General features: G+C 44.6%; 7 protein-coding genes across 7 annotated transcripts; 3 read left to right on the top strand and 4 right to left on the bottom strand.

Annotated features, from left to right (window-relative positions):
• Positions 1 to 31,330: 31,330 nt before the first annotated feature.
• CLAFUR5_10180 (uncharacterized protein) lies at positions 31,331 to 32,082 on the top strand (the record flags this gene model as incomplete). The annotated part of the gene is made up of 2 exons (XM_047909328.1): positions 31,331 to 31,370; positions 31,424 to 32,082. 2 exons carry the CDS (start codon positions 31,331 to 31,333, stop codon positions 32,080 to 32,082), a joined length of 699 nt encoding a protein of 232 aa, XP_047764541.1.
• Positions 32,083 to 32,246: 164 nt separating this feature from the next.
• Positions 32,247 to 34,580, bottom strand: CLAFUR5_10179 (E3 ubiquitin-protein ligase RNF19B; the record flags this gene model as incomplete). The annotated part of the gene is made up of 2 exons (XM_047909327.1): positions 32,247 to 34,074; positions 34,153 to 34,580. The coding sequence occupies 2 exons, from the start codon at positions 34,578 to 34,580 to the stop codon at positions 32,247 to 32,249; spliced, it is 2,256 nt and encodes a 751-aa protein (XP_047764849.1).
• Positions 34,581 to 35,162: 582 nt separating this feature from the next.
• On the top strand, positions 35,163 to 38,173 carry CLAFUR5_10178 (Septation protein imp2; the record flags this gene model as incomplete). The annotated part of the gene is made up of 3 exons (XM_047909326.1): positions 35,163 to 35,208; positions 35,279 to 37,948; positions 38,004 to 38,173. The coding sequence occupies 3 exons, from the start codon at positions 35,163 to 35,165 to the stop codon at positions 38,171 to 38,173; spliced, it is 2,886 nt and encodes a 961-aa protein (XP_047764850.1).
• Positions 38,174 to 38,466: 293 nt separating this feature from the next.
• CLAFUR5_10177 (uncharacterized protein) lies at positions 38,467 to 39,972 on the bottom strand (the record flags this gene model as incomplete). The annotated part of the gene is made up of 4 exons (XM_047909325.1): positions 38,467 to 38,734; positions 38,796 to 39,111; positions 39,166 to 39,741; positions 39,795 to 39,972. 4 exons carry the CDS (start codon positions 39,970 to 39,972, stop codon positions 38,467 to 38,469), a joined length of 1,338 nt encoding a protein of 445 aa, XP_047764854.1.
• Positions 39,973 to 46,219: 6,247 nt separating this feature from the next.
• Positions 46,220 to 47,903, bottom strand: CLAFUR5_10176 (uncharacterized protein; the record flags this gene model as incomplete). Its single annotated transcript, XM_047909324.1, has 2 exons — positions 46,220 to 47,314; positions 47,355 to 47,903. 2 exons carry the CDS (start codon positions 47,901 to 47,903, stop codon positions 46,220 to 46,222), a joined length of 1,644 nt encoding a protein of 547 aa, XP_047764855.1.
• A 461-nt stretch (positions 47,904 to 48,364) lies between these two features.
• CLAFUR5_10175 (Short-chain dehydrogenase/reductase prx4) lies at positions 48,365 to 49,367 on the top strand (the record flags this gene model as incomplete). The annotated part of the gene is made up of 2 exons (XM_047909323.1): positions 48,365 to 48,447; positions 48,497 to 49,367. 2 exons carry the CDS (start codon positions 48,365 to 48,367, stop codon positions 49,365 to 49,367), a joined length of 954 nt encoding a protein of 317 aa, XP_047764856.1.
• Positions 49,368 to 49,925: 558 nt separating this feature from the next.
• Positions 49,926 to 50,709, bottom strand: CLAFUR5_10174 (Cutinase 3; the record flags this gene model as incomplete). The annotated part of the gene is made up of 3 exons (XM_047909322.1): positions 49,926 to 50,071; positions 50,126 to 50,247; positions 50,306 to 50,709. 3 exons carry the CDS (start codon positions 50,707 to 50,709, stop codon positions 49,926 to 49,928), a joined length of 672 nt encoding a protein of 223 aa, XP_047764857.1.
• Between the last annotated feature and the right edge of the window lie 21,380 nt (positions 50,710 to 72,089).

The raw sequence follows: 72,089 nt of genomic DNA, 5'->3' as shown, positions 1-72,089 counted from the left end.
CCTTCTCGCAGATCTCGCTGAACTGCTTGCACAGGTTGTTGGCTTCCTTGTATTTCTTCCCCAGCTCTTGCAACTTAGCTGGGTCGCAATCCTTCTTGCTCTTGAGATCTGCTGCCATTTTCTGTGTGACAAGCTCTTCACTTCGCAGCATCTTGTAGATGCGGTCGTATTCGGTGTACAGCGTGGTGTACTGGGTGTTCTGGAGGTCGTTGGCTCGCTCCATTACATCGAGTTGTCTGCCCTTAGTAATTGCCGTGTTGACTGCTTGTAGCACGAAGTCGTGGGTGGTCTTCGGGTGTTGGGATGCAAGGGTCGTGAGGTTGTCTGGGGTGACATTCTGGTATTCGGATGCGAGAATGTGTTCTGCCTCGTCGAGTGATAGATACACCTCGTCTGGGTCGCCGCCTGGGTTCTCTTCGAGCTTGAACTCGAACAGTTCTGTAAAGTCAATCTCACCACCTTCTTCTCGCTCGAAGGCCTTCTGGTAAGCTTTATCAATCTCTTGTTGTAGCGCGACACCGGTGTCTACTGTGACCCGCCGGTTGTCGTCCTGTGTCTGACTCTGAGGAAAAGAGGAGAGGTCGGGGAAAAGAGATGTGCGCTGCTTGCTTTTGCCCTTAGGCTTAGGTGGCGGTCGCATGCCGCCGTTCGCTGTTTGTGAAGTCATGTTGTCTGGGTTCGGGGGAGGCGTGACGGTGCCTGTATCCTGACTGTCTACGAGCGCGCGACCACCTGCTGATGGTGTCGCCGCGTTGCGTTCTCTAGGCATCTGCGCGCTGTGCGCCTTACCGTGTTCTGTGTTCTGATGCGGCTCTGCGCGTTCTCGAGTTCTGCGGTTCTGTCTGTTCCTGTTGTTACGCGTCCCTTACCTAGATCCGCGATCTGGGTAGTAAGGTAGAACAAACTGTAAGGGCGCGCGTACCATAGGGTCCGAATGAGATAGTTGTTGTTCTACGAAGCTACGAAAGAGGAGCGCGAGGCGCGGCGAAGTTATAAAGTAAAGCCAAGCCGCGCTAACCCGATGCAGAAGGTCCGCGGTTCAGCCGGGCCGACGCAGCTACAGTGAGGGGTCGCGGGCTGCCCGTGACAAGTTGACGTTATACTAGATGATACTAAGCGTGTCGAGGCTAGTTATCGGTATCGACAATTATTTCCTCTATATCGTCCTATATCCTACTGCCCTATACGTCCTAGTCTACGCCTATCGGCTATATACTAAAGGGGAGCCGGGCCTAGTTAGATTCCCTCGCCGTAGCTAGTAGAGCACGTGGCCTCCCGTACGCCCTAGGTTACGTATCCTTTATATCGTTCTCGGCCCTAGGGCGCTTATACCCGACCGCCGCTAGTTAGTTCCGGTATAGGCTAGCCTTACGGTCGCCGTAGAATCTTAGGGCGACGGTTCTGTTTATGATTGCCTTGTTTTTCGCTAGTTTCCGCTATAGGCATTCCGTACTATACGATAGGTAGTGCCCCGGACAGTTCGCGTACCGTCTCGTAGTCGATATATAGTCCCTAGATATATAGTCTCCTATATAGTTCGAGTAGGCCTACTTGTTTATATACGTATAGGTTTAGTGTCTATACTGTTAGCATTTGAAGCATTAGAGGACACGAAAGGATAAGGAGTGCTTTTCTACTATCTTAAGGCTATATTGCTAGACTAGGCCTTGTTCTATCGCTAGATCCGCCGCTTTTACGTCTTATAGCTATACTATTAGCGCCGAGGCCTTCTTGCCTTCTAGCCATTTCCTATAGAGCCAAGTTGCCTTCTGGATTAGAGAGTTAAGAGTAACCGGGTTGTCCTCTTAGAGAGCGCGTAGGTGACCCTAGTTAGTTAGGTCAAACTCCTTAGGTATGTCGTAGACTAGGATCGTGAATTGTTTCGTTAAGACCTTCGCTAATACCGCAACCTTAGATACCTACTATAGCTATGCCTCTAGGTGCCTCCTAGTAGTAGTAGAGCTAGTATAGATCTATAGAGTGCCGTTAGACTGTTAGTTCACTACGACCACCCCTAGTTAGTTAATTCGTTAGGCGAGCTCCTTGTTCGATAGCTTCGTAACTTCGGCCTAGTCTTCCTTTACTACAATACGGATCGTAACTACATCGTACGTTAGGCGGGGGCCTAGTATCGATGCCGCGACCGATACCTAGCTATAGGGGTGTTAATTCCGGGTGGCCTTACTAATCGCCTAGGACGTCGTCCTTATTTCTTGTTGCCCTCGGTAATACGACAGTATAAGCGCCGTGCGTAGCTAAGTGATTATTACCTATAGAGACCGGTAAGGGAGCTGATCGTTAGTTTCTATACTTTTTACGTCCTCTATAAGTTACTACTAGTTGTCTTAGGGGGGCTTCGCCTATAGGGCCGTAGGCGCCGTTAGTACCGTAGCCTAGGCTACTATTACCTAGGAGTTGCCTAATGTAGCTAGGCACCTCCGCGGCGTTTGGAGCTAAAGAAACAGGGTGAAGAGAGCTTTAAGCTGTCTAGATTAAATAAGGTAGAACTCCCTTAGTCCTAGGGGCAGTGGCCTGCTTTGTATATCGTTAGAATGGCCTTAATAAGAGCTTTCGAATGTGTCTTGTTTTGGCGTAGAGATCGATAAGCCGACGCGTCGAGTAGGTAGGGTTATATAATTCCGCGCGAGATAGGTCAACATTAAGAAGAAATAATAAAGTCCTATCCCTCCTTTAACCTAAATCCTAGTAAATTTGGCTATCTCCTCCGTAGTAAGGTTATAAGGCCGTACCTATAGTCTCGTCGGCTTAGATTCTAGTTCCGGAAGTACAGTAGCTCTATTAATACCTATTAGAAGTATATTGTCATCTTCTTCGTTATTAGATTCGGACGTAGTAGGTCTATTCTTATTCGGAAGATCGCCTTTTTTAATATTCGCGATATCAACCCTATCCTCTAGTACTATACTGTCTTTAGCTTTAGGAAGATTAAGCTCCGGGTCCGGTCTTAACTATAGGATTAGCTTTAGATTCTCTCGGGCTTATATACCCTTTAACCTCGTACTATTAAGCTATTCGCTAATATATATACTAAACCCCGAGTATACCTTAGCTATACGATACGGCCTAAGCTAGCGGTAACTAATCTTTCTAGATAGGTCATCTTTATACGGCTTGTCGAACTTGACTATAAGATCCCCGACCTAGAACCCTACGAAGTTAATACTACGTTTAGTATCGAAGTATTCCTTACTTAGGGTACGAAGCCTTACTCTCCGTAACTATAACTCCTAAAGATTTATGTCCCGTACCTATAACTAACGCGCCCGAATAGCTAATAGCTCCTCCGTTAATCTAATAGATCCCTATTTATAGTTCGCCTCTATTAGGTATCCTACCTCGATCGGGAGAATAGTACGATAGCTATATAGATAGATAGATAGATATTTCATTAAGCTGTTATAGTGCCCTTTGGCCTATGCAGCTATGCTATCTTGTTTTTGTATATATAGAGGGGAAACCGTGTTGGTGAAAACCCCTCCTCCTTCCCGCCTGTCTTTTCCTCCTCGTTGTCGTCTTAAATTTCCCTTGTTAGGGGTACGCTAGTGTCATGGGCCTGCCCTGATGACTACCCTATCTGCAACCCCCCTCGCTTCCGCCTCTTGTCTATCCACTCCTCCGTCTCGCTCGCGAGGCTAAACTGCTGGAGGTATCCCTGCTGTAGTATCCACCGAGAGATTCGGCGAATGTTGCCTTTGTCCCTAATAATTGACTTGTAGTCTCTCCTTCCCGCTTGGTGCCTCCAATTTCCCCTACCTCTCGCCCACTGCGGGCATCGTAGTAGCATATGTTCTGGGTTTTGCGATGGGTAGCCACACTGGCAGGCTGGGCTATAGATGTCTAGTGCGCGTCTTCTGAACAGGTAGGCCCTTAATCCAATGTGTTCGGACCTGATTTGGATCGCTATGCTTGCTTCGGCCCTTGTCAGGTCCCTATATAGCTGGTAATTGTGTCTCTGGAAGGCTCGGAGCGCTATCGGGCCTGTTGTCTTAGGGGGCTTCCTTTTCCAGTCCTGCTCCCATAGGCAGCTCGCTATCTGTTCCGCTAGGTTTTGGGTCTTAGCCTTGCTCCCGCCGGCCTGGCGAGTCCTACGCTCCTCCTCCTTTCGTGCTAGCCATTCGGTGCTTGTCTGTACGGCCGTAAAGGTCGTAAGGTCATCCTCTTTTTGGCTTGTCCTATATCCTGCCCCTCTCCGGTAGCGGCTTTCTATCTTATTCTTTGCCTCCTGGATCGTGGTTTGTGCTAGGTGACCTGTCGTCTTTGCCGCGTATTGAATTCTCATTCCCCGGATGTACTGGCCGATTGGTGGTATTCCTGTCTCCATTTCTACCGTGCTTGTTGACGTTGTCTTGTATGCGCCTAGTACCCTACGTAGGTTGCCTGCCTGTGTCCTGTTTAGGGGTTGCTCTATCCGTTTCGGGATCGGCTTGCCTGCGCCTCCTGTTCCCCAAATCTGTGCCCCATACAACATAGCTGGTCTGACGGACGATAGCTATATAGGACCTCCGCCGGAGTTATACCCGTAATTCTAGATACCGTAGTTCTATTAGCCTAAAGTACCGTAGTAATCTATCGTTCCTAGGACTTATAGGTGTTCTTAGTAAGTATAGCTAATATAGCTAGAATAGGTCGATATCCTACTTCTATAGTTATATTTAACTACGGGTAGTAGGGTAAGATCCGGATATACTTAATACCTATACTATTAAGTAACCTCTCTACCTCACCTTCGTTAATACTAGCATTATTAAGTATAATCTTATAGTAGTATCTATACCGGCTAAATACTATCTCGTATAAGAACTTAGTAATCGCCCGTGAATTTAGAGGCTTCCGTACGACCTTCGCCTTAATCTACCTACTTAGAGCTTCTCGGGCGATAAGTAAGTACCCGTTTTTATATACGTAGACGGGATCGTAGTACTACCTCTCTCCTATAACCTACTAAGTCGATAAGTACATTTCTCCTACTCTCTAGTTACCTTTACGAAAGTTATAAGGAGTATAAGTCCTTACCTAATTCGATACGTCGGAGAAGTAGCCCTTCTAGTAATACCGGCTAGTAATAAGATTATATACTAGCTCGGTACTCCGGTGACTATACTTTTTATAATAGTACATTACGATCTCTTTCTAAGCATTATTATCGTCTACTACTAGCTATATCGGTACACCCCTTCGTCGCTAATAAAACAAGAGCTTGTCTCTTAAGTAGTACCGAGGACTCTTCTTAACGAGGTTTCAATACTTAGCCCGGGTAACCCCTTCCGGTCGTATTCGATATTCTAGAATATAAGCTATAAGCTCGGAATTGTTACTATACTAGGGTTCGAGGAGTCGTTTACGCTCTAGAATAACGGGGAAAGTATTAACTAGCTCGGCGTAACGGAAGAATTTGTCGTTAATTATCTTATTAATATTATCGTTAGGTTCCGTAAGCTCCTTAGCTATAGGTAGTTTACGAGATAGTATATCCGGTCTAGAGTACTTCTTCCTATCTATATACCTTACTTTAAAGGTAAATAGCCGGATCTAAGTAATCTACCTTACTATTATAGAGTTTAGAATATTGGATACTAGCCGATTTAACTACTATACTAGCGTTTTAGTATTAACTTCGAGGATAAAGTCTACTCCTACGAGGTAGTACTATACTTTCTTAAGGCCCTTTAGTACTCCGAGGTACTCCCGCTTTCCTATATTATACTTAGCCTCGTTTACGTTCTAGGTACCGCTCTTATACCTTCTCGGGTATCTTCGTCGAGTATTATCTAGTAATTCCTACGATATTATATAACCCTACCTAATACTACTCGCCTTAATAGAAACGAAGATCCTACTAGCTCCTAGGGCGTAGGAGATAGCTACTAACGCCGGTGTTATTACTAAGAATCCTACTAGATTCTCTTTCGAGAATTACTTATTCTTAGTCTAGACAAACTCGACGTCCTTCCTTAAAAGCTTATATATTACCCGAGCGACGATTACGAACTAGGGGATCTAAATCCGGAAGTAAATATAGATCCTAATATAAACTCGAACGTCGTTTACGTACTTTAGGGTTAGCTAGTTCAAGATCTTAGCTACTACCTTAGGATCTAGATAGCGGCCGCTTAGGCTAGTAATATAGCCTACGATCTTTAGGGTCTTATAAAGCCACTACGACTTCTCCCCTACGACTACCGCTCCGGCCCTCTCTAGGTCCGTAAGAATAAGATTAAGGGACATAATATATTCTACGACTTATTATTAAAGGCTAGGCTCTACCTAAGCGTTACTATAACCCTTAGTAGGACCTTTTACGCTAATATCGTTAAGAAATAGTTTTGTTCGGTAAGAAATATAGTCTATTAACACCTTAGTTACTACCCGTACGAACTAAGTAACTAAGTTTATCGTACCCTATAGTAACATTATATGCCGTATAAGCCTAAGAGGCGTTATAAAGGCCGTTTAATCTCGGCTACTTTCGTTAAGCGTGATCTAGTCGTACCCCGATAACGAGTCTACTAAAGAGGCTACTCTATACCTAGTAAAGTCTTTTAAAAACCCGTCTATATTTAGGGGAATGTTTATATCCCTTATTATTACCTCGTTTAAGAGTATAGCGGAGTTAATTAACCTATAACGTGCTTTACTACCGAGCGGGCTATACTACCGAGCGGGCTACTTTTGCTAAGAACTATACTACTTCTATAGATATAGCTATATAACTACTATTATAGCGTATATTGTCTTTAAACGAGGCCAAACTGACTATAGCTGTCTAGGCCACGAAACGCGATACGATAATCACGAATCGACTTGCTATAAAGGTATACGATACGTCTCGAACTATACTAGGGTATCGATTGAATAGACAACCTCCTCGGGATGACTACGAGCCTAATTCGAAGAAGCTTATAGAGCTAGAAGGGAGGGTGATACTTGAGTATATACTCGAGCTAGATCTTAGAGGTTTCCCGCTATTAAAGGCTAGTATACGAGTAATAGCCGATTTATTACTATAAGAGAAGGGTCTTAAGCCCGCTAGTCTTAATTAGACAGACAGGTTCCTTAAGCGATATCGTGAGCTAAATGTTTGTATAATACGTAAATACGATCGTTAGCGAGCCCTAATAGAAGATCTAGACGTTATCGAGAAGTAGTTCTTACTTATACGTAATATAAAGGAGAAGTATAGTATCCTTAACTAGGACACCTATAACTTCGACGAGATAGGGTTTATAATAGGTATTATTACGTCTTAGAGCGTCGTTACGGGTTCAGAAAGGCGTAGTAGAAAGAGGAAGGTCGTTCAATAGGGTAATAGAGAATGAGTAATAGTGATTAAGACTATATATATAGACGGAATAGCACTCCTACCCTATATTATCCTTATAGGCAAACAGTATATTAGTACCTAGTACTAAGACGGTAACTTAGGTCTAGACTAGACAATCGGGCTAATAGAGAACGGCTAGACTAATAATAAGTTCGGTATACGGTAGCTAGAGCATTTCTAGAAGTATACTATAGCTCGTACGACTAGGGTATAGAGACTACTTAGTATCGATAGCTACGAGAGCTATAACTCGAAGGCATTCTAGAATCTATATAAGGAATACAAGATCTTGGCCCTATATATACTATCGTACGCCTCGTACTTACTCTAGCTATTAGATATAGGTTGCTATTCGCCTTTAAAGAAGGTATACGGTGCTTAGCTCTCGGGCTTAGTACGCTAGCGCATTACTTATATCGATAAAGTAGAGTTCCTATGCGCCTTCCGGGTAGCCTATAACGCTATATTTAGACAGAAGAACATCCTATTAAGCTTTAGAGGCGCTGGCTTAGTTTAATTTAATCTATAGGTAGTAATAGACAAGCTTAATGTCAAGCTACGTACGCTAACCCCTCTAGCTCCGGACTCTACCCCTTAGGAGTCGAAGACACTACGAACTATAAAAGAATTCGACTCATAATCGATACTAGTAACGAACAAAATACGTGCCCGGGTAGGTTTATCGCCAAACTCGTTATAGGAAGGGGTATATTAGCTTATAAAAGGGAGTAGAGAGATAGCGTATTAGATAGCTCTTATACGAAGCGAGATTAGTAAGCTACGTAAGTCTAACAAGGCCCTTCTATAGCGGAAAGCACGAAAGCGCAAGTACATTCAGTCTAGATGGTCTCTAACCTTCGATAAGGCGTCGTAATTAATACCTCTAGAGGATACTAGGAGGTAGGAAGTAAGTAGAGAGTCGCTAGATAGTGTTCGGCTAGTACTAAGGCTACGACGCTATAAGCAATATAGCGAGTCGGGGTATAACGTACGTACCTATCAAGTAGACTTACTAGATAGCGAAGAATTTAAAGAGGAATTGTCCTCCTAGTAACGATTCTATAGGATGTCGTCGTATTAAGATACTGTCGTAATTAAAGTAGAAGTAGTATAGTTCTTAGTAAAAGTGGCCCGCTCGGTAGTAACGTACGTTATAGTATAGCTTCGCTATTCGGCTCCACCTTCTTTACTACTAAGAACTAAGTATTCGTACAAGTACCTTAACTATACTTAAGAATTCTATTCTTAATTCGAGCGCGGATTATCTATTCTATAATTGCTCGTAAGCTTAGGTATAACCGAATGTTCCGCGCTTACTACGTTTTGTACGTAATCGTTATAATCTTCTAAGGAGGCATAACATTATGTCTAATCTACCCTATATAGCTAAAATCCTACGCTAGGACACCTTCTCGGTTAAAGAGCATTTTATTAAATAGCTATCTTTCCTTAGCCGAGAGAGCGATACTAACCTTAATACTAGCGAGCCTTTTAGGTATAATCCTTAAGCCGCGCTCGATACTAGAGAACTTTTTAATAAGATACTTCCTATCGAACGGACCTTGCCCTACTAGTATTAGAGATTCCTAGTAAAGGGCCTTCCGCTTCTAATTTATATCACTATCTACTTTCAACAAAGGCCTCTCGTAAACGCTTATATTAATAGGTCTTTTCTTATTAGCTTTTCGCTTATATATAGTAAATATATATAGTATCCTAATACCGGGTCTATATAACCCTAAGCCTCGTTTCTAAGCCTACGTATTAATCTAGCTCTATTTTGGGACCTCCGAATACTAGTCGCCCTATACGGAGTATATATTTATAATGACCTACTCTCCTAGAGCGTTAGTAGTCACCTTAGCGCTTAAGTATTAGCGGTTCCCGAGTAGTTCTAGTAACTTCTTTAAATACGGGCTAAGGTCGAGGAAATTTTCTCTTTATTATAATACGGTACCGCGGTAGTTCTTAAAGTAGTTAAAGATAGTCGTATCTATAGGCTTTAGGTTTAGCTTCGTTATATCCTCTTATTAATAGATAGATAGATAGATTTGTCATTCCCCTGTTCTAGGACCCTATCCGGCCTATGCAGGTATATATCTATTGTTATGTACAAAGGGAAACCCGAATAGGTGAAAACCCTTCCCGCCCCCGACTACTCCTTGTCTAGATTAGCTTTCCCTCTGAACGTACGTAGTCCATGTCACTACCCCGTTAGCCCCCGCTCCTAGCCGGTCTCGTCGCGCTGCGTCGTGTCCTCTCTTCCTGCACTGCTCCTACTAGGCGGTACTGTTCTAGCCAGCCCTTCTCTAGTATCCAGTTCGTAATGCGCCGTAGGTCTTCAGCGTTGTTAAGAAGTGCCCCAATCGTCCGGTTCCTCGCCTTTGCCATCCACTCCCCCCTTCCTAGCGACCACCTCCTCGGACAGACGAGGAGTGCGTGCCGTACGTTCTGGGAGCGATAGCCGCAGGGGCAGCTAGTATTCGTGTATCCTGGAACCTTCCTCCATGATAGGTACCCCTGGAGGCCGATGTGTTCGCTTCGCAGTTGGGTTGCTATGCTACTCTGTGCCCTCGTAAGGCGGTAGTGGATGAGCTTCGGGGGGTGCTTGACCGCGGATTTTGTAGCTGACCATTCCTTAGGTTGTCCCGCTGGCTGAGGGCGTCCACTATACCCTACAACCTAGTTGTTCCACCTCTCTTTCCATAGTTGCTCTACAAACGATTTCTCACCTTCCCATTGTGTTGCTATCCTCTTATTAATATTAATACGCCGTATTATTAGAACACTTCGCCCCTAATATATTTGCCGGTCCCGGGACCGGTAAATAATCTGCCGAGGTTTTCCCGACTAGACTTAAAAAGCGGACTTGCTTTAAAACTAGACTTCTAATACTTATAGCGGGTTAACTACTATAGATTAACCCGCGTTCGCTTTTTCCGAGGACTATAGAAGTTCTTAAAGAGTCTTTCCTACTAGTAGTTATTCCCTCCTATAATCTATCGTTATAGTTACGGCCTATTAGTCTTACCTTCCTATACTAAGGGCGGCTAAGGATCGTAGGCGAATCTAGATTAGCGGAGACAAACATATCGAGCTAGTAGTATATACTAAACACCTAAGTATTAAGCTTTGATATTACTACCTTAAACTTCGCTCTTCTACGCGCTCCTCGAAAGGATAGGTAGGCGCTAGGTATAATAGGTAAGCTAAACTTATATACTACCTTCGGGCTAATAATATTAACTTTAGATCCCTCGTTAAGTAAGGCTCGAGTCTAACTTTTACTAGTCCTAAGCTCGGTAACTACCTAAGGGCTAGGTACTATTATAAAATCGTCTAGTATACTAGAGAGACTAATCTTTTTAATGTTTACGTATAACTCGGCGGTAGGTATAGTATCGTTACTATATAATATCGTTAAGAACACACTTATAAAGCAAACTTAATTGTTATCCCGAAAGACTTCTTTATTAGCCTCTTCTTCCTCGTCTTTATAGGTAGCGACATAACTCGTACGGACTTTAGTCCCTTCTTAGCTAGCTAACTTACGGACGGTAGTAAGCTTAGACTATAGATTAGGGATATTTACTACTCTCCCGAATAAGGTAGTCTTTAACTAGCGACTATACTAAAACTAGTCCCGGGCATTAACGTTTAGAAACGTAGTCTAAAGGATTTGATCAATCTAATAGGTCACTCCCTCCTCCTTAGTAACGGGCCTATCTCTAGTACCGTACTATCGGACGTAGTTATTTATCCTTATCGTCTTCGTATTCTATAGCCGTTTACGCTATACGAATAGGGTATTAATAGGCCCTACCGGCTATTCCGAGGGCGTAGACCTTAACTTAGCTTAAGGCTTAGGCGTCCTTCTTCTAAGAGTCTCCCCTAACGCTACCGTTAACTAGCTTCTACTAGCCCTAGAACCGGCGTCTCTAATTATCTCTACCTCTTACTAACCGAGTTCTTTCTACCGGATCTCCTCTTCGAGTTCTCGTCGTATAGCTTTAGCGGCCTCGGCTCGTACTCTTAATGCCTATATACTAGACCTAGTTCGAGGATTCGGGTTCTTTATAATCCCTACTAGAGCTTTACCTCGAGATTTATTACTCTAGATTTAGTAGGCCTTAACCTTAACCTCGTCGTAGTTTATAATCCTACTCCCCTAAAGAGCCGGTTCTTCTTCCTTAAACTAGATCTAGTAACTACTAGCGGCCGTTAGTTACTACCTAGATCTAGGATCTTAAGGGCCGTATTCTATAAGGTATTGGTTATTAGGTAGAGGTTTAGAGTAGTTAGGAAGCTTTACGCTTAAGACACTAGTATAATCTCGACCGATCTATTGTTTCTAAAGCGTAGGGATTTTTATGTCCTTATTAAATAGAATCGGGCTATAGTGTTCCTTAAGCTACGGAAGTATATAAAGGAGCTTAGGCTTACTATAGTCCTATTAGAAGTTGAACTTAGGGGGATTTAGATCGGTCTTCTTTCCTAGGTACTACTAGTTATTTGTCGCTAATAAGACATACCCTTATAAGATAAGGAATAGTATCGCGGAATACCTATTAGCCTAATGTTCCGTACTACTATAGTTATAATAGTACCTATTAAGCGCTTTAGACTACTCGCGGTTTTATAACTACGGGCGCTATATTAAGTAAACCTACGGTTTAGGTACTAGGCCGGGGTTCTCTAGTTATATAGATAGATAGATATTTCATTAAGCTATTGTGGTGCCCTTTGGCCTATATAGCTATACTATCTTATTTCGTATATATAGAGGGGAAACTATATTAGTAAAAACCCCTCCTCCTTCCCGCCTGTCTTTTCCTCCTAGTTGTCGTCTTAAATTTCCCTTATTAGGGGTACACTAGTGTTATAGGCCTGCCCTAATAACTACCCTATCTACAACCCCCCTAGCTTCCGCCTCTTATCTATCTACTCCTTTGTCTCGCTAGCGAGGTTAAATTACTAGAGGTATCCCTACTATAGTATCTACCGAGAGATTCGGCGAATGTTACCTTTGTCCCTAATAATTGACTTATAGTCTCTCCTTCCCGCTTAGTGCCTCTAATTTCCCCTGCCTCTCGCCTACTACGGGTATTATAGTAGTATATATTCTAGGTATTACGATAGGTAGCTACACTAGTAGGCTAGGCTATAGATGTCTAGTACGTGTCTCCTAAAAAGGTAGGCCCTTAATCTAATATGTTCGGACCTAATTTGGATCGCTATGCTTACTTCGGCTCTTGTTAGGTCCCTATATAGCTAGTAATTGTGTCTCTAGAAGGCTCGGAGCGCTATCGGGCCTATTGTCTTAGGGGACTTCCTTTTCTAGTCCTACTCCTATAGGTAGCTCGCTATCTATTCCGCTAGGCTTTAGGTCTTAGCCTTGCTCCCGCCGGCCTAGCGAGTCCTACGCTCCTCCTCTTTTCGTACTAGCTATTCGGTACTTGTCTATACGGCCGTAAAGGTAGTAAGGTTATCCTCTTTTTAACTTGTCCTATGTCCGGGCTCTCTCCGGTAGCGGCTTTCTATCTTATTCTTTACCTCCTAGATCGTAGTTTATACTAGGTAATATATTGTCTTTACCGCGTATTAAATTCTTATTCCCCGGATATACTAGCCGATTAGTAGTGTTCCTATCTCTATTTCTACTATACTTATTAACGTTATCTTATATACGCCTAGTACCCTACGTAGGTTGCCTACCTATATCCTATTTAGGGGTTGCTCTATCCGTTTCGGGATCGGCTTGCCTACGCCTCCTATTCCCTAAATCTATGCCCCGTATAATATAGCTAGTCTAACGATCGCCTTATATATTACTCTTACCTTATTGAATATTACTCCCTATATAGATACCGTAAGCCTCTTTATCGAGGCTTTATTAACTTACGCTCGACTCTAGGCTTTCTTAATCTATACATTCTAGCTTAGCTTCGGGTCGAGCTAGATCCCTAGTACTCGTAGCTCCGCTAATAGCTTAGTCTCGTATCCTTAGATTCTTACCGCCGCCTTTATATTATAGTATATTCTCGCTTTACTAAAGTGTATAAGTTAGTACTTTTTAGGGGCGAACCGGGCACTATACTTCTTTACCCACTCCTTATATTTCTTGTGCCTATCTTTAAGGAGGCGATAGTTCTCTTCTGTCGAGTCTAACTAGGCTAGGATGTTTATGTTGTCTACGAACCCCGATACTAAGGTTTACGGAGAGGTAAGTAGGGGAATTAGATCAGGCATAAATATTAGAAACAGGATAGGGGAGAGAGTAGATCCCTAAGGTACTCTAGCCTCTACCTTGACCGGGTCGGACGTATACCTTCCTAGGACTAGGTATGTCGTCCGTTCCTAGAGAAAGGAGTAGACAAACGTCGTTACCTACTAGGGGATGCCTTTCTACTATAGGATATATCTTAGCCTTTAGTATAAGACGTTGTCGAAGGCTCCTACGATGTCGAGGGATAGTAAGGACGCCGCTCGGTTCCTGCCGTAGTGCTAGAGGGTCTAAATTTACTCCGTAATTAGCTCTATTACTATTAGTGTCGATCGCTAGCTTCTTCCCCCTATCTGTGTTACTAGGAGTACGTAGTTGTCCTCGGCTAGCTACGTAAGTCTCTAGGCTACTATCTTTTCTAGGACCTTCCCTATCGTGTTTAGAAGTACGATTAGTCTATACGACTTAGGCTAAGTATAGTCCCCCTTCTATAGCTTACGTAGTACTACTGTTATAGACTCTCTATACGGCTTCGGGTAATACCCTAGCCGTAGGCACGCGGTAAATAGGTTTATAAGGCTCGGCGTAATCTCTTCTCTACACTCTTTTAGTAGTATATTTAGTATCCTGTCTAGGCCTAGGGCTTTTCGTCCTTTTAGCTTACTTATAACTCCTATTACTATATTAGAGCTAACTGCCCAATCTATATCTAGGGCAAGGAAGGAATTATATTTAGTAAGCTAGCTACGAGATAAGGTAATAAGTCTTAACCGCGCTTTCCTACTTATCTAGTACTACCGTATAGCCTCGTTTCGAGAGGTTAGCCTAGAGCAAAAGCTTCCCTCTACGCCCTCCCTCCCTATTTACTCCTTAAGCCAATATCTACCTCTATAGGCCTAAGCCCTTTAGTGCTCTCTATTGACCGATATACGTATCCGCCCTCTCGGGCTATATAGATAGTATTAGCCGTCGCTACTAGTATATACTACGCCCTAGGTTTTAACGCCCTTCGCGTTACCGTAGCCTATCTCTAGAAAGCGGCCGTCTATACCTCGTAGGTTTGCTCGGGGCATATACTACGCCGGGTAGCGTACTCCTTACGTTTCTACCTACTAACTAATATAAAGTTCCTTATTACCCTACCCTCGATCCTCCCCGATTATAGAACTAATCTACTTATATTATACGTCTTTTCCCCGTCCTAATAGCCGTCTTTTCCTTACTTAGGCTATCGTCTTTTCCTCGTCGTAATCTACTATATTAGACTAGGTACGTTATGTAGCGGGATAGGTAGTACCTTAGGCAAAACCCTCGTTCCTATACCGGGTGTTTAATAGGCCCTTATAGGCTTCGTCGCGTGTCTACCTACCTACCGTATTGCCCGCTAGTAAACACTAGATTGTTTCGTAGTCCGCTCGACGCCGTCGTATAGTCCGCTTAGTTGTTATTCTATAGTCCGCTCGTCTAATGTTCGTCGCTTAGCCCGCTCGGTTTATAGTCTCCGGGGGTAAAAATTCTATACTTATACTAGAGGTATCCTATCGAGCGTATAGGCCACGGTTCCGCGCCCTTCTTATACGTAGAAAGAAGAGGGACTCGCTCCCGATACGAGTACACGCTCGTCGGATAGTTTTTATACCCGTTTTGCTAGTAGTCCTCTATTCGCCGCGGCTTCGCCTACGTTACGCGCCCGTCGCGCCTACGACGCTCTAGCGTAAGAATACTTGGCTCTCTCGTAGTAAGACGAGAGGTTCGTAGCCGACACTACGTATAGGTAATTCTCGTCGTCGACCTCTCTAGTTATATAGACCTTTAGTTCTTACTAGAGTAGAAGGATCTAACCTCCGCCGCGCGCCCTCGTTAATAAGCGTAAATACTTATTTCTACTACTTTCTAGATAAGGTTATTGCTAATAGTAGTAGAAATACCTATTTTATTAAGTATATTAATCCTAGGGATTAAGCGCGGTATCTACTTTATAACTAATCGATAAACCTACGGTTAAGTAAACGGAAAATCCGTATATACGGCCTTCTATCCTTATTTACTATTAGCGATACTTGTCGCCTCGTCTAGTAGCTTTTAAAAGCGCCGAAACTTCTTAGGCTACTTCGGATAGAGTCTATATTTCTTATAAACTACCTTAGTAACTGACTCTAGGAGCCTCTAAAGTAGAAGACGGCTACGGGAGCTATTATCGAGGTCTTCGGGATCAATTAGGTTACTAGAGGCTACGAAGAGACGGATAAACTCCTTTATACCCTACTCCTTAGGGCTTTTCCCTTTCTCGGCCCGGACTATCTCTTTAAGATATTCTCGACTTCTTAATATCGAATAGGTATCGAATCTTAAAGACTTAGCTAAGAAGGACCTCCTAAAGGTACTCCGCCTTACTTACTATCTCTCTAACCTTATTACTAAACGTCGGATAGTGGTCTCGTAGTTATGCTCGAAACGACCCTAGAAGTTGTCTTTCCTAATTAAGAGCCTTAGTAGATACTAGTCTATAAGATTATTAAACTTCTCCTAGAACTTAGTAGCGTTCCTACTATTAAAGAGGTGGTTTTCCGGACTCTTTAGAGTAGGGAAGCGAGGTCCTACATTTTCTATAGTAATAGTAAGACGGCTAAACAAGGCTACTATTACATCCGGACTATAGGGCATTCCTAAAGTTATAGTGCCCTTATTTAAGTCATTCTCTTCTTAGTCATTTTGTCGTACTCTTTCCTTACCCTTATTAGAGCTTAAAGCCTCCGGGTTATTATTTTCGTCGCTATCTAAGTCTTCTATCCCTTCTAGGATTATAGCCTCCCTATAAGGCCTATATACCTTCGTTAGACTCTCCGGTAACTCTTAGCTAGCTCTAATACTAGTAAACGACTCGAACCTCGATAAAGATATAACTAAAACTTATAACCTTGTTCGTAACCGTAACCTTGCTCGTAACGTTATACTTACTTTGCTTAATACTAAGAACCTTGACCTTAGGTGCCTTAATACCTTAAGATTTCGACTTCGAGTCGACCTTGACCGTAATTTTACTAAAATGTACTAATAATACTACTAGGTATATACTTGAACCCCCCCTTATTAACTACTAAAATATAGACGTCTAACTACCCTAGTAAGTAAGGGCGCGCCTAGTAACCTTAGGATAGCTTACGCGTAGGTATATATACTTACCGGTCCGCGGGCCGTAAAATATATATAGTAATCCTAAAAGATAATAAATCTGAAATTTTTAGATTCCCGTATTTTCGCCTTATAGAGAGATTCTTCGTAAATCCTAGCTTCCTACTAAGGTCGCCTCCTAACTATATATTTCTTAGTAGTACCCCTATATACCCCCGCTATATAATTAACCGTTAAAGGTTAACGAGATTCGACGCGCAAATTTCAGGGTCTAAAGGGGCCCTTAGCTTATTAATACTAGTATCTAGCGTATATATATTACGAAGAAGGTAGTAAAGGATTACCTATATATTACCGCCTTATATTTCGAGCGCCGCTTCTAGTACTTCCTTTCGATACTAAAGATAAAGTTTAATCTTAAGGACTAGTAGTATCGATATAAGTAGTAAGGCCGTAGTAGTACCTATATATACTTCTTCCTATAGGTCGACTAGTCTACGACTACGTCTAGAGAGATATCTCGTAATATTAGTAAGCTTAATATAAACGACTCCAATTAGCGTAAGGAGTTTATAGGCTTCTAGAACACCTATATTACCGCTATAAATCCGGAGCCTAATCGGTAGTTTATAAAGGAAGAGAATAGGGCGTTATAGTAGCCGATTATAGAGCTTAATAACTACCTTACTATACTATCCGATATCGTTAATCGTACTTAGAAGTATAAGTATAACGCCTACTACTAGAAGAAGCGAATAGACTTACCTAATTAGCCTATTTAGTGTCGTTTCTACTTTAAGCGTAGTAAGAGAGCCGAGTCTATTATATCTCGTAAATATAACCCGTACTACTTTATATATATCGCCGCCTATAAGGATGGACTTATAAACTACTTCTACCGACTCGTATCTATATTATAGTAAGCGAATACTAATATTAGCCTAAATACTACTATCTACGCCGTGATAGAGTATATTATAAAATACTATAGTAAGGCCGAGAAGAAGAGTTAGAGCTATATTAATATTATAAAGGAGGTCCTCCCTTATATCTTATCTAATAAGCTATTCTTATCCCTAGTAGCGAAGATAATGAATAAGCTCGTTAGTAAGGGTAACTAGTCTACCTAGGAGGTTACGTATATAAACTTCTAATTAAACGCGTAATTAGTAGGAGGAATCTAGGCTATCGATAAGGACTATCTATTTGATAGCCCTTATTAAGACGAGCAATCTACTTTAGTAGTAGCGACCCGCCTACGCTAGCGGCGGCGTAATCGTAGTATAAAGAACCCTAAAACTTAGGTTCTGTTCCCCTAGCGGTAGACCCTAGAATTACGGAGTTACGGAGGATAACTACCTAATTAGGAAGCGCGGACCTCACTCCGAATAGTAGTAGAGGATAGTAACTAACGAGAGCTATAGCCTTACGAGTATTAAGTAGCTCGTAAAGGACACTTATCTTAGTAAAGACCCTCTAATAAAGAATAGCTAAGAGCTAAACCGGGGAACGAACTAACGAATAACCTAGGATATAAGCTAAGACCTACTATATAGAAAGTAGAGACTAACGACAAAAAATATAGCGTAGGCGACCCTATATACGGAGGCGGAAAACTTACTAGAGGATAACGAATACCTAGCCCGGGTATATAAGAATACTATAGTATAGCTACTAGGAGCGCTAATAGCGCTATTAGACTAAATCCCGAAGACAATCTAATAAGTAATATAGAAGGTATCCTAGAGACTAACTATATAGGTAATAGTAGTAGTAGGTAAGATTTAACCCCCTATAAAGGTAAGTAATACGGTACGCCTATATATTACTAATCCGGCAGAGAAACAAGAAATCGTAGCTCTAATAAGCAAGCAGATTGTCGACAGAATAGGCTAAAAGGAGGTAGTTAGAGCGAAGGTAGAGGTAATAGGCGTAGTAAGACTCGTTACTATATAAGAGTCTAATAGACGAAAACTAGAGACCTATAAGGCGTAGACTACTAAAGTCGTAAAGTCGGTACGACTCTTCTACTAATAGTATACCGTTATTGCCTACGGGGTCCCTAGGACATTTAGGGTCGAAGACCTTCCCTAACTCTAAGTATAGAACTATAATATATTCCTAGGAGTACGACTAACGAAGGCGGTATAGTTATATAAGATAGTGGACCGAGAGAAGACGTATTTATCGCTTATTATCTAGGTAGAGATAGCGGAATAAGCTAACTAGATACTAGATAATAGGCTATTCTAGAACTACGAAAGAATAGATACGGAGATCTATTAGAGTAGCTATAGAGTACTACAATGCTTCTAATACTAATAGTATAGTTATAGAGCCCTAAAATACGGGGAGGAGACCCTAAGGTACCCTTACTACGGAGGCCTATACTAGGGAAGGGAATGCCTAAAAAAAGAGAGTAGGTATATATACTACGGTAGAAGTTACCTAGCGTATTCAGACTAATACCTAGCTAGAATAGTAGTATAAGAACGAGCGAGATAAGTAAGGATCTCTATACTAGCTAGGTACCCCTAATAATAGTAGGAGGGACCTACCGTATATAAGGGCTTCGAGCCGAGTAAGAGGAAGAGGGTAGAAGAGTTAAATAAGGGAACCTAACCTTAAACGTATCTACCTCCCGGTAGGCCTAGACACCTTAACCGGGCTACTAATAAACTAGGATAAATGCTAATCTTTAGGGCGCTCTAGCTGTCCTAGGACTCCCTAGATAGGGGGATATAGGCTTAGGAGATATAGTAGGTTAGTACGGAAATAGACCTTACGGGCAATAAATAATACTATACGACGATATTACTATCGTATAGTATAACGTAAACAAAAGTAGGGACAAAGTCTAGCGCTACTTTCTATAAGAGCTAGACCCGCTACGGTATTACGTTATTACGGTATAGAAACTATAGATCAACTCCTACGTAGGACTCCTAGCCACTTATAATGACCGGAGATACTATCCTTTAATCGCGAGCGAACGAGGCGTTATCCCTAGGATATATATATACGTAAGTAGGATTATAGACCTTAAGTTATAGAAGGTTATACTACTCTAGTAGGGTAACCTAGGAGACATAATATTAATCTAGATCGATACGATATAAGGCTCTATCTAGATCTATAACGTCTATAACCCGCTACCGTAGGGTCGAACGAGTAGGGAACTAGGGACCCTCGCCTACCTAAAGCGGACTCTAAGCTAAGACACGAGGTAAGTACTCCTCGGCGACTTTAACCTCTACTACCTATAGTAGGGACTCGAATTTACTCCTCCGTACGCGTTCCTAGAGGGGAAGCTACTTAATATAACCGTACGCTACGGAATAGCCTTAGTAACTCTAAAGGGAATAGAGACGTAGAAGGCCCGTATAAGTATAAGTACAATCGACCTATACTTTCTATTACGAGAACTAGAAGAGAGACTAGTCTAATACCGACCGAACTACGCGCTAGAGGCCTCCTTAGACTATATCCCTTTTCAAACTACGCTAGGGGTAAAGGCAATAGAGGAGCTAGTAAGCGAACTATGCCGTAACTAGAAGAAGGTACGCTAGGGCGATATAAGAGACTTTCTAATAGTAAACCTACCGTAGTATAGGGAACTCGAGACGACAGCTTAGCTAGATAAAGTAGCGGAGCAGATTACCTCGGTTATATAGTAAGTAGCGGAATAATATACGCCGTTACTCCGGCCCTTAACGTAGTAGAAGGCCTTCTAGACCCCTAAATACTCTACGAAGGTAAAGGAGGCTAGAAGGGCAAGGCGACAGTAGACGAAGGAGTATACCTAAGAGACGTAGGAGCAATACTATCGCGTGATATACGAGAAGAAGGTATAGATACGAGGCGATAAGCTATAGGACTAGAGAGCGACAATCGGGCTCGTTATAGAATACCCGGAATAGATATAGAGACTAGCTAAATAGGTACGACTACCTAAAGAGTAACGAACTCCTTACTTCCCTCTAATCGTAGACCGCGAAGGGATTGCCTCGACTACGTCCCGGGGTAAGGCAAAAGTATTAGCCGACTATTTCCTTTCGACGTAAGTAGAGGTAGACCTTACGGATATCGACCCTAGTTTAGACCCGGAACCCCTAGATATAGATTAGGCGGTTAGCTCTACTATAGTAATAGGAGTTATTAGTAAGCTAAAAGGACGAAAAGCCCTAGACAGGATACTAAATATACTACTAAAAGAGTATAGAGAAGAGATTACGCCGAGCCTTATAAACCTATTTACCGCGTACCTATAGCTAGGGTATTACCCGTAGCCGTATAGAGAGTCTATTATAGTAGTGCTACGTAAGCTATAGAAGGAGAACTATACTTAGCCAAAATCATATAGGCTAATCGTACTTCTAAACACGATAGGGAAGGTTCTAGAGAAGATAGTAGCCTAGAGACTTACGTAGCTAGCCGGGAATAACTACGTACTTCTAGCAATATAGATAGGGGGAAGAAGCTAGCGATCGATACTAATAGTAATAGAGCTAATTACGGAGCAAATTCAGACCCTCTAGTACTACGGTAGGAACCGAGCGGCGTCCTTACTATCCCTCGATATCTTAGAAGCCTTCAATAACGTCTTATACTAAGGGCTAAGATATATTCTATAATAGAAAGGTATCCTCTAGTAGGCAATAAAGTTCGTCTACTCCTTTCTCTAGGGACGGACGATATACCTAGTCCTAGGGAGGTATACGTCCGACCCGATAAAGGTAGAGGCTAGAAGACCTAAGGGATCTACTCTCTCTCCCCTAATCTATTTCTAATGTTTTTGTCTGATCTAATCCCCCTACTTACCTCTCCGTAAACCTTAGTATTAGGATTCGGAGACGATATAAACATTCTAGCCTATTTAGACTTTATAGAGGAGAACTATCGCCTCCTTTAAGATAGGTATAAGAAATGCGCGGAGTAGGTAAAGAAGTATAGTACCCGGTTCGCCCTAAAAAAGTACTAGCTTATACACTTTAGTAAAGCGAGAACGTACTATAATATAAAGGCGGCGGTAAGAATCTAAGGCTACGAGACTAAGCTATTAGCGGAGCTACGAGTACTAGGGATCTAGCTCGACCTAAAGCTAAGCTAGAACGTATATATTAAGAAAGCCTAGAGTCGAGCGCAAGGTAACGAAGCCTTAATAAAGAGGCTTACGGTGTCTATATAGGGAGTAACATTCGATAAGGTAAGGGTAATATATAAGGCTATCGTTAAACAAGCTATATTATACGGGGTATAGATCTAGGGGATAGGAGGCGTAGGTAAGCCGATTCTAAAACGGATAGAGCAACCCCTAGATAGGATATAGATAGGTAACCTACGTAGGATACTCGGGGTATATAAGATAACGTTAATAAGTACGGTAGAAATAGAGACGGGAATACTACTAATCGGTAATATATCCGGGGAATAAGAATTTAATACGCGATAAAGACAATAGATTACCTAGTATAAACTACGATCTAGGAGGTATAGAATAAGATAGAAAGCCGCTACCGGAGAGAGCCCGGACATAGGACAAGTTAAAAAGAGGATAACCTTACTACCTTTACGGCCGTATAGACAAGTACCGAATAGCTAGCACGAAAAGAGGAGGAGCGTAGGACTCGCTAGATCGGCGGGAGTAAGGCTAAGACCTAAAGCCTAGCGGAATAGATAGCGAGCTGCCTATAGGAGTAAGACTAGAAAAGGAAGTCCCCTAAGACAATAGGCCTAATAGTACTCCGAGCCTTCTAGAGACATAATTACTAGCTATATAGAGACCAAATAAGGGCCGAAGCAAGTATAGCGATCTAAATTAGGTCCGAATATATAAGATTAAGGGCCTACCTATCTAGGTGACGCGTACTAGATATCTAAAGCCTAGCCTACTAGTATAGCTACCTATCGTAAAACCTAGAATATATACTACTATAATACCCGTAGTAGGCGAGAGGCAGGGGAAATTAGAGGCACTAAGCGGGAAGGAGAGACTATAAGTCAATTATTAGGGACAAAGGTAACATTCGCCGAATCTCTTAGTAGATACTATAGTAGGGATACCTCTAGTAATTTAACCTCGCTAGCGAGACGGAGGAGTAGATAGACAAGAGGCGGAAGCTAGGGGGGTTATAGATAGGATAGATATTAGGGCAGGCCTATAACACTAGCGTACCCCTAATAAGGGAAATCTAAGACGATAACGAGGGGGAAAAGATAGGCGGGAAGGAGGAGGGGTTTTTAGTAATACGGTTTCCCCTCTATATATACGAAAATAAGATAGTATAGCTATATAGGCTAGAGGGCACTATAATAGCTTAATGAAATATCTATCTATCTATATAAACTTCTACTTACCGTTATAGAGTAGTAGCTAAATTATAGTAACCGTAGACTATCGCCTCCTAAATTATTAAGGTACCCTACTAGATATTACTAGCGATAATAAAGTATAGACAAAGGTATACTAAATAAGGTATAGATTATTATCTAAAAGTATTAATCCCGCGTCGGTATCGAAGATATTAGACTCTTCGAGTTTATTACTAAGTATAGTTACTAGCGTAGCCTACCGAAGGCGATAATATATAGAAATAGAGAGCGCCTACTAAGCTACTTTCCTAGGTATAAGAACGATCCTACTAATATATTGTACGAGGACTTCTATCGCGTTAAGGTTCTATTATACTATCCCTTTACGGATTACCCTACCTTACTATACGACTTTTAGAATAGTAGTAAAGCTAGGCCCTTTGCTAAGTAGTTAGATACCTACGCCGCTTACTAGGTATATAATTACCTAGACGACTTCTAAGGTAAGCTACCTAAGGAGTAGGTCCTAGAGGTCTTTAATAAGGACGACGATAAGCGTAAAGAAGCTCGTAACCGCCGTTAAGCCGACTTTAGCCAAGCTCTTACCTATCTAGGTAATACTAATAACTAGACTATTCTCTAGTAGAATCCTAATAATATCGGCTATAGGCCCGGCGATATAGCTATAGAATAGACTTCGCGTATCGATAAGTACTAGGCTACTTATCTAGAGATCTATAAGCTTCCGAGTTAGTACGCTAGTAAGTAATAAGAGAATAATAAGTAGCTTAAGGTTAGTAGCGACTCGGCGGCCCGCGTCGACCGCCTAAATCGATATTAGAAGTAGGTACTTATAATCTTCTACTAGTATCTTATTAAGAATTAGGGCTAACGCGTTATTAACGAAGGTAAGGAGGGTTTATATAAATTCTTCTTAATCTCGATAGTAAAGCTAGTAGTAGTAAATCGTTCTTAGTTAAAGTCCTCTCTATACGGCTACGATAAGAATCTTCTTACGACCTAGTTATTCGGCTCGCCCCTACTAGCTCTACCTTATATAATATTCAAGGTTAGACCTTATATTTATACTTGAGTCTACTAGTTAACGGCTAGTTCTAGTCGCTTTAGGACCCGACCGCTATATAGAATAAGATCCGCTACGTTAAGCTTTTTATTATTAATAAGAAGTCTAAGACGACTTCGGGTCGGATTTTCGCCTTATATCGCCAAATACGACACATTCGAAAGCTCTTATTAAGGCTATTCTAACCATCTAGAAAGTAGGCCACTACCCCTAGAATTAAGGGAGTTCTACCTTATTTAATTTAGACAGCTTGAAGTTCTCTTCACCCTACTTCTTTAGCTCTAAACGCCGCGGAGGTGCCTAGCTATATTAGGCAACTCCTAGGTAATAGTAGCCTAGGCTATAGTACTACCGGCGCCTACGGCTCTATAGACGAAGCTCCCCTAAGACAACTAGTAGTAACTTATAGAGGACGTAAAAAGTATAGAAACTAACGATTAGCTCCTATACCGGTCTCTATAGGTGATAATCACTTAGCTACGTACGGCGCTTATACTATCGTATTACCGAGGGCAATAAGAAATAAGGACGACGTCTTAGGCAATTAGTAAGGCCACTCGGAATTAACACCCCTATAGCTAGGTATCGGTCGCGGTATCGACACTAGGCCCCCGCCTAATATACGATATAGTTACGATCCGTATTATAGTAAAGGAAGACTAGGCCGAAGTTACGAAGCTATCGAATAAGGAGCTCGCCTAACGAATTAATTAACTAGGGGTAGTCGTAGTGAACTGATAGTCTAACGGTACTCTATAGATCTATACTAGCTCTACTACTACTAGGAGGCACCTAGAGGTATAGCTATAGTAGGTATCTAAGGTTACGGCATTAGCGAAGGTCTTAACGAAGCAATTTACGATCCTAGTCTACAATATGCCTAAGGAGTTCGACCTAACTAACTAAGGTCACCTACGTACTCTCTAAGAGGACAACCCGGTCACTCTTAACTCTCTAATCTAGAAGGCGACTTAGCTCTATAGGAAATGGCTAGAAGGCAAGAAGGCCTCGGCGCTAATAGTATAGCTATAAGACGCGAAAGCGGCGGATCTAGTAATAGAACAAGGCCTAATCTAGCAATATAGCCTTAAGATAGTAGAAAAGCACTCCTTATCCTTTCGTGTCCTCTAATGCTTTAAATACTAATAGTATAGACACCAAACCTATACGTATATAAATAAGTAGGCCTACTCGAACTATATAGGAGACTATATATCTAGGGACTATATATCGGCTACGAGGCGGTACGCGAACTGTCTAGGGTACTACCTATCGTATAGCGCGGAATGCCTATAGCGGAAACTAGCGAAAAACAAGGCAATTATAAATAGAACCGTCGCCCTAAGATTCTACGGCGACCGTAAGGCTAGCCTATACCGGAACTAGCTAGCGGCGGTCGGGTATAAGCGCCCTAGGGCCGAGAATAATATAAAGGATACGTAACCTAGGGCGTACGGGAGGCTACGTACTCTACTAGCTACGGCGAGGGAATCTAACTAGGCCCGGCTCCCCTTTAGTATATAGCCGATAGGCGTAGACTAGGACGTATAAGGTAGTAGGACATAGGATATTATAGAGGAAATGATTATCGATAACGATAACTAGCCTCGATACGCTTAGTATTATCTAGTATAACGTTAACTATAGCAAGGATATAGTCTAGAACTATTTCCTATACGAGGCGGACCCGTACGTCTACTACGTCCTAGTAATCTTAGAGCTATAGATTAACCCGTACTATAAGAGACTAGCGACCTATAAGTCACTAGGCTATACGACATGCCTACGAGGCGACGGTAGACCCCGTACGTACTTCTATATTAGTAAGGACTTACTAGAATCCGACTAGGAGGTAGTGTACTACGTAGACGAAGAAGGCGGGGGCGATATTACCTCCCTCTACGTAGGTAGCACCTAGATACACAACCTATATATATAACCGCTAGCCTCGAGGTCTAGCCGCGACCTAGGGGTCTGTAGACACCTAGACAGTGCGCTTAAGAGACAAGGGTACTATATCGTAGTAGGAGACTTTAATATACACCACCCTTCCTAGGAAAGCCTTATATAGCCGCACCCTATAGCCGACGAAGTACTCGACTTAATAGCGAGCAACGCAATTGCCCTTAATACCCTAAAGGACCTAGGTACCTAGAAGAGAGGGGGACTCTAAGGCACGATCGACCTCTCCTAGATCTTAGATAGCTACTACTATAAAGTAACCTACTATAGGATCGAATATGAACTCGAGGCGTCGTTAGACTATAGCGCTACGGTAGAGGAAGTACGTATAGGCAACATTACGGAAAGCTAAACAGAATATAGTATTATACTAGAGGCTCACTACGTCTATATAGGGGGCGGACTTTCGGTAGTCACGACTTCTATATACGGCTATTATACGGCTAGTCCTTACCTATAGTAGCTAAGTATAGTTCTTAGGCGAGAGGACCTACCTATTAAAGGGACTCGTTACGCCGTTAGCGAAGATCTAAAACTAATACCTAAGGAAGGTTACCGGGGTATATAAGGCGATACTAATAAGGATACTTAAGTACGAGACCGCTATACCGCCGATCGACCTATATATCTAGGGACTACGGACCTCCTACTTAGGCAAGTCGGTATAGTACCTAGTATAGAAGGTCATCGCTAGTATAGTCGTAAGGGCCCGCGAATTAGTACTAGCGTATAGGGGCATTCGACCCGGAAACGAGCCGAACTACCGGGTAAGGGACGAATAGCTAGTAGTACGATAGGAAGGTAAGAAATCGTTTATAGAGCAACTATAGAAAGAGAGGTAGAATAACTAGGGTGTAGGGTATAGTAGACGCCCTTAGCTAGCGGGACAACCTAAGGAATAGTTCGCTACGAAATCCGCGGTCAAGTACCCCCTAAAGCTTATCTACTACCGCCTTACGAGGGTATAGAGTAGTATAGTAACCTAACTACGAAGCGAATATATCGGCCTCTAGGGGTACCTATTATAGAGGAAGGTTCTAGAATACACGAATACTAGCTACCCCTACGGCTATTACTCCTAGAACGTACGGTACGGACTCCTCGTCTATCTAAGGTAGTCGCTAGGAAGGGGGGAGTAGATAGTAAAGGCGAGGAACCGGACGATTAGGGCACTTCTTAATAACGTTAAGGACCTACGGCGTATTACGAACTAGATACTAGAGAAGGGCTAGCTAGAACAGTACCGCCTAGTAGGAGTAGTATAGGAAGAGAGGATACGGCGTAGCGTAACGAGACCGGCTAGGAGCGGGGGCTAACGGAGTAGTGACATAGACTACGTACGTTTAGAGGGAAAGCTAATCTAGATAAGGAGAAGTTAGGGGCGGAAAGGGTTTTTACCTATCCGGGTTTCCCTTTGTATATAACAATAGATATACACCTATATAGGCCGAATAGGGTCCTAGATTAGGGGAATGACAAATCTATCTATCTATCTATTAATAAGAAGTCTATATTTAGCTAATAGATACTATATATAGTATCGTCGAGTCGAGGGCCCCTTTAGACCCTAAAATTTACGCGTCAAATCTCGTTAACCTTTTACGGTTAATTACGTAGTAGGGATATATAGGGGTACTATTAAGATATATATAGCTAGGAGGCGACCTTAGTAGGAAGGTAGGGTTTATAAAGAATCTCTCTATAAAGCGAAAATACGGGAATCTAAAAACTTCAGATTTATCATCTTTTAGGATTACTATATATATTTTACGGCCCGCGGACCGGTAAGTATATATACCTACGCGTAAGCTATCCTAAGGTCACTAGGCGCGCCCTTACTTACTAGGGTAGTTAGTCGTCTATAATAGTTAACTAGCGCTTTCGATCACTAAAGAATATCTACGATAAGTTCTTTAGCGGTGTATATATTATACTTAGTAGTAACTTTAATTAGTTAGTACCTATTAGATAGAACGCCCTATTCGACAATACCCTAGGCCGTAACTAAGCTTAGATTAGTAGCCGTAACGTATATCTCTAGTTTATTATTGTTACTAAGCTTAGTATTAACATGTAGTAGTAAGGCGATAATAATCTCTAGGTTACGTTCTACTCGGCGCTTAAGGGCCTCCGTACTTTTAAGGTTACTCGGATATATTAGAATACGCTTAAGGGCCGTATTAAGAGCGAGTTACGTCGTAGTATATCTACTACTCACTACTACCTCTTTAAGGATATAGTTTATCTATACTTTACTAACGATACGGTAAGGTAGCGTAATTACTAGAAGCTTTATAATCTTAGCTATCCTATACTCCCTATTAGAGTAAACTATAATAACGACAATACTATACTACTACGCTCGAAGGATATCTATACGAAGAAGGTTAATAATCTTAAGGTAGAAGTTAAGGTTATAATTAGATCTCGTATTATACTACTCTCTAACTTATAGACTAAACACGGCCTAGCTAATAGCTAGACCAATACGCTCTTTAGTTTTATTTAGAAGCCGGATACCGCTAAACTAAGAGATATACTACCTTACTATCTACTTAACGTGCTTTACTACCGAGCGGGCTATACTACCGAGCGGGCCACTTTTGCTAAGAACTATACTACTTCTACTTTAATTACGACGGTATCTTAATACGACGACATCCTATAGAATCGTTACTAGGAGGACAATTCCTCTTTAGATTCTTCGCTATCTAGCGAGTCTACTTAATAGGTACGTACGTTTTAGAGACCCTCTAGACTAAATGTACTTGCGCTTTCGTGCTTTCCGCTATATAAGGGTCTCGTTAGACTTACTTAGCTTACTAATCTCGCTTTGTATAAGAGCTATCTAATACGCTATCTCTCTACTCCCTCTCTATTACCCTATTAAACAACCTTCCTCTTTCTACTATGCCTTTCTAAACCCGTAATGACGCTCTAAGACGTAATGACACCTATTATAAACCCTATCTCGTCGAAGTTATAGGTGTCCTAGTTAAGGATGCTATACTTCTCCTTTATATTACGTATAAGTAAGAACTACATCTCGATTACGTCTAGATCTTCTATTAGGGCTCGCTAACGATCGTATCTACGTGTTATATAAACCTTTAGCTCACGATGCCGCCTAATTAACCTGTCGATCTACTTAAAACTAGCGGGCTTAAGACCCTTTTCTTATAGTAATAAGTCGGCTATTACTTGTATATTAGCCTTTAATAGCGGGAAACCTCTAAGATCTAGCTCGAGTATATACTCAAGTATCACCCTCCCTTCTAGCTATATAAGCTTCTTCGAATTAGGCTCGTAGTCACCCCGAGGAGGTCGTCTATTCAATCGATACCCTAGTATAGTTCGAGACGCGTCGTATACCTTTATAGCAAGCCGATACGTGATTGTCGCGTCGCGTTTCGTAGCCTAGATAGCTAAGGTTAGTTTGGCCTCGTTTAAAGACAATATACGCTATAATAGTAGTTATATAGCTATATCTATAGAAGTGGTATAGTTCTTAGCAAAAGTAGCCCGCTCGGTAGTATAGCCCGCTCGGTAGTAAAGCACGTTATAGTATTTAATAATATTAAGGATCGTAATATACTAAGCCTATTTAGATAGAACGGTAAGTACGTCTTCCCTATCTTCTATATTAAGCGTAGCTTCTGTATTTAAGGCCGTAGTACTTAGAGATAATAGTTTCTATTAATAGCTATATACGCCTCTAGTATTTATAAGTACTAGGGTATAACTCTCGAGAAGATTATTATTAATCTTAATCAGCGCGAATTTACCCTAGGCCTATACTACGTCGCTACTTTCCGAGTTAAGGATATCCGCGGTCTTATACTTAAGGAGACTATTACCTTAGACTACCTATAGTCGCTCTACGGTAGCATTGTCGTCCTACGGAGAGCGCCTTTACGCGGCGGACGACGTAAGTACCTTCGCTACGGCGAAGAGAAACTAAGACTCTCCCTCTCGAACTCGAACCCCCCTCTCGAATCGCGGCTTAGCCGTAAACACGAAAAGCGACGCCTATTCGAAACCTATAACGCGACGGGTAACCTAGGGTACGGTATAAAGAAGAAGGGAAGAGAAGAGAGGAGAGGAGAGGACACGTATAGATATCTATTAACGAAGACACTTGGAACTACTCGAAAGAAGAGAGAAGGCGGCGGACTCTCTCTTCGGATAACGACGGCCGTATAAAGCGAGCGCTCTCGCTACGAATCTAGAGCGAGATACTAAATCTCGGGGTATCGTATAAAGGAGGCGGTAGAGGACTCTCGGAGGGGACGGGTTATTCGAGATACTACCTCTCTCTCTCTCTCTTAAATTCTCGGTTCTCGGCGTACGTACGGCGGGCCTACCCGGCGCGGCGTAGTAAAGAAACACGGGCGTAATCCCCGTCTATCCCGGGCAATAAGACCGCGACAAGTTTTACTACTAGGACGCGGCGTACTACCGTAGTAGTATTCGTAGACCTTTATTACGAATACTAAGTACGAGCTCGCGATCTTTTAAAGAGTTTTTACGTCCGGGTATACGGGGCTTTTCTCTTTAAATTTTAAACTCGGTCGTAGATACGACCCGTGTTAAATAGTCTAGGACTTAAATAGTACGTTAATAGAACAATCAATTAATTAATTAATCTACGGTAGTATTATTAGATAGCGTAGAGATCGTAATATAGTCCGTCGTATATAGAAGTTACTAGTAGAGCTAGCTACTAGTAGTCCGGTTACTACCGGTTTACAATAAGATAGCCTACGCCTACGTAATAATATAGCTAGTATTAACTTAACTTATAGTAAGTATAGGTAGATTAATATCGGATAGCTTAGAGGTCCTAGACCTTAGTCCTCTAGTACTTTGAACTAATAATCTCATACCTAAATACCCTAGTCCAAAGTTGCTATTAGGCGATATACTACGGGGCTTAGATGATACTACTCTAGGTAGTAAGTAGGCGGCCTTCTAGTAGTAGATAGATTAGTAACGTAATCTTACTAAAGGAGGTCTACTTAGTAAAGCTAGTATAATGGATATAGACGATAAGGACGAGGATAATAACACTGTTATAGGTTGATCAGAATAAGATAGAATGGTACGATAGGTTGATACCTTACGATAGGTTAATGCGATAGAAGGTAGACATAGTACACTCTCGCGTATCGCAAGTCTTCGGCGCACTTATACGAGGCTGGCTCCGCCGCCTCGCAGCACATTTTACATGTAGAACATCGCGTACATGTAGGTTCACAGCATACGGCCACTTGTGATGGCGCATTTACAATACGACTTGATAGTCGTAGGAGCAGGTACATGCAGGGTACACACAAGATTCGCACAGCTGACGTGCTGGCCTACACAGGGATCTACGCTCTCCAGGCACTGCGAACATATCTAGACATCCACCCAGCGGTAAACGTCTTCGCACTTGAAGCAGACGATGGGGCTGGCCGTGTCTGGAGTGAGAAGCGCTTCTACCATGACTTCTGGACACAGCTCAGCTTCGGCTGCTGCGACTTTTCAGACCGCCCGATGAAGCGGCCAGCCGAAGAAGACCTCCGATACGGACTGTTTGATGCCAAATATGTGCCACCCAACGACCGCTCCATCGCATTTGTCGGCTTCATCAGTCTCGTCAACAACTTCCTCGGAGCTGAATGGCAAGCACTATGGGCGACAGCTTGGCTGGATCACTCGCCTCTACTACAGATACCAAGCCCACTCCACATGAAACGAAGGATTGCCTACGATACGCAATGGAGTCGTCGACGATATCCCTACTCTAGCGAAATCAGCGGTACTACTTATGATCTTGAGTGCATTCCATACGGAGATTGGTTGATGGCAGAGTTGGGTCTGACAAGTCATGTTCGAGGTTTGTCTTGGTGGCAGTATTGGACCAGCGTGAATTGTCAGAGCAGGTATGCTGGTCTTGTCCCGGAGTATAAGGACAAGCTTGTAGCATCTGGCAAGACCTGTAATCTGGCCACTGGGTATTTCCAGAACGAAGCTGTGCAATGAACTCACCGTTGGCCTGATTCCTTGTTTTGTAGAGACCGTTGGTTGAAGGTACCGCTCATTGCGTTGCTTAGACCACAGTCTATCACCTCTAACACAATGAATCTTCACTCCTTCCACACCACCATCTCCACCCACAACCACATCCCCTTCACCTCACCATTCCCTCAAGCATGCGCATTAAAGGGCCAACTAACGACCACCGCCCCACCAACCCCCAAATTCTTACTATGAAACTTACACCACCTCTCATGCGCCGTGTTCCCCTCCCTCTTCATCTCCCTATGACTCGCCAAACACTCCCAACAAAACTGCCACTTGCACTTCTTACACGTCATATGATCACACCCCTCACTCTTCTGGATCCTCCACCCACAACGTTTCCCTGGACACTTCTTACTAATGTCGTCAAGGATTGCTTGAGTGGCAGCTTCATCCTCACGGGCTTTGGCACCACTGACGCGGTGATCGTAGGCGGTGTAGGTCTCACCGGTATGCCACGGGGTGCGGTGGTGGAGACATTGCTGATAGCCGCAGCCGCCAAGGAGCGTGTCGCATTCCATGTAATTGCCGTTTTGGATATTGAGTTGGCCGGATTTGCAGGTTGGGGAGAGGCACCAGGCGAATTCGGGGAGGGAGGAGAGGGTATTGCGGAGGAGTAATTGCTCGTACTTGGTGAAGGTGGCCGGTGAGGAAAGGAGCTGGATTGCGTCGTAGTCGAGGATGGAGGGGCATTCGGGGCATTTGAGGCTTTCGCAGCCTTTGGAGGAGAGTTCGGAGGAGAGCCAAGTGTGCATGCAGGCTATGCAGGTGGTGGAGATGTGTGAGCAGTCGGGGGTGGGGGCTTTCGCTGGGAAGGCGAGGACGTGCTTTTCATCACCGCAACAGACGCATACTCGGCGGCTGGCGAGTTCTGCTGCGATTCGAGCTTCCTCTTCTTGCAGTGCTCTTGCTATCCTTTCTTCCTCCTGAAGCTGCTTTGCGCGTCTTGCATCTTCATGCTCCTGGAGAACTTTCCGATAGTGAAGTTCCAGGACTTCGGCGAGTGCATCTTTTCTATGAAGCTCTACATCTTCTGAGTAGCGGATCGCTTCCTGGTCCGCAGTGCTGGCTTCGTCATAGCTAATGAATGAGTGGTACGTGTCACTGGAACAGACTGATACGGCACGAGCTTTGCCCTTGTCAAACGGCCGGTCGTCGTTGTCCATGTCTATGCCGCTATCTGCCGGACTTGCATCGCTCTGTCGATCTTCATCTAACTGCTGTAGCAGCTCTCGTAGTTGACGGTCGGTATCGAGTTTACTCCAGTCGACGTCGCCGATCGATAGGGAATGGAATCTCCGCCCGTTCTCTGCCTTTGATGAATCTGGCCATGCCGGCTTGGGGTCACGCCTGAAGTGACGCCCGTCTCTTCTGGGTTGGGTGTAGTCACGGCATCCCGATTGCATCTGCGAATGCTCGGGCTCTACCGCTTGCGACAGCTGGTCCAACAGTCTTGCATTTTCGTCTGCTACTTCGGCAAGGCTCTCCTCAACACTGTCTTCAACAGCTGAGTGTCGTGCTGTACAAGTCGGCTGTGCTTGAACATCCCACCCACATCCGACTTTATGGGTCCTCTTTACTGACTCATCTTCAGACTCGGCCATGTCGAGGAGCGCACCGGCCATCAATCCGGCCGATCGAGTGATTGCATACGTTCGTCGTTCCCTATCGCTTCCATCCCGCTTGGTGAAGTTGTCGACCGGCCGGTGGCTGTCTTCCTTCTTGCGTCCAAAAATGCCCCAGCGCTTGGTCTTCGTCCCTACGTGAGCCTTGGCCACCGCTGATCCCGACGCACCCGTTCGTGACCAGCCTACCGAATTAGTCTTCTTCGACAGGGTGGTGGCGTATGAGCTCATGGGTAGAGCCTGAAAGATCATATCTGCAGATGCATTGTCGGAAATGCTTGGCTCGAAAGAGTTCTGGCGGGACATGTTCCCCAGCATCTTCTCTTGTCTGGTAAAACCGGGTCTCAGTTAGCAACGTTCGGGGTTGATTCGTGCGCACGGAGGACTATGTTCAGATGATGCATACCTCTTCTCTTCCTTCTCGTCTTGCTTGCGAGCAAGCGTTAGAGCTTTTGACAACTTGATGTTGCCAGCAGCCCACTCGCCGCTGGCGACAGAGTTGACTTTCTCTTTGTGCAACTTCCCGTTGATAGCGTTCGATCGTTTCAATGTTTGTGGTTGTGCCGAATGCTCCATGTCCGATGGCAGAAAGGGCTGGCTTTGGTGGACCACCGTCTCGAACAATGAGTGCTTCAATACCCTGGGTTTGAGAAGCGTACTAGGTATACAGTGGTACTGCAACTCAGCTTGCCCACGTATGTCGAATGGAGCAGGATGATGTCGGCATTGATTCTGTGCAAGTGAACCACGACTCTGAACAGGCGCAGTGGCCCAGCACATAGGCACACCGCACGGGCAACACTGGGAACAGCCCTCCCGCAGCATAGCCGCCATCTTTGCTAGCGATGGGTCAAGCGAGAAAGCTTTACCAAAGCAGAGTAAGGCATAGGTTGCCGGCAGGGGAAACGAAAACGGGAGGGACGGGAGGGACAGAAGAGGAATGGCCAAATACTTGGTCCGAACTTATCTGAGCGTGTAAGGCATATAAGGCAGCCTGGTGTGGTTCGTAAAGGATCATGTGAGAGCAAAGCCCCAGCGCAAGCGCAGACAGGTGTAAGTAAGGACCTATGAGGTGCGGTGCAATGTTGGTGTTGGATGTCATGCCGTGTTCAAGTGGAACAGTGGGCTCGGGAAAGTCTTGGTGGCGGCAGCGGCAGCGGCAGCGGGGTCCGGGTGTTGCTGTTGCTGTTGCTGTGCCAGCGCTGTCAACACGGCCATGACGCGCCTTGTCCAGAACGTGGAAAGCATGCTCTGTCCGACTTACAACTTACCACGGCTCTCCCACGGTTCAGACAACGCTCTCATCACAGTCCTACTCCACTACACCTCTGCTGTATCTTCTATCGCGGGGACCATATCGTCAGAACGCATCATACAGCACACACAGGACATCCATCACAGCACACTGCAGGCGCAATGCCTGGCAGGGAGGGCTCTGACGGGCCTACCGTCTCACTCTCATGTACGCCGAACCGCTTCCGATGGACACGCTGATCATTGGTGGCATGACACTGACATACATCGCTGGACAGTCGCAAACAACTTCTGGGGCAAAGATGACGCTGGCGTCGGTCCTCTCCTCGAGCGCATGCACAATGCCAAAACCACCAGCGACGAGCTCAAGGCCTTCTACTCCGCCCGCGCCGACATCGAGGCCGACTATGCGAAGAGGCTGCTCAACCTTGCGCGGAAGCCACTGGGATCCTCGGAAGCCGGCACCCTGCGCATGTCACTGGATGTCGTGCGAGGCGAAGTCGAATCAATGGGCAAGGCGCATTCACAGATCGCCGCCCAGATGAAGAGTGAGCTGGAGGAGCCGCTGATTGCCTTCACTGGCGGTATCAAAGAGCGGAGGAAGATTGTGCAGAACGGTGTCGAGAAGCTGCTCAAGACGAAGAACCAGCAGACGGCAGTCGTCAACAAGACTCGCGATCGTTTCGAGCAGGACTGCCTCAAGATCAAAGGATATCTCGCACAAGGCCACATGGTCATGGGTCAAGAAGAGCGCAAGAACAAGTCGAAGCTGGAGAAGACGCAGATTCAGATGTCGAGCGATAGCACCGAGTACGAGGCTGCCGTGAAGCTGCTGGAGGAAACGACCGGCAGATGGAACAGAGAATGGAAGGCGGCATGCGACAAGTTCCAGGATCTCGAGGAAGAACGACTCGACTACTTCAAGAGCAGTCTGTGGAGCTTTGCGAACATCGCATCCACAGTCTGCGTCAGCGACGATCAATCCTGTGAGAAGATGCGACTTTCACTCGAAGACTGCGAGGTCGAGAAGGACATCAGCACTTTCATCCAAGACCAGGGCACTGGACAAGAGATTCCAGACCCTCCGAAGTACATCAACTTCTGCCGTGGAGATCTGGACGACATTATCTCGAATCACGAATCTGATAATGGTGACTACTCTGTCGCACAGTTCCAGCGCACCATCAATCCAACCTTCCGAAGCTCCTCACCCCAGCCAAGCACGTTCGAGTCGCACAATGATCCGGACTCAAATCTACGAGAAGAGATGGGCATTCCCAAGAACAGGACGACTTCTCTGCAGGCTGACGATTCATTCATGGCTCAAGCGCGAAGCTCACATGGTAGTCACGCCAGCGCAGCGCCTCCACCTCTTGCACCAAGCCAAGCATCTGTCCAATCGAACCCTTACGCAGTTCCATACGCAGATGCTCCAACGATCCCACACAATCCATACCCTACCGATGGGATGACACAGTTTTGCAGACCTGCTGCGCCTTCGGAGAGGAGTTCCAACCCATCGCCTATGCGGCCAGCTAGTAGCGGGAGCATAGAGCACAGCGACTACTCGGCACCAACATCATTCACCAGTGCTGATCCCATGAGCGGATCTGCATCGCCCACGAAGGGATACATGGGCTCCGATCTCTCCGGTATCTCCAGCATGTCAGGTGCATCTGCAATGTCTGCAGGCCCGCCAGAAGACAAGCAGGTTCAAAAGAAGAAAAGTGGATTTTTCAACAGTCCTTTCCGTAGACGCAGTCAGAAGAGCAAAGACAACATCCAATCCCAGTCTGGCGCGCCCACGCCGACAGCACGCAACACCTGGACTCCTGCAACGGCTCGCAAAGCAGAAAGCGCTGCCACCAGTCCTGTCAAACCATTTGGAACTCACAGCCGGGCCAACACGTGGAACAAACAGCCTTCGGTCAGTCCAGATCCAGATGTTGACCCTCGTGCAGACTATCAGCTGGGCATTGGCAACAATGTTTTTGAAGTCGATTCGCCTGCTTCGCGCCGAAAGCCAGCCGCCAGGAACGGACCAGGCCCAGAGGAAGATCCCATTGCTGCTGCACTCGCAGAGCTGAAGGGTGTCGCGAAGCACGCTTCTGTTCGACAATCTGCCGATCGACATTATGGCATGTCTACTCCGGCACCGGGTACAGGTCGTGACGTTATGCCAGGCGCAGTGCCGTTGCCTTTCGCTAACAACGGGGCTCGTGGCACGCCACCGCCTGCATACGATCCTCCAGTGAGCAGACTTGGTGCACCACAACCAGCACACACCAAGCGTGAAATGCAGAAGACGACTGAACAGTACGTGGGACAGAAACGGAACATGTTCAACTCACAGCCTCCACGACCTGGCAGCAGCATGGGCAGACCTCCTTCCCGAGGAGAGCCACCTCGTGCTGCGTCTCCGCAGCCACCACGAGCGACGAGTCCAAGACATTTCCACGCTGGTGACCAGCGACAGCAGCCAATGCGTGCATCCTCGCGGAATCCCTACGGCGGCGAGCCGAGACAGCAACCTTATCGCGCAGCATCACCCAACCCATACGGCGGTGCACCTGCTGCAAGTAGACCTCGCGCTGAATCTTCAAGCCCGGTCAAGCCAGCTGCAGCTTACGGCAACTATGGCTCTCGAGGTGGTTCCCCAGGCTCCCAGGTTCCCCGTGCAACATCACCCAATCCAGCATACAGCCGTCCCGCAGCTGGAGCCAACAGCCGTCCACCAAGCAGTCGCGGCTCTGAGTATGCTACGGGTGGGGCTATGGTCTTGGCTCCAGCTTCACCTGCTCAGGATCCTTATGGCTCTCAGCGTGGCGGTCGACCTCAGAGCCAGTATCATCCGAACGATAACACTCAAGTCTCGTCTCGCGTCAGAAGTCAGAGTCAAGGCATGCAAAGACAAGTCACGAAGGACGGAAGACCGATCTTGCACTACGGTAAGCACAACCCTACCCGCTCATACCTCCACACTCGCTGACTTTTGCGTCACAGCTCGCGCCATGTACATGTACCAAGCCGCAATCCCCGAAGAGCTCTCATTCACGAAAGGCGACATCCTCGCCGTCACGCGGCATCAGGACGACGGATGGTGGGAGGCTGAGGTGGTGGGCAAAAATAGTCCTCTGGGTCTGGTGCCTAGCAACTACCTCAAGAGTTGCTAGAAGCCTCGTAGTGTACGCAGAGCTCAGACTCTGCGAGACGAGCGCAGTCGACGAGAAGAGGATTGGGTCATGGTGAAGGATGGAAGATACCCTGCGGTCATGAAGACTGATGAGTTTGATGAGTTTAGGCGATGAGTATAGTTTGCGGATTGTATGGCGTTGGAGGGGGAAGGGAGGTGCAGGATTGTATGACATGCATCACATGCACACAGTATAGTCTTATCGTTGTACAAGATGTATACGCTTTTCTGATTCAGCCGCCTTTCGCGACCAAGGCAATCCATATTAGGGATCTACCGCCTCAACGATCTCACCGCGGATGGGTCCGCGATCTCAAACCAACTATCATCTGGGTCTATCGCTACACGCTGGATGATCGCTCTGTATTCTGTGTTCTGCCCAAAGCCTTTCTCGGATAGAAGTCCATACCGCACCGGCGTCCCACCTGCCGACTTTGTGAGTTCGTCAGCGTTAGCGTTCGAGGGCTCATGAGGCAGTAGAGGAGCATTGAACGCTTTGGCGATCTCAATGGGGCTCATCGAGACTTCGCGCCCGAGGTGGCTAAAGTCTTGAGGTCAGCGTACGGTCTCGCGGATGTGGTCTTGTAAAATGCAGTACTCACCAATATCCAGCATATGCAGCAATCACGATGCTCACAGCTACTAGGCTGATTGCGACAGCAATCCCAAGAAACTCGTAATGGGAAACGTAGACGCCCGCAGTACGGATTTGAGAAGCACCCTGGACAAGCTCCATCGACGTGCCATTTCCCTGGACCAGGGCGGTACGGAACAGGAGCTCGTGTGCTTGGTGGAGGAGATATGGAGTTGGGTCATTGAACTTGACATTCGACACACCTTCGAAAAAGTCGTCGACATCCTCCATTGACGCGAATTGTGGCCCAAGAGGGCCTTGTGATCGTAGCTCGTAGCCAGCAGCTAGCACAACAGTCAGCATCCCTAACCTTCCCGTTGAGGTTGGCGTCTACTCACCGCCGACCCAGCGAAGGTACGTCCAGGCATTGAACCGTATGCTCAATACTAACGCATACCCACCAATCTCCGAGTCTAGCCCATACATAGCTTCTGGGGGGGGATTCATCGACAATAAGACATCGTCGAAGACAGAAGTCCCAGGTGTCAGTGCTATCCTGGAGCTGTTACCATCGATATTGACTGGATATTGTACCGTTGCAGTCTGCAGCGTGCAGTTTATGACCACGAGCTGGCCATTGATGTCTGGAGTAGCTTTGTATTGGATACTCAGGGAGAGGTTTCCGGGTGATGCGGCGTTCCAGGACACTTTGCTGTAGAAGACATCTGTTCCGTTGACAGATTCCCATCTGATAGAGGAAGTGCCGTCGGTCTTTTCGACCGAAAAGTCGGCGCTGGCACTCGAACAGTTCACGGTAAGGCCTACGCCTGTCAGACGGCCGGGGCAGGTGGCATCGCCGGGACATCCAGTACCGCTGATGACGATGGGGCCGCTCCTATAGTAGGCCTGACCCGTCAGCCACCGCGTCGAAACAAGCGCATCGATTTTCAATATGTCTCGACGGCAATACTCTCCTGCACAACATCATTGAACGGCCCACTGAACAGCGGAACACTATAAGCCCTACCAGAGGTAAAGCCCGTCGGCGCCCAGACTCTACGCGTGATGGGCAATTGCAGGGTCGCCCGTGATCCTATGGATTTGACGCCTACTGTCGACGAACGTTGGAGCAACGGACCATTCACTGGCGTGATTGTGACGAACAAAGCCGCGAACGCGATGAAGTTGAAGTGTCGTCCAGACATCAGGGCTGCCCATGCGTTTCTACCCTGAGTGAGATGGCGATGAAGGTCGCCAAGCACGGTGCCGACTTTCGTGGCTTTGTTCCACCAGCCGACCTACAATGTCGTTCAGTCGCTCGAATGCGTGGTGGTCTAGTTTGACTACCCACCGTGACGCCTTCGCTAAAGGCAGCGGCGAGTAGCAGGTTGCTGATGGTGTAGGCGATCGAGAGGTAGACTGTTGGGGCATACTTCCAATCCGAGATGAGAGTTCCATCAGACTTGACGAGAACAGCAATGGAGGCTGTTACACCAAGCAGTGCTCCGAGTATCTGGAGCAAGGCGACCCAAGGAAAGCGTTGCCAGAAGCCCGCAGTGAGCTTATTGGTATGGTTGCTAATGGTTAGTGGTGCTAACCGGTGGTTATTGGTTGGTTGTGGTGACCTCGCTGTCGCTGTTGGTTATCTAGTGGTGAGGTACCTCACTGCCCTTGTTAATCAGATCCATATATAGCCTAGAGCCCGTATCTAAGCCGCTCCAGTAGGATGCTGATCCGCAGTTGGTACACGCTAAATTAGCATGATCTTAGAGTCGCGTACCTACGCGTTTTGCGTGTGTATTCACCTCTCTTTCTTTCACCTTACTGTCGCTACAATGCCCTTCGTATGGCTATCATTTCCCGGCAATCGAGCCCTAGCATCTGATATTATAACCCTCTCTTTGAAGAACCTAGACTTCTATCCGGAGAAGCACAAGGACTGCTTCAAGCTCTATAGCAAGGAGTACACGCGTAAGAAGGCGATACAGTCGAAAGGGACGCGTAAACAGACCTCTCCGGTATAGTAACATAGCGAGTTGTTGATACGGCACGATAATAGTAAGGAGGTGTATTACTGCTAGACCTATAAGCTAGAGGGTAAGCCTCAAGAACTGCCTATCGTTAACGGCAATCAAGGGCCACTTTCTTACCTTACTGTCTATAGATTAAACAAGTAGGGTCAGTGTCAGGGCGAGAGCCTGGCCTGTGAGATGCAAGGGTGAAAGCGAGAATGCAGGTGCGAAGTGCAGATGCAAAAGGGTATGGTATGATGGCTACACAAAACAAAAGACGAAGAAAGCAAGAGAGGCCTGGGGAAGGCCAGATATTTATACGCGACCCTCGCGAGTGCGTGTCCCCGCATCAACAGGGCTAACCCGTGCGAAGCCGCGCACTCGCGAGGGTCGCGTATAAATATCTGGCCTTCCCCAGGCCTCTCTTGCTTTCTTCGTCTTTTGTTTTGTGTAGCCATCATACCATACCCTTTTGCATCTGCACTTCGCACCTGCATTCTCGCTTTCACCCTTGCATCTCACAGGCCAGGCTCTCGCCCTGACATCACAAAAGACCAACAAACCGTCAACCACTCGAGTCATCCTCATGGGTGACCACGCCACCGATAGAGGTGTCAACCTCGACAACCAAGACACTCCATTCCACTTCAGTGAGTGGACTGACATCCCCTTCTCGAACGCCGCTGCCTTCGGTGCAGGATGACTCGAGTGGTTGACGGTTTGTTGGTCTTTTGTGATGTCAGGGCGAGAGCCTGGCCTGTGAGATGCAAGGGTGAAAGCGAGAATGCAGGTGCGAAGTGCAGATGCAAAAGGGTATGGTATGATGGCTACACAAAACAAAAGACGAAGAAAGCAAGAGAGGCCTGGGGAAGGCCAGATATTTATACGCGACCCTCGCGAGTGCGTGTCCCCGCATCAACAGGGCTAACCCGTGCGAAGCCGCGCTCAGCAGCTTTGCTCAAAACCTTATTCCAACCTGCCCTACGTTCCGAGTCTTCCACGTGCTTCTTCCAGGGTCCAGCGCAGTCGCGGGTGCTCGCGGGAGTGCCGTGAGTCACACAGTCACGAGCCGAAGTGAATCTGTCAAGGTTTGGTAGAGGGGTGAATTTGGAGGGCTAGGTCCCGTAGTGAATGTTGCGGGGCATGTGATTCTTGGTGCTCACACACCAAGCTGGACTGTCACTTCTTGACGACTTCTGAGCACTCTGAGGCTCTTCTGTCCCCACCTTCTGTACACTCTGTGGGGAGACCATGACAGTCAGCCTATTACCGTTGTTAAAGAGCCTGTCGTTAATCCGGCGTAGACGACTTTAATATAGGCGTTAGTCTCCAAGTTTAACGAATTTAAGCAACTACTTATCCGATAGATTATATACTACTATATCGCCTTCCGTATAGTCGAGAACGCCTACTTTCGAGAGCTCGTTTATTGCCTATCGCAGAACATTAGACAGTATCTACTACGCGCCGGCGTGACTATTCGAAAGTAGGTGCTCTATAAGTACGAGAACTAGAAGGCGAAGTCAATCTAGGAAATGCTAAAGGCACTAAGCGATATTTATATCTCATTCGACGTCTAGACCTCTCCTAATCATCGCGCTATCGTCTCGGTTTATGCCTATTATATCTCTACTCGAGGCAAGCGTTGTACTAAGCTCTTAGCGTTTAGGCGACTACGTAGTAAATATACTAGCGCGAATATTATAGACGCGCTTTAGGAGGTGTTCGCCGAGTACTCGATCTTATACCGAATCGGGTATTTCGTAACCGATAATACTAGTAATAACGACACCGTAGTTAATACGTTAATAAGGAGGATGTACCCGTAGATAAAGGTCTATTACCGTAAGGGCCGCCGCCTACGATATTTTGGCTATATTACTAACCTCTACGCAAAGTCACTACTACTAGGAGAGTTATCTAATCGGGACCTAAAGGAGCTGGAACTAAAGACGGAGGAGGGCGTATTTACGGCGGTAGAGGCGTTCTAGTATACTCGTAGTGCTATTAGTAAGCTGTATAATATAATAAAGTAGATAAGGGCTTTAATATAGAGGTTAGATAAGTTTAGAGAGGTAGTAGGAGGTGAAGGGTTAGAGGAATTTAATAACCTTAAGGTGAGTAAGGGATACCTAGGATAGCGTACGTGACGGCGCTAGTGCTTATCTAAGCCTATCTATTGCCTCGGGAGCTTCCCGTCAATATGCCGAACAAAAGCCGCTATCGTCATCCTCCTACCTACTTACCTCTTTTACTAACTTATTATCCTATAGCTTATTTAAGACAACTCTACGCGCTAGAACAGCTTCTATTATATGTTCGGACGTGCTATTACTATTAAGAAACGCATTAACACCTTCTGCTTCTAAAACAGGGACGATCCTACTATTAAAAACAATGCGCCCTCGACTAGTAACTAGTATTAACTCGACAGGCTACATAACACGCTATAGGTCTTCGAGATTACGACTATAGACACCTAGGGCGAGTAGAGACACCTCTTCGACTAGTATCCGACTCTCTACTTTATACTTAACACCCTTAACGCCTATAATACCGAGTATAAGTAGGAAACTAAGAAAGACGATTCCTTCGATTATCTCTCGAAATGCTATAAAGCCTCGTAGCGGAAGGTCGAGAAGTACTTCTAAGCCGTAGACGACATGCCTATCTACTACGCCGTAGTGATACTAAACCCTATATTGAAACACGCGTAGTTTAAAGACCTCTAGAGCGCCGGTACGAAAGATCAGCAGTCTTAGATCAAGAGTACGAAAGCATAGGCGATAGACATCTAGGAGACGTTCTATAAACCCGCTAGCTAGATTAACACCTCTACGGATACCGTAACACCTCTAAAGAAGCGGAAGGGGAAGAAGAAGCAGTCACAATCGCAATCGCAAGCTATAGAGACTCAAACATAGCCTATTGTTAAGGCCGATAGCGAGGACGATCTTCGAGCTAATCTGTCGAAGTTTAAGCGCCGTAAGATCACGGACTTATTTATACTAACACTAAGGGTTGACTCATTCGAGCGCTACCTGTTATAAGCTTATGAGCCTGTTCCACACGCCGGCAAGTCACTAAAGGAGATTAAGGACCAGAACATAGCCCTATACGACGTGCTTAGATACTAGTACGTACGCCGAGATATAGAGCCTGAGCTAGCACGATTTGCCTTCGATACACTGGCACTGCCGCTTATAAGCGATGCTCTAGAGCGTAGCTTCAGTGCTGGCCGTGATATGATACACTATCGAAGATCACAGCTCGGAGACCTCGTTATAGAGGCCTGTAGTTGCCTCCGTAACTGGTACGGACCTCTAGGCAAAGGCGAAGATGTGGACAGTGAGGAGACGATAGTTGCGGACTACAACACCAACTTCAACAAGCGGACGATTCAGCAACAGCAGGAGGTGTCAGAGAATGAGGTGAATGAAGAGGTACAGGCAGGACCGAGCAATAGCAACAACACCTTGTAAACTACATCCACCTTCCTATTTAGGAAGGAGGTAACCACTGGTATGCTAATGGTGAGCCCAATATTCAGTTGGTTATTGATTAGTGAGGCTCAAAATTTACCGGTAACCATACCAGTACGCTCACTGGAAGCCCGGTCGCCAGGCATAGGGGCCATAGAATGAGTAGGCCATGAAGTCGCTCGTTCTTGTGTAGGTGCTCTCTGCCGGCACGATGGAGTCTCCAGTGTCGCAGAGAAGATTCGATGATTCATTTAGGAGTGCAGAGTCGTAGCAAGGCTCGGAAAGCCGACAGCGCTGTCTTCTATCCATGTTGGTCTGATCACACCACCCGAAGTCCAGATTCTTGTTCTGGGTGGCATGCACGTTGTGGTACGAGGAGTACAACGCCACATCTTGCTCTTTCCCAGCTGTTCACATGGCGTGCCGCGAGAAAGACGAGGAAGGCGAAGGCTTATGTCAAGCAGGGCGTGTGAATTGTCCAAACGCATCGACACGAGGCTCACCGGTCGTCACCATTGGGGCTGCTTTCAGATGTGAAGTCGCATCTGCTATGAATCAGCGCCGCTGTCAGTTGCAGTGCTTCATGCATTGAGAGTGCGCCATCGTAGCACAGTTTACGCCTCAGTCAGCGACGCTAATACCAGCATAGAATACTGACCAATTGACAGGCAAGGTAGCTGAGGCAAGGCTCCGTGGTTCGGTATGCTTTTTGCATTCAGACATGGATGCCTCTCATGTTGCTGTGTTGAGCCATGGCTCGACACCGTCCAGGAATAACTCGAGCAGTGAGCTGCGCTCCCATTTTCCAACCCTGCTTTCAGTATCGCTCGATTGTTCTTGCGTGTCTCGAAAGTCTGACAAGAACACACTGACATCCACGTCGCTGTCCTGGATCATGACCTCTTATGCGCGATGGCTGCGCAGATTGCAAGAAGTACAGCTCTCAGCGCTGCAGACCACCTGAGCTTCCTGGGATGAATGCCAAAGCCCACAAGTCTACCACATCAAAGTCTGCGGCACAAACGACAAGAGGATGCGGCAGACTCCATTTGCGGCTACATTGCATCAGGTCAGTCATGTTTCCATGTTGCGTCAAGGATAACCAGATTGTTGACTTGTCATTAGATAACACTCTCACATGCCCCTCCTACTGCAGCTTGAACACCGGTCTCAATGCCTTCGGCTGTTGCACGACCACGGTCGGTACTGCCTCCATAGATGGCTGCAATTTGGCCACCTCTTGTGTAGATCACTCCTCCAGTTGCGACGACGAGTGCTACTCCGACTTCCAAGTGCAGAAATGATAACCCCTTACGTCCTGTCAGCCGGGCTGAACTCAAGACTAACATACCGCGCAGCACGTCAATCATCTCGAGCTATTGCGTCCTGTACAGCCGTATCGGTGACGGGTGTATCCTCACGAACTGGGGCTGTACAGCGACGCCGAATCTAAAGGGATCCCGGATGTATTGCGGCATCGCTGAGGGTACCCGCATCAGCGACCGCCCCGACAAGCAGTGTGATCTCGTCGTCCGGGCGGACCTCTTCTCTCGTTCCAGAATCACAGACCTCGACGATGACGCCGCTCTCCTCGACGGGCGAAGCTATTGGATCCTCTACACCATTCTCGCAGAGTCAGGCGTCAGCTTCGAATGGCGTGCCTGTCGTGACAGTCACTGCTTCTGGTACTAGACACACCATACGCCTCCACCGCCTGCTCTTCCTTAGTCTCCTCCAGCTTGCTGTTGCACGGCTGTGAAGCTGAGTATCGTCATGGTCTCAGGCAAGTGTGGCCTGGGTTGGGGTCACGGTGCGTATTGAACATGATCTGGATCCTAAAAAGAACATGCCATCATGGTCCAGTCCAGTGAATGGCACCTTAGTGGTCCTTCAATCACATGGGTTGTGACATCGATTTGCCGAAGCATTGCATTGTGAAGCTAGATGTATATCTCAACCTACTTCTGAGCCACGGAGCAATTCGCACCCATCATCCGCCTCAGCATCAAAACCTCATGCTTTGTCACAAACACGCCATTGCCCATCGGCCCTCCATCTGCCACATTCTCCATTGCTCCATTCATGCTATCGACCAGATCGCTGACCTTGCCACCCTGCCAATCACCAGCATCATTTGTCCAAAAAACACGTCGAATGCCGACGCTATGCATGAAAGTGATGCAGCGATAGCAAGGCCGAGATGCATGAATTGTGCTGCGATCGAAACCGCAGTCATCTGCCATGGTTGGAGGTGGGGTGTGCGATGGCGATGGGTTGGGGTTGGTGAGCTCGTCATGAAGTGAGCCAGAGGCAGAATGTGAACTGCTGGCTGAGATTAATGACAGCGATGACACGCTGTCGGCGAGAGAGTCTGCGGAGGCTGGAGTAGTAGTTGAAGTGGCTGACTTTCGCTTTGGCTTCGTGTCAGGCTTGCCATCCCAGCCGAACCTTGTGACATATAAGTCTGCACCCTTCAGCCGATGATGCTTCCTGCGATCTGCCACAGTGTGCCCGCCAGCATGTCCCTCTGGCAAGAGCAGAGGCTGATCCTCAACAGGCGGCTCGTCCGGAGAAGTACCGGTTCGCATCTTGCCAGATCGCTTGTAGTCCTTCTTTCGCTTCATAGCACGATGCTCCGGAATCGAGTCGATCGTGGTCTCATCATCGTTATCAGCATAGCTCGTTATCGTAGCGTCATAACCTCGTATAACCTTTCGCTTGGAACGCCCATCACTCGACTTCTTCTTCGACTTAGACGCAGATGGCTGTGCCTGTCGCTGTGGCTTTTCGTGTGGTGTACGCGACCCATACTGGTACTGATCCTGATACTGATACTCGTATCGGTTCTCTTTCTTCTTCCCCTTCGTCTTCTCTGTCTCTAACTGACTGCGGTTCTGGTGATGATGATGTTTCTGACCGCTCTGCTGCGCGTGAAACGCCAGACCCTTGTGCAGCAACAGCCGCGCGGCCTCCACATCCTTGTGCTCGTCCTCCGTGTCGTTGTCGTTGTTCTCCTCCGACTCCTTGTTGTTGTGATTGAGGTCCTGCTTGACCTGGTTGAGATGCGGAAGCTTCAAAACCGCACTCTTGAACCTGCGCCTTGCCCGAAGTGGTCGAGGTCTGGCAGACGGCGGCGACGTAGGCCATGAGGACGTCGCGTCGTAGTCGGGCTTTGCGTTTATCACTACGCGGTAGTTTGAAGCACGGTTTTTCGCGGGCAAAGGTCGTGGAGGAGAGGGTCGAAGAGGCGGAGAAAGCCGAGTAGATGGCCATCATCTCCGAGTGCATTGAGAGTGGCTCATTGAGCGAGTGGCCACCACCAGTGCCATTCTGGCGCTCGAATAGGACAAAGCTACCCCGAGACTGCTGCGGCTGCGGCTGCCGCTGCGGATGCTGTATGTCCTGCTGCTGCTTGTTCTTTTTCTTCAACTTGTCCTTCAGCTGCTTGACGGCGTCGCCATCGAAGGTGCCCTGGGCGATCTTGCCGTGCTTCAGACTGCCTCCATTGAAGCCGGGCTTGTAGTCGTTGTAGCCGTGGCCGATGACCTTGCCGCCGCGAACGATGATGGCGCCATGGCGGTAGTGGAGCGGCGACTTGGCAGCCTGCTCGAGGCAGAGAGACAGATAATTGTCGGTCTTCATGTTGACTGTTAGTGTTGGGTTGGTGGAAGTGCTGGGAGTTAGCGTACGTGTTGGTGGGGCTCAGATGGCTTTGGTGGGGTGTGGAGCGGTTGGCTAGCTGTGAGTCAGTGTTCTGCCATGTGTCCGGCTTCTGGTGGCACGAAGAAGAGCAACAAGAGTCAGCGGTTCGTGAATGCGGCAAAAGTGGTGGCCTGAACCCTGAGGCAGCCACGAAACCCAACCTCCAACCGCACTTTTACGTTTGCAACAACCACTACTAGATCACCATTAGATATCCTTACATTGTGGTCGAGATCATGGCAGGGTACAGTATTCTGACCAACATGGGATCGTTTTGAATATGCCGACTCCATCGCAACAAGCCGAGGTTGTCGTTGCGGCCCCTCTGAACATGGCTTGAAGCTGGCCTCTATCTTTCCGATTACCAGCAAAGGGACTCCTCGTCGCCACAGGACATAGTCATGGCTTCTGAGGTATACACTTTGACGCCGGATAGTGCGAACCCGCCCCGCAACAAGACCATCCTCATCACTGGCGGAGCAGGGTAAGCACCCCATCTTTGTGACTTTTATCAGTGCTAAGCGGTACTGCAGCGGCATTGGTTTAGCCACAGCCTTATATCTCCACGGACCAGCATACGAGAACAATGTCGTCGTCCTCGACATAGCGTCATCACCGAAACTTATCGAGAAGTCTGATCTAAACCAGTCACCACGCTTCCTCTACTGCCAATGTGACATCCTATCCTGGACTTCTCAACGAGATGCTTTCGCCCAAGCTGCTCAGAAGTTCGGCGGCATCGACTGTGTTTTCGTCAACGCTGGTCTAGCTGAACTGGGCGAGCAGATTTGGACTGACGTCTATGACAGCGATGGCAAGCTAGCCGAGCCCCAAAGAGCAACCATCGACGTCGACATTCGTGCAGTGGGCGACACCCTGAAACTGGCCATGTACCATTTGCGAAACGACTCTGCTGCTTCTGCGAAGAAGGGCTCGGGCGAAGGTCGAGGCGGGAGTATCGTGATGACTGCATCATTGGCAGGCTACCTGGCCTCAGCAGGCGCACCTCTGTACTCTGCCGCAAAGCATGGAGTCGTCGGATATCTACGTGCTCTGAAAGGCGACTGCGCCAAGACTGGCATTGCCATCTCGGTCATCGCACCGGGCATCACGCTCACGAACATCATCGTTGGACGGAAAGAGGGCCAATCTCTGGAGGACTGGGGCCAAGATATGGCTCGGCGTGGTGTGCCGATCAATGATGCCGAAACGATCGCGCTGACAGTGGCGAACCTCATGGGTGAAGGACTCAAAGCGAATGGCAAAGGCGTACTGATACAGGCGAACAAGATGCAGGATCTGGAAAGTGGCATTGCGAAGTCGAGAGCGCAGTGGATGGGAAAGGAGATGTTAGAATCGTTTCGAGGAGGAAGAAATGCCCCATTGTTCCCGAACAAGCTATGATGTGAGTCAAGTAGCAGCTTTCGCGGCGCTGATAGTGTATAAAATGATGTGTTGAAAGGCCTCCGTCCTTATGGAAATGACGAAGGGTAGCACCCGCAGCTCGAGAAACAACTTGTTCGCTATTGTCACGATGTCGTCGCAATGTCGCAGTCGTCGTAATGTCGCAGTCGTCGCAATGTCGCAGTCGTCGTAATGTCGCAGTCGTCGCAATGTCGCAGTCGTCGCAATGTCGCAGTCGTCGTAGTGTCCGAGGGGTCGTGCTCGTCGCGCATCTACGTACTCGGAACAGGATTTACCGCGCCGCAGCAGCTAGTAAGCGAGCTAATCCTGAATTTCTACGTTCTTTCTAACTAATTAGACGGTAGCTCGAATTTGTTAGCGATAGCTTTTATTCTAAAGGCCCTCTTCCTAAGTACGGACCCTCGAAGAACACCCTACGCACCCTCGAAGAACGCCCCTACGCACCCTCGAAGAACACCCCTACGCACCCTCGAAGAAGTAATAGGTAACAGAGTCTAATTGTTGTTGAAACAGATTCGCAGCCACACCCTGGCACATTTATGCCTGCACAGTGCCAGCCAGAAACTCCGATGCCTCTTGCACGTCCGCTCCGTAAGTCAAGTGACCAGCGGTGACCGCCAGTGTACCAGAGCAGACGCCGTCGCTCGCGTTGCAGAAGACTTTCGTCTGGTCTGCTGGGTAGTCTGCATGCAGATATTAGCCCACACCTTCGCAACACACCGATCGAAGAGACATACTTGGAATCTTCCCACCATTCTGCAGGTTCTTCGTGTACCCATACAACACAACACCCTTAACCGTAGCCATAGTATCGGCATCAAGACCGCCAACGGCCGCAGCCATGAGAGCAGCTCCTTGACTACATCACCACAACATCAGCACACATCTCCACATTCTCTACGACCACATCAACTTACGAATACCCTCCAGCAACGACCTGCGTATCCGGACACTGGCTTTTCGCCAACTCAAACAACCCCGTCGCCTCCTCGATCGCGGCCTTCGTAGTCCCATCCGGCAACGCATTTGAGCCGAGATCTGCCACATAGGAACCCCCAACACCCTGACACGCCACTGCATCGTCTCCCAACTCTGCCTTGAGGGCGGAGCACGTCGAAGGACCGACAGTTGGGCCCATGTTCCCGGTCTCGGTGGATCCGCGGGCGAAGATGAAAGTTACGGCTTTGCAGTCGCCATTCTCGAGGTCCGAGGAGGTGGAGGATGAGAAGCCGCCGAAGCTGCCGAACTGGCGTTTTGTGAGGGGGGTGCAGGTGGTGAGGGATGCTGCTGCTGCGACGAGGAGGGGGAGTGTGGACTTCATTGTGGGTGGGTGAGTGAGTGTGGGTTGGGTGGATGAGTGACGGTGTATGTGTGGATGAACGAAAGACTTGATACTGATAGTATTCGCAGTGCAGGACGTGAGGTCGAGCTATATATCAAAGACACGATCTGGCTATAGACACTAACAATTCAGACACTTTCCTCTTCATGGAAATCGCATTGATCTTCCGATGACCAGATCTGATACAAGTGGCGCTAGCCGCCACAAGCTTCGCCGCACCCCAGCAATCGCCGCACCCCAGCTCGGATTCTCGCGTTCCGACACATGGTGTTGCTGGCTTGTATCAATTGCCACACACGCTCAAAATACACGATATGTAGCTCAAATTGCTCAGAATAGCATCGCGAATACAGAATCATTATGTTTCATCTTGATATATCGCTGCGTTGTGGTGTTGTTGATGGGCTCAGATTGAGGTGCGAATTCTGAAGCCGCATCGGCTGAACTTCGGGTCCCTTTCCCAGCTTTCCCAGCTTGGGAGCTTGAACCCGGCGCCAAGCCAGAGATATGGGCTTGGGCGATGACGACACTGCACCACAACGACACGGTGTATCAACACCAAACTTACCAGGCAGCTAGATATAGGTATGAAGATGAAGCTCAGGTAATATGAATGTCATAGGGCAATACGTTGTTGGTTCTTTGGGGGGTGGTCGAAAATTCCCGTCTCCAAGCCCGCTTGCGACATCAGCGCGATAGCAGCGCTTTCTCACCACCTCAAAAGCAGCGGCAAAACCCCTGACACACGTTGCAACGGCGCGATTGCGCGCATTTCCAGCGACAGCCAATGAGAGCGCTGGAAATAGCTGTCAATCACATGCGAATACTCACTGCAGTGGGTTCCTGCCACAGCTCTTGCCAAAGCGTGAAGGATTTGACGCGTGTACGTAGCTGTCGTCATAATACTGCTGCTGCTGCTGAGGGTGAATGAACTGCTGCATAGGCGCAGTGGACGCGTAGCCGTACGGTTGCTGCAATAGTCGTTCTTGCTGCATGTGATACTGCTGATCTCGCTACGCCTGTTGAGCCTGTTGTTGTTGTTGACTCACTAGCAGCTCGGTGAGCTGCTTCAACTGTCCTTCTAGTACGTCCATTCGATCAGGTGGTTTCGCTGCAGATGGCCCTCTAGGTGATATAGCACTCGGATTGCCTTCAACGTTGTCACAAGCAACATCTCCCTTATGACACTATGGACCGCAATTCCGTGTTGACTTCCGACACGCGCACGCTCGAGTCGTGCAGCCAGTCTTGCAGTTGTAGAACACACCATCCGGTGCCATAGCCTTCCGCTACGAAGCAGTGGGTTGAGGTGTTGGTAGAAAGCTCGATAGCCGTGGATCCTTAGCCTTCCGTACGCCATTCCTATCAGTAAGCTCGAAGGCTGTATTGCCACGGTGTGCGCTTGTGACACCTGCTGTTGGATTGCGAGCAGGTGGATCAATTCTTCTACGCTTGTTGGATCGTCGATTGGGCTCCATCAGAGGCTCATATAGTGTGGTACCTGCTGTAGCGCGATCGATATGCCAGTGAATATCGAAGTCTGTCATCTGCAGAACACCTCCCCTCTCAAGTAGCTACATATTGCGGTGCACATACGGCAAACCAGTCGTACGGCGATAGCAGCCGTCACACGTGCAAGGATGACACGCACAGGTGAATGCAGAGTGCTTGCATGGCTCGCCCTTCTCATCTCTTTCAATGCGGAGCCTACGCTTGGCTTCGGCGACTGTCTTCGTGACCTCCTACAATGCGTAGTCGTGGATACCGTAGACACCTGTCTTAGACACGATAGGCCTCACTTTCGAGTAGAAGTCGCCAACCAAGTTGCTAGCACATGCTGATGCTCGTCCACGCAACCTGCGGTGGTTCTTACAAGCCTGCTGCCACATGGGCTAGAGCTGACTGAACATGTTGTATAGGTCATTCCGAGCACTGTAATTGAGCTAGAGCTTCATCCAGTTATGAGCACCCTCACAACGCGATGTAGCCTTCTCGTTGTAGTGACAGACTTCCGAGGTGTAGCAATAAGCAAACCGCCTTGCATATGGCCACCACTAGGTCTGAAGGTAGGTCACCATCGATAGATACTTCTGATGAAGCTCCTCACGCTGTTCCTCGAATGACTGCTGGTCAGTGGACCTCAATACAACTTGCCAATCACTCATGAATTGATTGCTAAGCTCTGACTCAATCCAATAAGTCCTACCCGCCACATCTTGCCGTGGTACCTATAGGAAATCGCCGCCGAGCTTGTGCAGCTTAGCCTGGATGTCCTTATTGATATGCCATTCACATAGGATCGTTGGAGTCTCTGGAAACACCTCATCGAGTGCGTTAAGCAACGCCTGTTCACGGTCAGTGAGTATTGCCTTCGGCATAGGGAGTTTGCGCTCCTCGAAGCAGGCTCGTAACCACTATAAGTGAGGGAGATAGTGCTCCTTAGTCATGCCGTCTAGCATGTGAATAGACACCGGCATCGTGTTATTCATGGGCGTAGCTAACACCACATTCAGCACGTTGCGATTGTAGACATTCGTCTTGACGGTCACATCTATAACCAGTAGCTCTGGTGCTTCAGCATACACCTCAAGGCAGTCCGGATAGATGACATTCAAGCTTCGCAGCCTGCTAGCGTTATCTCCTTCAGTGAAAGTGTCGTAGCCCTTAATGAAGCCCTTGTCTTCCAACAGTCGCATACAACGCTCAGCTTGAGTCGCTTGCTTACGGCCATTGAGGTGGTGTCGCCACTTCAGGTTCTTGATGTCTCCCTTATGGATAAGAACACTAGGGTAGTTATTGTCGATGAAGGCCTCAATCTGAGCAGGGCGTACGCCTATTCGAGACAGACCCTATATCTGACCAAGAACACCGATTGTGTTGTTGCGAGAGTTGGTGCGGGCTCCAGGCAATACAATGGGCTCAGAAGGAGGGTGGTTATGCTCCAGATGTTAAGATGAAGAAGGTAGGCGTAACTCATAGGGCCTAGTGACTCTTCCATTAACGACAGGTGAGTTGAGCTGTGTAGCAACAGCAGTAATCTTCCATAGACATCCATACTTATTGGACCGGTGCTTGCTTGGCTTAGCAGCCTGTTTGGCTTGTGATCGCTTGTTAAGTGAACCCTCACGATGACAGCGTATCTCGAGCCTATATCGATCGCCTAAAGGACTATCGTTGCCTGTCTTCTTCCACTTCTACTTCTTGAGGTCGAAGCCCTGTGCAAGAGCCCATCCTGACAGCTATAGCATAAGGTCCTCGAATGAGTCGAAAGTTCTGTTGTCTGGTGGTGGCATCTCTTCAGGCTCCTTCTCTTCATCCACATAGGCAAGCGTAGGAGGACATGATGCTGAGCGGTGTATTCGGACAGGTGTGAAGCCCTCAACAGCCGAGTTTAAAAGCCTTCGAGATGGGTGTCGAGACGGGTGTCGCATAGGGAATACAGAGGGTGTTATAGGTGTCGTAACGCGCTGAATCGGACGAGCAGCATCAATATTATATAGCAGATCACCCTCATATTGAACATGAGAGCCTGTGGGCACTATAGTGGGCTCCATGGTGTGTTGTTGTATGTGGTGAGGTGGTGAGAAAGCAAGAAACGCGTGAATCTCGACACGGGCGCATGAAGCTTTGGTGGGGCTCTTACCAAAATCCCATGCCGAAGCGTCAACACCAACCTCTCGGCAACACAACGTGTTTTTACGCGATACGAGTATGCAGGATGTGGAAACAGATAGCTGCGAACACATTGGGAAAAGAATCAAGTTGATATGAGCAATATTGGTGGTTTTGATGATAAAAAGTCACTGGGGTGCGGCGATTGCTGGGGTGCGGCGAAGCTTGTGGCGCGCTAGCCAGCCCACTCACAACTCGCGAATGCAATGCCTCCACCTCTGTCCATCGCCTCGGAACAGAAGATGACTTTGCACCTCCAGCTCGAATCAGCAGGACAGGTCGTTTGGCGAATTTGTCGCTGTCACGCCAGGAGGCGACACGTTGTGATTGAGCACCGAGGTCGTTTCGTGTTACAGCCTCATTCCAGATTCCACACAGAGTCTATGGGCAGACCCCAATCTTGACTATAGGCAGACCCTATACATGACTTATATAGACATAACTATATCGCATTATTAGTCTGTGTAATCAACGCTTACTACTCGTTATTAACGAGTAGCCAAATTAAGAGCACTATACCTCGTACTGTAAGTATCCTAATACTCTTGTTTACTACGTAAAATTAATTAAATCAAATCAAATTAAATCTCCTAATTAAGCCTATAACACCGGAGTATGTAGGCTAGTCTTCTCGTTTAGAACGAAGACCTAGGTCTAAGCTAGCTAGCTAGTAATAGCCGTACTACTCTAAGTTAAGGTAGCGTAAGTAAGTACCTAATTCCGAGGAATATTTAGGGCTACCTTAACGCTATAGTATAGCGTTATACGTACCTTACGATCTATCTTCTACGTAACAGTTAGCCCTTTGTTTTTAACAAAAAGACTTAAACCTTACTATAATCTTACTATTTATCTAGCGTAGGACCTTAGTATTATTTAGGTTACTAATAGCCTATAGCTCGACTATAGCGTACTCCTAAAGATAGCTATAAGGTAGCGTCTCTAACGCGTCTTAATCGATAGGGATAGTATTACTATTAGGTATAGAGTTATTCCTAGTCTAGTAGCTCTCGTACTTAGGAATACTATAGTTCTAACGCTATAGCTTCGCCCTAGAGGTATATTGGCTTTTTATTCTAAACGAAGGGTAAGTTCTCGTTAGAAGCGTACTTTAAGAAGTTTTTATTCCTAGGCTATATATTCTAGGGCTTTATATTTAGGACCTAGCGGTTAGTATAGTTAGTCGTACGCTAACGACAAGTACTAGAAAGGGATAGCTACTATATATCGAGCCGGGCGATCTAGCGTAGCTATATCTATTAGCTTATTATTCTTAATAAAGGGTAGTTTATTATTCTAAATAAATCTCTTATATATTACGGTTTATACCCGTATTCCTAAAGCCCGACTAGTCCTATATACTAGACATTTCGTTTTAAACGAAGAACTTAAAGAAGAATAGCTCGTTTAAGGCGTAAGATAGTAGTAGAAGCTAGTATTAGAGGCTAGAGACTATTAAATCGGATTAGATATAGAGAAAGGGAAGAGAGTTATAATAGGACGAGAGGAAGCTTTTATATTTGCTATAAACGATAGGCTAGAACAACTAGTAATACGTTAATAGCAAGGCAATAATAATAAGCCTAAATAACCCTATAAGTAACGAGAATAACTAGTAATACGTTAATAATAAGGTCATAATAAGCTTAAATAACCCCCGAGTAACTAGAATAACTAGTAATATATTAATAATAAGGTAATATTGTGATCTAAGCGTATATATAGGTAATAGCCTATTATTAAAACTTAAGGCTACGTACGCTAAGAATTAGGTAACTGATTAGTTACCTATAGCCTCTTTAAGAGTATTACTCGTCTATTTTGGATAGATATATATAATATAGAACCTACTTTGAGAATACTCTATATAAGCCTATATAATAACTTCCTATATAAATAACGTATTAGTTATAAGCCCGACTAGCGCTTACTAATATTCGCTACGATAAGGAAGCTCTAAAGTAGAGTTTATATCGTCGTAATACTACTACTATAACTAGTATAGTAGTACCCCTTAGGCCTAGTAAACCCGCGTAGAACGTTTACTAGCCTCTAACCTATTTATAGTTATAGCTACTACCGAGACCGCGGTAACTACCCGTACCCTTCCTTAAGGTACTCTAGTTCTAAAGAGCTATAACTAATAGGACAAGTTTAACCGTTAGCTAGAGCTCTACGCCGAGTCTCTAAATATCTAGAAGTACCTAGATCTCTATTAAGAGATAGTTAAGCTAAAAGAGCCCGTTTATATATTATTTAAGGTAATCTAAGTAGAGTATATAGTATTAGAAGCTACTACTATAGATAGAGAGCTTATTAAGCTACGATAAATAGACGTAGACCGTAAGTAACGGATATATAATATCTTTATAGTTATACGGTCTAAGCTTATTACCTACCTTATCCGTATAACGACCGAGTTAGGATAAGAGCTTATATATAGCCGGACTACCCTTAGAGCGAAATACTAGGCTCTGAAGGATTAGTATAGCCTAGACGATATACTACGTTAGCAGTAACTTATACTTAAGTTACCTAGGCTTTAGAAGGCTAGCGTACGTAGAATCGATAACTAGTACTTAGACTAGTTAGTCTTATAGACTAAGATACTTAAGTATAACTACGCCGAGTACGACAACCTTAGTAGATACTTCCTACTTACTATTTAGTAGAAGTAGGCTCTAGCCTACGGTACTTCTCTATATAACAAGTAGAAGCGGGATAAAATATTACTATAAAAGCTTACTAAGCGTTATCTCGAATAGATACGCGATACTATACTAGCAATAACTAACGATCGATTAGTCTTTGTAACTCTCTCCGGAGAAACCTTATTAGAGGATAAAACGGTATCTATAGTAGAGAGTACTAGTCAAAAGGAGGGTAATAATAACCGTAGTAGTAGCCGCGGTAAAAAGGGCCGTAGTAGTAGCCGCGGCGATAAGAATAAAAATGAGTGTTAAATAGGTACGGGTAGATAGTAGAGGAGTAGAGTAAGAGATTAATCTTTAACTTACTAATAGCACGAGTATATAGCAATATATTAGGAACTAATATGTTGATTGTGTTAGATGTCTATCTAAGCTAAAGGGGAGAGAAGGTATCTCCCTATAAGCTAAGTTATCGTAGATACCTTATTCTACTAGATCACTTCCTAATTATTGACTCCCTTTAAGATGCTACATTTTAACACTCCTACTTATCTTGTATAGGAGGTTATAGTCTGCTCACTTCCTATTAATAGTACTTAGACCTTTTTATGATAGGTTAAGCTAGCTTATAAACCTCTAGAAGTGTAGACTAGTCTTTGGTTTTATAAACCCGTCTATAACTATCTTAGAGGTTAGGGTGTACTTAACAGCAATAAGCCTCCTCTACTAAAGTTTTCTAATAGCGTTATAGGCAATATCAATGTGCTTCGACTTGTCATAAACATGTACATCTTTTACTAGGGTGAGGGCAGCTTAATTGTCACCTCTTAATTAGACTGGTCTCAAATTTGATACAGTCTCCTAGTTTCTAGTGATTCTTAGTTAATAGGAACAGTCTCCTACTAACTCTAGACAATCTATTTCTCTTAGTAGTGAAGCTAGGAATTAGGACTGCTTCGCATATATATTTATAGCTATATATCCAGCCTCTATTATAGCTGTTGCTACAGACTTTTGCTTCTTACTCATCTAAGAAACTGGTGCCTTATAGAGGAAGAAGACATACCTAAGGATTGAGACTCTGTCTGCTTTGTCTATTGTATAATCAGAATCATAGTATCTAATAAGGTGTCCTTTTCCAGACTTTGAGAACTGAAGTCCTAGATCAGGGTATGATCTTAGGTACCTAGTGATCTTCTTCAAAGCCTTCATGTGGTAGGTAGATGGGTCACTCATAAATGAGCTCATCCTTCCTAGGGCAAAAGCAATGTCTGGCCTTATGATTGTTGCTAGCCACATCCAAGTACCATTGATACTCTAGTACTTTGCCTTGTCACACCTCTCATCTATAAGGCTTGAAGGTTTGAGGGCCTCATAGCTGTCCATAGGTAAGTGTGTAGGTGCTGCCTTCTTATGGTTCATTCCTATCTTGGCTAGGCTGTCCCTAACAAAGTGTCCTTAGTCAAGTTTCAGGATTCCTCTCTTCCTGTCCCTTGTGACTCTTATGCTAAGGATCTTTTCAGGTTCACCTAGATCTTTGATCTTAAAGATCTTGCCAAGTTCTCTTTTGAACTAGAGAACATCTGTTAACTTTGGTATAGCAATTAGAATGTCATCCATATGTATAAGGATTATGATCTCCCCCTTCTTATAGATAAGTAGGCATAGATCCACTTCTAACTATATGAATCCAATCTCTCTGAGCTTTGACACACAGAGCTGATTCCAATCTCTAGCTGCTTACTTAAGTCTATATAAGCTTTTAAGGATTTTGAACACCATGTTTAGTAGAAGCTCAACTCCTAGTAGTAGTAACATGAAGATGTCTTCATAGAGGGTGCTTTCTGTGAATGTATTGTTTAAATCCACTTGGTGAAGATGAAGATCCTTCTTATACACAATAGCCATAAACACCCTAAGGGTGTCCTGTCTTACTATAGGTACAAATGTCTCTATAAAGTCAATACCAAACTTGTATAAGAAGCCCCTTGTAACTAGTCTAGCCTTGAACTTTTCAATAGCTCTACTAATGCTTCTCTTAATATCAAAGACCTATCTTGATGTAACTAGATTTACTCCTTTTAGTAAAACAGAATTTTCCTAGGTGTTGTTACTCTATAGAGCATCTAGTTCCTTTCAGATTGCTTCCTTCTAAAGATATCACTATTTCTTGTCATTTATAGTATCCTTGTCGGATTTTGGGATTAGGACCTCTTACTTATATATAATGGCTTCTATAGTTGCTATAAAGGCCATTTCCTTAACTTCTTCTAGGGATTCGCTATCCTATAGTGTTGAACTGTCTACTAATTATATAGCTAACGTGCTTTACTACCGAGCGGGCTATACTACCGAGCGGGCCACTTTTGCTAAGAACTGTACTACTTCTACAGATATAGCTATATAACTACTATTATAGCGTATATTGTCTTTAAACAAGGCCAAACTAACCTTAGCTGTCTAGGCTACGAAACGCGACGCGACAATTACGAATCGACTTGCTATAAAGGTATACGACGCGTCTCGAACTATACTAGGGTATCGATTGAATAGACGACCTCCTCGGAGTGACTACGAGCCTAATTCGAAGAAGCTTATAGAGCTAGAAGAGAGGGTGATACTTGAGTATATACTCGAGCTAGATCTTAGAGGTTTCCCGCTATTAAAGGCTAGTATACGAGTAATAGCCGATTTATTACTATAAGAGAAGGGTCTTAAGCCCGCTAGTCTTAATTAGACAGACAGGTTCATTAGGCGGCATCGTGAGCTAAAGGTTTGTATAACACGTAGATACGATTGTTAGCGAGCCCTAATAGAAGATCTAGACGTTATCGAGAGGTAGTTCTTACTTATACGTAATATAAAGGAGAAGTATAGCATCCTTAACTAGGACACCTATAACTTCGACGAGACAGGGTTTATAATAGGTGTTATTACGTCTTAGAGCGTCGTTACGGGTTTAGAAAGGCATAGTAGAAAGAGGAAGGTCGTTTAATAGGGCAATAGAGAATAGGCAATAGTGATTAAGACTATCTATATAGACGGAACAGCGCTCCTACCCTACGTTATCCTTATAGGCAAACAGCATATTAGTACCTAGTACTAAGACGGCAACTTAGGTCTAGACTAGACAATCGGGCTAATAGAGAACGGCTAGACTAATAATAAGTTCGGTATACGGTAGCTAGAGCATTTCTAGAAGTATACTATAGCTCGTACGACTAGGGTATAGAGACTACTTATTATCGATAGCTACGAGAGCTATAACTCGAAGGCATTCTAGAATCTATATAAGGAATACAAGATCTTGGCCCTATATATGCCATCGTACGCCTCGTACTTACTCTAGCTATTAGATATAGGTTGCTTTTCGCCTTTAAAGAAGGTATACGGTGCTTAGCTCTCGGGCTTAGTACGCTAGCGCATCACTTATATCAATAAAGTAGAGTTTCTACGCGCCTTCCGGGCAGCCTATAACGCTGTATTTAGACAGGAGAACATCCTATCGAGCTTTAGAGGCGCTAGTTTGGTTCTATTTAATCTATAGGTAGTGATAGACAAGCTTAATATTAAGCTACGTACGCTAACCCCTCTAGCTTCGGACTCTACCCCTTAGGAGTCGAAGACACTACGAACTACAAAAGAATTCGACTCTTAATCGACACTAGTAACGAACAAAATGCGTGCCCGGGTAGGTTCATTGCTAAACTCGTTATAGGAAGGGGTGTATTAGCTTATAAAAGGGAGTAGAGAGATAGCGTATTAGATAGCTCTTATACGAAGCGAGATTAGTAAGCTACGTAAGTCTAACGAGGCCCTTATATAGCGAAAAGCACGAAAGCGCAAGTATATTTAGTCTAGAGGGTCTCTAACCTTCAATAAGGCGTCGCAATTAATACCTCTAGAGGATACTAGGAGGTAGGAAGTGAGTAGAGAGTCGCTAGATAGTGTTCGGCTAGTACTAAAGCTACGACGCTACAAGCGATATAGCGAGTCGGGGCATAACGTACGCACCTATCAAGTAGACTTACTAGATAGCGAAGAATCTAAAGAGGAATTGTCCTCCTAGTAACGATTCTATAGGATGTCGTCGTATTAAGATACCGTCGTAATTAAAGTAGAATTAGTACAGTTCTTAGTAAAAGTAGCCCGCTCGGTAGTAAAGCACGTTATAAAGAAAGCTTAGTAAAAAGTAGTCAGGTTCTCTAAGAGGTCTATTGCTTCTCCCGCTTTAGTAGTTAGTTCGGGCTTAGGGACTATAGATTTTAGGGCTTTCTATTTTATGTCATAGCCCTTAATATTATAGTCAGCCTTTCTCTTTCTAAGGGATGATTTAGGGACCGTCACTTATGACCTAGTAACGTCTATTTCCTAGGGAGCTTGTCTTAATTAGCTAATCGATTTTCTGAAATTCCCCTATGTTCTCCGGAGGTTAGGGAAGTTATATAAATAGCTTTCTCGGCTAAGCGACTTTAGGGGTCTTAATTGGCTAATCTATTTCGGGGGTGCTTTAATAGACGCCTAAATAGTAGGTAGATTGTCCTAAGGATACGTTCTTCCTCGGCCTTCCTAAGGGCTTCCTAGCTAGTATCCTACTTAGTAGCTTTAATGTTAGAACATTAAGACCTATATTACCTCTAGGCTAGTCCTTCAAGAAGTCTATATATATATATTGTTTAATAGCTCTTATGTCTAGTTCCTAAAAGAGCTAGGCTTTAGCTATGTTTTTAATATACCTAATAAACACTACTTCTTTACCCCTATTTATCAGCTTGTCACTTCTTACCTATTAAGGTTAGGATCATATGTCTATATAGATAATAGCTTTATATCCGCAAACTTTCAAATAGTTAATAGTCGGTTTGATACTATCAAAAGCCTTATCTAGTAAAACCTTAAACCTATCGTAATCTAGGCCACTTAGCAGTTTGTTCCTTATATAAGTTTGGGCCTCTAGTGCTTTAGGCCAAAATTTAACCGGCATTATAGCCTCTTTAAGCATTGCCCTTATAGAGTCCTCTAAGGTTTATATTGACCTCTTAACTAGTCCATTCTATAGAGAGTTGTATACCTTAGTCGGCTCGAGCCTAATCCCTAAATCCTTCTCCTACTACTTTACTTATACAATAAGTTCTTTTGTATTATTAAGCCTTACTGCTTTTAGCTACGCTAATGATTTCCTCTCTACTTTAATCTTCTAGGTTTAGAGAGCAACTAGAGTATCTTCTCTTTTCCTAAGAGGAAAGGTCTACTTCTTCCTAGAGAAGTTATTAATCATCTTAAGCTAGTATTTGAATCCTAGTCTTAAGATTAGTAGTAGGCTATATATATCAATAGATATAAGGGCAAGTCTTTTAGGTCTTCTCTCTATAACTTTGCCTTTATACTTCTTTATCTTTACTACTGAACATACTCTATACTAGTAAAAGCTATCCTTAGGGATAGGAATAGGTTCTTTTAAGTCTGTTACCTTATAAAGATTCTAGAGCAAATTCTTCCTAAAGTATACAAATCTTCTATACTAAAGCTCCTACTACTTTAGGCCGGTCTCTAATTAAGCAGTCACAAAGGCATTCTCTCTTAGTAGTATATATAATGAGTAATATGCCCGTTCTTATAGGAGAGGAGAAATCTCCTTAATAAATAGAACCCCCCTAAGGAGCTTTGTCTAGACAACAGTCTTACTAGAGGGGGAAATAAGAGAAAATTATAGAGGTTGAATACTAAACTGCTTACTAAACTAGTTCTATAAAACCAGGTTTACTCCTAGCTTAGGTATAAGTAGGACATCTTCCAAAACAACTTTTCTACTAGCTCTCCTACTCATCTCTACATTCCTAATATAAGTGGCTAATAAAAATCTACCTCCTACTTTAATCTATTTCTTCCTTATTAAGGGAGTAATAGATCTAAAGAGGCAGCTTTAGTTAGTTATATAGGATGAAGTATAGGAGTTAAGTAACTACTCTAACGAGGGGAACTTGCCTTGCACTTCTATAGTTAAGTAAGCCACTTCATTATACTCATTATTATTAGACATCGTCTCTAGGGATAAGCTATATAAGTTACGTAACTCTAAGGCGGAAAACCCTTTTCTAGTCTTCTTTACTTTAGAGGTATAAGACTAGGCCTAGTTCTTCTAGAGTAATAGTATATTAGAGCTGAGTTTCTTTACTATTCTCTTAAGTTCTTCTATAGAGGACTTCTCTCTTAGTGTCCTCCTTAAAGTAGGTAGTAGAGTTCCCTTCTTCTTAATATATGTTATATTCTAGGAAGATAGTAGTTAGGAATGAGATCTAAGGACCTTTCTTGCCTTAGGCAGACTAGGGTAGTCCTTGATTAGATAATCCTTCTTATAGAGAAGGTAGGAGACTGGTCTTACTAGACCTAAGGGCTTGACCTAGGTAGCTGCTATACTATACTTAGCCTTAGAGGGATCTAACCTAGCTTCTTAAGCTTTAAGGATCTTTAAGGTCCTTTTATAATCTATCTTTAGCTGAGCTATAATGATATCCCTAGCTATATAGTAGATAGGTAGTAGTGAGCTTAAGAGCTAGGTCATCCTTATATTAGCTTTCCTATAATACTAACCCTCTAGGTCAACATTAGTAATCCTTTTTCTAAGAGAAACTAGGTGTGTCTATACAGATCTAATAGTGAACTCTTTACTTATCTCAAAGGTCACAAATTGCTTTGTGAGCTTATATATATAGGTTAGTAGCACCTAGCTATACTTGTTCTAGAGATATACCTACTTCTTAGTAGCTCTTCTAGATTTATATAAGCCCTTAAGCTCAAATTCATATTCTTCTATGATCCTACTAAGGATACTAAAGTTATATACTATATTGTGTCTTGTCTATATTAGCGTATTAAGGATCTCTTTAGTTATAGCCTCTTCTTAGAGTTTTAGAGTCTTTCCCTTAATGTTGTTAAAAGACACTTCTATTAGGTCATTAATTACAAAGAATACTAATTGGCTCTCTATCTTATATCTCTAAAGGTTGAACTATCTCTTCTAATTATCCCTCCTAAGAATTAGGATTTTGCCTCCCTTCTCCTCTATCTTCTCTTAGTATAAATCTATAATAGATTAGATATAATGAAACAAGGTATATATATTCTAAAGTAGTGGCTTAGATCCTGATAAGGCTTCTAGTATAGAATAGGAAAGTTCGTAGGTATAGATACTAAGGCCTACTTAGTAAAGTAAAGAAGGAGCGGTATAAGGTCTCGGGGCTAGGACATAGGTCTATCTCTCCTAGCAGAGCTTCAAATGACTTACTTGAAGTCCTTCTTAATAGTATCTCGATGTAGTTCTACCTATAGAGTATCTCTATAGTATTAGCTTTAAGTAAGCCGTATAGAGTCCTTATCTAGGTTACCTATTACTTAGTATCGAACTAAGCTTCTTAATAGGATAGACAGGGTAGACTTCTGATTCCTAGATGTTTTCTACTACGATAGTAAGGGATATAAGTAACCTATACTGATATAGGTTACTTTTATTCCTATATAAACCCGGGCTTATAACCTATTAAACAGGTTCGGATTAATAGTAGCGGAGTAGAGTAAGAGATCAATCTTTAACTAACTAATAGTACGAGTATATAGCAATATATTAGGAACTAATGTATTGATTATATTAGATGTCTATCTAAGCTAAAGGAGAGAGAAGGTATCTCCCTATAAGCTAAGTTATCGTAGATACCTTAGGCTACTAGATCAATTCCTGATTACTAACTCCCTTTAAGATACTACATCTTAATAGAATATAAGCTAAAGCCTACTATAGAGAAAGTAGAGGCTAACGATAAATAATATAGCGTAGACGACCCTATATACGGAGGCGGAAAACTTACTAGGGGATAACGACCACCTAGCCCGGGTATATAAAAACACTATAGTATAGCTACTAGGAGCGCTAAAAGCGCTATTAGACTAAATCCCGAAGACAATCTAATAAGTAATGTAGAAGGTAGCCTAGAGACTAACTATATAGGTAATAGTAGTAGTAGGTAAGAATTAACCCCCTACGAAGGTAAGTAATACGGTACGACTATATATTACTAATCCGGCGGAGAAATAAGAAATCGTAGCCCTAATAATTAAGGACATTGTCGACAGAATCGGCCAAAAGGGGGTAGTTAGAGCGAAGGTAGAGGCAATAGGCGTAGTAAGACTCTTTACCGTATAAGAGTCTAGTAGACAAAAACTAGAGACCTATAAGGAGTAGACTACTAAAGTCGCGGAGTCGGTACGAGTCTCCTACTAATAGTATACCGTTATCGCCTACGGGGTCCCTAGGACATTTAAGGTCGAAGACCTTCCCTAACTCTAAATATAGAACTAGAACATATCCCTAGGAGTACGACTAACGAAGACAGTATAGTTATACAAGATAGTAGACCGAGAGAAGACGTATTTATCGCTTATTATCTAGGTAGAGATAGCGGAACAAGCTAACTAGATACTAGATAATAGGCTATCCTAGAACTACGAGAGAATAGATACGGAGATCTATTAGAGTAGCTATAGGGTACTATAATGCTTCTAATACTAATAGTATAGTTATATAGCCCTAAAATACGGGGAGAAGACCCTAAGGTACCCTTACTACGTAGGTCTATACTAGGGAAGGGAATGCCTAAAAAAGGAGAGTAGGTATATATACTACGGTAGAAGGTACCTAGTATATTTAAACTAATACCTAGCTAGAATAGTAGTATAAGAACGAGCGAGATAAGTAAGGATCTCTATACTAGCTAGGTACCCCTAATAATAGTAGGAGGGACCTACCGTATATAAGGGCTTCGAGCTAAGTAAGAGGAAGAGGGTAGAAGAGTTAAATAAGGGAACCTAACCTTAAATATATCTATCTCCCGGTAGGCCTAGACACCTTAACCGGGCTACTAACGAACTAGGCTAAATACGAATCTTTAGGGCGCCCTAGCGGTTCTAGGGCTAGCGGGATAGCGGGATATAGGCTTAGGAGATATAGTAGGTTAGTATAGAAATAGACCTTACGGGTAATAAATAATACTATACGACGATATTACTATCGTATAGTATAACGTAAATAAAAGTAGAGACAAAGTCTAGCGCTACTTTCTATAGGAGCTAGACCTACTACGGCATTACTTTATTACGGTATAGAAACTATAGATCAACCCCTACGTAGGACTCCTAGCCACTTATAATAACCGGAGATACTATACCGTAATCGCGGGCAAATAAGGCGTTATCTCGAGGATATATATATACGTAAGTAAGACTATAGACCTTTAGTCGTAGAAGGTTATACTACTCTAGTAGGGTAACCTAGGAGACATAATATTAATCTAGATCGATACGATATAAGGCTCTATCTAGATCTATAACGTCTATAACCCGCTACCGTAGGGTCGAATGAGTAGGGAACTAGGGACCCTCGCCTACCTAAAGCGTACCCTAAGCGAAGACACGAAGTAAGTACTCCTCGGCGACTTTAACCTCTACTACCTATAGTAGGGACTCGACTTTACTCCTCTATACGCGTTCCTAGGGGGGAAGCTACTTAATATAACCGTACGCTACGGAATAGCCTTAGTAACCCTAAAGGGAATAGAGACGTAGAAGGCCCGTATAAGTATAAGTACAATCGACCTATACTTTCTATTATAAGAACTAGAAGAGAGACTAGTCTAATACCGACCGAACTACGCGCTAGAGGCCTCCTTAGACTATATCCCTCTTCAAACTACGCTAGGGGTAAAGGCGATAGAGGAGCTAGTAAGCGAACTACGCCGTAACTAGAAGAAGGTACGCTAGGGCAATATAAGAGACTTCCTAATAGTAAGCCTACCGTAGTATAGGAAACTCGAGACAATAGCTTAGCTAGATAAAGTAGCGGAATATATTACCTCGGTTATATAGTAAGTAGCAGAATAATATACGCCGTTACTCCGGCCCTTAACGTAGTAGAAGGCCTTCTAGACCCCTAAATACTCTACGAAGGTAAAGGAGGCTAGAAGGGCAAGGCGATAGTAGACGAAGGAGTATACCTAAGAGACGTAGGAGCAATACTATCGCGCGATATACGAGAAGAAGGTATAGATACGACGCGATAAGCTATAGGACTAGAGAGCGACAATCGGGCTCGTTATAGAATATCCGGAATAGATATAGAGACTAGCTAAATAGGTACGACTACCTAAAGAGTAACGAACCCCTTACTTCCCTCTAATCGTAGACCGCGAAGAGATTGCCTAGACTACGCCCCGGGGTAAGGCAAAAGTATTAGCCGACTATTTCTTTACGACGTAAGTAAAGGTAGACCTTATAGACATCGACCCGAGTATAGACCCGGAACCCCTAGATATAGATTAGGCGGTTAGCTCTAATATAGTAACAGGAGTTATTAGTAAGCTAAAAGGACGAAAAGCCCTAGCCCTAGATAGGATACTAAATATACTACTAAAAGAGTATAGAGAAGAGATTGCGCCGAGCCTTATAAACCTATTTACCGCGTACCTACGGCTTAGGTATTACCCGAAGCCGTATAGAGAGTCTATAATAGTAGTGCTACGTAAGCTATAGAAGGAGGACTATACCTAGCTCAAATCGTATAGGCCAATCGTACTTCTAAATATAAGAGAGAAGGTCCTCGAGAAGATAGTAGCCTAGAGACTTACGTAGCTAGCCGAGGGCAACTACGTACTACTAGTAACATAGATAGAGAGAAGAAGCTAGTAATCGATACTAATAGTAATAGAGCTAATTACGGAGCAAATTCAGACCCTCTATTACTACGATAGGAACCAAGGGGCGTCCTTACTATCTCCCGATATCGTAGGAGCCTTCGATAACGTCTTATACTAAAGGCTAAGATATATTCTATAACAGAAAGGTATTCCCTAGTAGGTAATAAAGTTCGTCTACTCCTTTCTCTAGGAACGGACGACATACCTAGTCCTAGGGAGGTATACGTCTAACCCGGTAAAGGTAGAGGCTAGAATACCCTAGGGATCTACTCTCTCCCCTATCCTATTTCTAATATTTATGTCTAATCTAATTCCTCTACTTACCTCTCTATAAACCTTAATATCGGGAGTCGTAGATAACATAAACATTCTAGCCTACTTAGACTCGATAGAGGAGAACTATCGCCTCCTTAAAGATAGGTATAAGAAATACGAGGAGTAGGTAAAGAAGTATAGTGCCCGGTTCGCCCTTAAAAAGTACTAGCTTATATACTTTAGTAAAGCGAGAACATACTATAATATAAAGGCGGCGGTAAGAATCTAAGGCTACAAGACTAAGCTATTAGCGGAGCTACGAGTACTAGGGATCTAGCTCGACCTAAAGCTAAGCTAGAACGTATAGATTAAGAAACCCTAGAGTCGAGCGTAAGTTAACGAAGCCTCGATAAAGAGGCTAACGGCGTCTATATAGATAGATAGATTATTTATTCGCCTGTTTTAGTGCCCTATCGCCTATGTAGGTCTCTCGCTATTAAGGTCTATTTGTATAGGTAGGAAACCCGATTAACGGATAAAAACCTCCTCGTCTTTACCCTCCTCGTTCTTTCCTATCTTGTCCTTTCGTTCTCCTTCCTTTAGGGTACGCTAGTGTTATAGTTGTTACCCTATAACTACCTTGCCTATAACCCTAGTAATGTCCTCCTCTCGATTCCCTTTCTCCCTTCTGTTTCCCCGGCTCTTCTCTCTCTCTATCTTCCTCCTCTCTATCTACCTTTCCGTTTCTACTACTAGGGAGAATTACTCTAGGTAGTCCTCGTTAAGGATCTATCTTATTACTCTCCTTATATCTTGTCTGTTCTAGATAATAGCCTAGTATTGCCTGTCTCTTACCTTCGCCCTCTACTAGCTTCTCCCTTTTACCTACTTAGTACAGTTTAGTACTATATGCTCCGGGTTTTAGGATAGGTAGCTATAGGGGTAACGTTTAGAATTATATCCTTGGACTCTTCTTTAGTATAAGTATACTCTTAGCCTAATGTGCTTAGAGCGAATCTAGATAGCTATACTTGCTTCCGCCCTCTTTAGGTCTTTGTAGATAAGGTAGTTATACCTCCCGAAGGTCCTAGCCGCTAGTAGGGCTCCTAGCCTCACCGGTTTTTAGTTCTAACGCGTTTCCTATAGGTGACCTACGGTCCTTTCTACTTAGCTTTGCTTCTTTTTCCCTTTGTCCCCTATATTAGCTTACTCCCTTAGAGCTTCTCTCTGTTCAAGGGCTGCTAGGATTTCCTATAATGTTTTTAGGTCTACTTCCTTCTATAGGATTATATATGGCCGGTTAGGTCTTCTCCTCCTCTCCTACTAGGTTATTATCCTTTAAGTAGCTACTTAGATAGTTCCCTAGGCTAGGTATACTTATGTCTTCTCTACGTATTAACACCTTATACCCTAGAGGTACTCCCTAATAGGGGCTATACCTGATTCCATTTCTATTGTCCTATAAGGGGTTGACTTATATACCCCTAGTACTCTCTTTAGGTAGGCTACCTACGCTCTGTTAAGGGGGTCCTTAATTCTCTTCGGGATGTGTTTTTCCGCTGCCTAAATTGCTGCTCTATATAGCATTACGGGCTTAATAATAGCCTTATATATAGTCTAGGCCTTTATGAAGGTCGCCCCCTAGGTTAACGTAGTAAGTCTCTCGATTAATTGTCTATTAGTGTCCGCTCTCGCTTACGCCTTCTTTACTTATAGTCCCTAGCTAAGTTTCGGGTCTAGCTATATCCTAAGGACTCTAAGTTCCCTTATAGGATAGGTCTCGAACCCCTAGATTTTTACTAGTGCTACTAAGTTGTGTTTTGTCTTTACCTTACTAAAATAGCTAAGTTAGTACTTATTCGGTACGAATTTTGCCCTATACTCTCTTACCTACTTTTCGTATTGTCTATGTCTCTCCTCTAGAATTGCGCAGTTTTCCTCTATAGACCCCGACTACGCTAGGATATTTATGTTATCTACGAACCCCGATACTAAGGTGTTTACTGTTTCTAGGAGTGGGGTCAGGTCGGCTATAAAGAGGAGGAACAGAATTGGGGAGAGTGTAGAGCCCTATAGGATGCCCGTGTTCGTAATTAGGGTCTACGGGGCTTTAAAGGACCCTAGGAGGATCTAGGTTGTTCTGTCCTTAAGGAATAACTATATAAAGTGTACTATCTAGGCTAGGATGCTTTTTATTCTAAGGATGTGTAGGAGCCTTACGTAGGACACGTTGTCGAAAGCCCCTAATATGTCTAGTAAAAGTAGTGAGCCTACCTTATTATTACTATAGTACTAGATATATCTGATTTGCTCTATAATCAGTTCGACTACTATAAGGGTAGATCTCTTTTGTCTCCTCCCTATTTACGTTACCGGGAGGAGGTTGTGTTCTTCTACTATTCCGGTGAGCCTTATAGCTACGACCTTCTCTAGGAGCTTCCCTAGTATATTTAGTAACGTAATCAGTCTATATAACTTCAACTTAGTATAGTCTTCCTTTTAGGGTTTCCTTAGGACGTAAGTTAGTAATTGCCTAAAGGCCTTTAGGTAATACCCCTACTTTATATACTAGGTAAAGATTGGCATAAGTACTAGAGTAATAAGGCTACTACTAGCTTTTAGGTAATAGTTAGGGATCTTGTCTAGGCCTAGGGCTTTGTTGCCCTTTAGTTTCTTAATAATATTTCCGATCTCTATAGTAGATACTTACTAGTTAGCCTCCCTTAGCGGAGGAATGTATATTCCTAGGATGTTAATTAGGTCTACCTCTACCTAAGTCCCGAAGAAGTGGTCTATAAATACTTTCGCTTTCCCTATCGGAGTGGTTTACGTTTCCCCGTCTTAGTCCTATATTAAGGGAAACTAGGGCGGGGAGTTTCGTTCCTCGTCTAGTTTCCTAGCCTATTCTACTAGTCTCTAGATTTGTTCCGGGTGTTCTATAATTATCCCTATAGTTGACCTCTACTCCTACGTCTTGTCTCTTCTAATCTACGCCTTCTTTGCTTTATACGCGTTGTTATAGGCTTCCTAGTTTGCTTAGGTACGTCGTTACTCCTATCTCCTTCTTGCTCTCCTTACCTCCTTGACTTTGGCTATATACTCTAGTGTCTAGTATAGCTTCTAGTATAGCGACTATCTCTTCTTAGGTATATAGGCCTAGGCTGCCCTTTATATAGCTTCTATTAGCTACTCTACTACTTGGTCCATCCCCTCCGTTATATATATGTCGTCAATGTTCACCTATTCTAGTTCGCCTTCTAGCCGCTACTATACTAGTATCTACTCGGCCTACTTCTAGCAGAGCCTCCTCTTAGGTTCTATCTCCTCCTTCACTATAAGTTGGATGTCGGTTTGGATTAGATAGTGGTCTAATAAGGACTCTAGTTAGTCATTAACTATATAGCTTTCTACCCGTCGTATTAAGGCGTAGGACATAAAGTATAGGTCTAGCGTACTAGAACTATTGTTTCTAGCCTAAGTTTCTGTTCCCTTTAGCGTGATCAAGTCCATTTAGGCTGTTTCTATCTGACTAATAAGCCTCCCTACTAAGAAGTAGCGTACTAGAGTGAAGTCCGATCCCTACTTTAGGTAGTAGAGGTTGAAATCTCCTATTACGATATTATGGTTTTGTTAGTCTATTACTTCCGGGAGCCTTCCTAGCGTGTATAGTTATGTGCTACTTCTAGACTCTAGAGGTAGGTTATATACGCTATAGATTAGGACCTAGCCTTAAGTTGTTTTAAGCTATACTATAGTGATATCCCTATCGGTTCTCGGCTAGGCCTACTAGTCCTCTACTAGTACCTTCTTACTAATATAGATATATGTTCGTAGGACTCTCTCGGTTCTGTTTATTACTACGTAGTATCTCGAGTCTCGTATAGTTAATAGAATCCTAGAGTATAGGTTGATCTATAGTTCCTATATTGCTATAATATAGTGTTCCTCCGGGTCTAAGGCTTATAGAAAGCTCCTTTAGACCTTGTCTTTGCTTCTGTTCACATTATACTAAATGATTAATAGTATATTAGTATAAGGC

This window comes from Fulvia fulva, chromosome 7 (assembly GCF_020509005.1).
Source record: "Fulvia fulva chromosome 7, complete sequence".
NCBI lineage: Eukaryota > Fungi > Ascomycota > Dothideomycetes > Mycosphaerellales > Mycosphaerellaceae > Fulvia > Fulvia fulva.
Note: the sequence above shows the minus strand (reverse complement) of the source record. Positions and strands in the feature narration are given on the sequence as shown.